Here is a 57,500-nt window from a genome sequence, read left to right on the forward strand (position 1 = left end):
TCATCCACTTGAAAACATAGATCCATACTATAAACCGCCAATAATGTCATCTGTTTGCCTGTAAATGTGCTCAGAATGCTGGCATATGTATTGAAAAGCAGGCCTAGTATAAGTTTTATCCTGTTTTTAAATCGTAAAGTAGCTGAAAGCGTCTCAATACAAGCATGTGGAGCAGAGAGTCTGCTGCTCTCCTGAACTCCACAGCGCCCCTCTGTTTATCCAATGGAAATCTGTGGTCAAATATGGTACTGCAACAGGCCCTCATTGAGACCCATTGAGACAGAAATTAATCTGCCCATAAATGTAGTGCCAAACCAAAGGTAACTTTAGTATTATTATGATTGCAAACATGGCGAGCACTATCAATAAATGTGTGTGTAACAGTGTGTCGTTTCTATTGCAAATTCAAGACCATCAAACAGCTTGAAAAGCCAGATATAAAAAATAGTTTATCAATCAAAAGATAAGGGTAGGTGATAAAACATTGTATGTTTTGTATGATGACAAACTGTATGTCAGAAAGCCTTGGCCCTTGAAACTTTCTGTGATTTAAAACATTATTATCATTATAAATAATTTCGTTTTTTAGTACTGTGGAAACGTATAAATGGCATGTAGATAGTTCTGTTTCTTTCCCTCTCCTCTCTGGGGTTGTTCAACAACAATTAACATTATAAAATAACATTCTGATTTAGATTTTGATCTGCAACAAGTCATCATTTTAAGATCAATCTTATTTAGAATATAAGAATCAACACATTTATTTTTATTTTATTTTTAAATAAAAGGAGGGACGAGTCAAAATACATTTTTGTGGTAATCAACATTATGCCACAAATGCTGTCGACTGAGCTTAACTTGTATTGAACCCAGAATATTTCTTTAAAAGCAAATGATAAATGTTCACAGTAGTTTGTACTATACCAATATTCCACTGTCAAACATTTTAAAAAAAATCTCACTTCACCTGTTTATCACAAGTCTTGCCATTCATGCTCTGAAACAAGATTGATTATTAGATACACATTAAAATCACCAACTTGTAATTATCTCCCAATCATTTTTGACCATTTGTAGTTAATTTATGTTGTTGTAAAATACAAAATGCACCACTTACTTTTTTAGAGAGAAACTTGTTTACTTAAAGGTGCTGTAAGCGATTTCAGCTGTTCTACTTCCAGGAGACTGAGGCATTGAATTAGCCGCACCCCCTCTTTCCAAAACCCCGCCCTCCAAAGATACTAAATGAGCTTTGAGACAGACATGTGCAGAAACTGTTGTTAAAAACAACAGCCGCAAAATAGCGCCCTCTACTGACAACTGTTATGAACAACATGGCATAAAAATGGCATTAAGCCTCAATAATTCACTGCAACTACAATACTATGAGAACACGCAAAATGATTGACAGGTCGAAAGTGTCACTGACCGCAGACACATTTATTTTTTTGCTGTTTACAGAGTCTAGAGGTGTCAGAGACCGGTGAGATATCTTACAACACTTATTTCAATAATATTTTTCAGGGAGTAGGACATTTTTTTGCATACATTCCATGAAAAAAAATCGCTTGCAGCACATTTAACTGACGAAAAGGAAACATGCAATACTGAAGAGACACACACTGCAGGCACTCCTCACTGTTATCAAATGCTCTGAGGAGAGCAAAGAGGCAGATCATCTGTTTAAAAATCAATTTAACTGTTCACTTCCTCCCACAAAACCACCTCTGACTGCACGCACACAGACAGACAGACACACAAACAGCAAGATTTTATAATCAGAGAAAGTTTGACTGCTCGAGCATTAATGATAGACAGCAAGAATAAGACCAGCAATTGACACAACAGACAAGTGGTTGTGTTCGGCTCCGTTCATACAGCTCAAATCAACCGAACTCACTCTGGAAAAACATTTATGACTGTAAATAAAAGGTGTTGTAAGGAGTGCTGATGTAAAATTAATTCTTAATGATACACACTTCAGTTATTGCAAAGACATTTTAAAAAAAGCATAGGGTACAATGGGGCTAAAGGCACTTTTCTTCCAAATCACTAAATAGTAACAAAAAACTATACATGTTATATGTTTTTCACTATACACTGCAAAATATTCCTGATCCATGAGGTCATTGTGTGAAATGTTTAAAGCTTGATTGAGGTAATTTGATCTAATATTTAATGATTTTTAAAATCTTGCTAATTTTTGTAGCTAATGACAATCTGTGAAATTATATACATTTATTTTGAGACAGAATACTTATTTTCAATTATGTGATTATATGTAGTTTTTTTTAATAACAGACCAATAAGTGAATGGGGTAAAAACACCCCATAAAACATATACAATCACAATGGAGATGAATTTGTTTATAGAATACTTGAGATGTTATGAAATGCCAGATGTGAAATTAAGTTTTTTTTTTTATAAGTATATTGTGGTGGGGGCGTGGTTGAGTGCCAGCTTGTGAATGGAGAGCGAGATCAGGAGATGAGAATGGTAAGGATCACCACCTGGCAATGATTGTCTCTAACAGCTGTTTGTCATTGCATTGAGAGTTGGAGACTGATTTAGGAGCAAGCGAGACGCCAGTGAGGGAGAGCTACCACACGCACCCAGAGACTGTGCTGAACCATTTCTGCTGAACTTGAGTTTAAATTAAACACACCATTTGAGTTGGATTCACCGTCTCCTGCTTTCTCCTTTCCCCTAACTGCAAACTTGTCACACTGGTGCCAAAACCCGGGATCTAGGAGGAAGAACTCCACCATGGGTGCCTCGCCTCTGGAGGACGTATTCAAGACCCTCACCAGCATCTACCAGACACATCATTAGGCCCTCCTCGAGCTGCGCACAGAACAGGAGCAGCGGTTTATTGCACTCCTCCAGGCCCAAGCGGAGGACCGACAGGTGCTCCGGAGCTTGCTTCCCCAGGAGGGTGTTGCCAGCGTGACCCCGGACCCCGCAACCACCCCGCCCCATGTTCCACTAGTCAAGATGAGAGCTCTTTGAGCTGATGGCAGGAGCCTGCGGATGGCCGAGCACCCAGTGGGCGGTCCGGTTAATACCACTGTTGTCCGGGGAAGCCCAACTCGTGGCGCAGCAACTACCAACGGAGAACCTCTTGGTATACGCTGACTTGAGGAAAGCCATCCTGCAACGGGTCGGCACCAATGCTTCCGCTCGCTGACCATTGGCGAGCACAGCTGCCCGTTTGCCTTCACCCAGCAGCACCGGAACGCCTGCCGTTAGAGTTGTGATTGACCTAGTGGTGCTGGAGCAGTTTATCGCTCGACTTTCGAGAGAGATGGTGGAGTGGGTCCACTGCCACCACCCGGTGTTGCTCCAAACAGACATCCAGCTGGCAGAGGACCACATACCAGCATATTCAGGAGCCGGCAAGCCCCGAGATCCTTCTCTCTCTCTCTCTCCTGTCTCCCCTCCTTCCCATCCTGTTCCTCCTCCCCGGCTCCAGGGACTGCACTACCCACTGGTTTCCACTCTCACTCCCAGGTTGGTGAACCCACTGCCACGGACGCGGGTGTGGAGTCTGGGCTGGTCTGCTGGAGCTGTGGGCAACCTGGGCATTTCCGGGACCAATGCCCAGTGATGGAGGTGGGGACACTGGTTCGGGTCCAAGACCCCTGATCGAGCTGGGATGTACCACATACCCGTGAGTATTAAGGTGGATTCGAGTTGGTGGATTTGGGTTGCATCCAAACCTCCATCCATCAATGCCTGGTTCAAGATGAGGCTTTGGGTGCTAGTCACAAGGTGAAGGTAAGGTGTGTGCATGGGGATATCCACGATTATCCTGTAGTGACTGTGATTTCGGGGACAAAAGCCAAAAGCATAGTATTGAGGCTGTGGTTAGTCCCCGCCTCACCCATCTGCTAATTTTGGGCACGAATTGGCCAGCGAATTGGCCTGCATTTACCACTTTATTAAGGGAAACTTGTGTGGATGGGTCCAGTAACAAAGGGTCTCGGTGTGGGATTTGTGATGCGCTGGCTGGGGAGGTGGAGCCAGGGCCATCTACGTCAGATCCGCGTCAGAATGACATAAGGGAGGGGGAAGTCTCGTCTTTCCCAACCCTTAGAGGATTCCCCGCCGGGGATTTCCCTCTGAAGCAGACATGAGACGAGACCCTTAGGCTCGCCTTCGACAAAGTGATTGATGGTCAACGTCTTCAGCCAGACATTGCACTCACATATCCGTACTTTTCTAATATAAATGACTGGTTGTATTGAGTGATGCAGGACACTCATACAAAAGAAGATACAACCCAGTTGTTGATACTGAAGAGCTGTCAGGAAATGTTATTCCAGATGGCTCATTATAATCCAATGGTGGGTCACTTAGGGCAGGAAGAAACTGAAGCATCTAATGGCTAGTTTCTATTGGCCAGGCATTCACGGGGATTTTCGCAGATGGTGTGCGGCATACCGTGAATGTCAGCTGGTGAATCCGCCGGCCAACCCAAGAGCGCCTTTCCGCCCACTTCCTTTGATCGAGGTCCCCTTCAAAAGAATTGGTATGGACCTCGTAGGGCAATTAGAGCGGACGGCACGAGGGCATCACTTTGTGTAGGTTCTGGTGGACTACGCAACGTGATATCCGGAAGCAGTGCCTCTACACAACATTTCAGCACACAGAGTTGTGGAGGCACTCTCCCGAGTGGGGATTCTGAAAGAAATCCTCACTGATCAAGGCACTACTTTCATGTCACGTACACCACGCAAACTGTATGAATTATTGGGGATTATATCGATTCGGACAAGCGTGTTCCACCCGCAAACGGACGTTTTGGTCTAATGGTTTAATTAAACCCTGAAAAACATGATTCGTAAGTTCGTACATGAAGATGCTCGGAATTGGGACAAGTGGCTTGAACCCGCTATTCGAGAGGTCCCGCAAGCCTCCACGGGGTTCTCCCCGTTTGAATTATTGTATGGGCGTAAGCCTTGCGTCGTCTTAGACATTGTGAGGGAAAATTGGCAGGAGGGACCTTCAAACAGCAAAAACTCAATAAATTCAATACATTCTTGACCTGAGAGTAAAACTCCACACATTGGGGCAACTATCACAGGAGAATTTGCTACAAACTCAAGAATGTCAGTCCCGGGTGTATAACAGGGGAGCTAGGCTATGGGAATTAATACAGAGAGAGAAAATCCTTGCAAGTCACGGACGTGGCCTGGTTGCAAAGAGAATTCTCGGACATGTTCTCATCCCTTCCCGGTCATACGAACCTCATAAAACACCATATCGAAACAACCCCAGGGGTAGTGGTACGCAATCTTCCCTACAGGTTACCCAAGCACAAAAAAGTTTCAGCGCCTTATAGAGTGCGTCCTCTGACCGCACACTGCGTACGCCACTACCTAACTGGATGACATCAATATAAACAGTAATGACTGGCAGCAGCACATGCAGCATCTGAGGGCGGTTCTGAGATCGCTGCAACGGGTGGGACTCACGGCAAACCCCAAGTGTGGAATTGGATGGGTGGAGGTACAGTATCTGGGGTTCCACTTGGGTCACAGGCAGGTGAACCCCTAAATTGATAAGACCGCAGTGGTTGCGGTCTGCCCGAGACCCAAGACCAAAAAGGAGGTGAGACAGTTCCTGGGGCTGGCTGGCTATTATAGAAAGTTTGTGCCTAATTATTCGGACATCACCAGCCCGCTGACCAATCTCACTAAAAGGTCTTTCTCACTAAAAAGACCCGGTCCAGTGGTCGGAGCCGTGCCAACAGGCTTTTATGCAGGTGAAAGCTGTGCTTTGTGGCAGTCCGTTGTTACATGCTTCTGATTTGGCTCTCCCTTTTGTTGTACAGACCGACGCGTCGGACAGGGGGTTGGGAGCCGTGTTGTCCCAGGTGGTCAAGGGGTAGGAGTGTCCGGTGCCATACATCAGCCGGAAGCTTTCGGCAAGAGAAATGAGGTACAGCACTGTTGAGGAGGAGTGTCTGGCCATCAAGTGGGCGGTCCTCACCCTTTGGTACTACCTCCTGGGATGGGCTTTCACCCTCTGTTCAGACCACACCCTGCTCCAGTGGCTCCATCGCATGAAGGATACCAACACATGGATCACCTGTTTGTATCTGGCTCTTCAGCCTTTAAAATTCAAGGTGGTCCACAGCCCGGGGGCACAGATGGCTGTTGCGGTCTTCCTCTCCAGAATTGGGGGGCGGATGGCTCCCTGGCCTGAGTCGGGCGGTGAGTGTATGTGGTGGTGGGGCTAGGTTAAGCGCCGGCTTGTGAATGGAGAGCGAAATTAGGAGATGAGAACAGTAAGGATCATCACCTGGTAGGGCCGTAGCTAATGGGGTGAAAGATGATAACGATTCTAGAGGCCCACAGCAAATTTTTAACTGTATTTTTTTTATACAAAAGGGGCCAGACCAATATACAGTCAGGGGCCCCAGAATTCTTTGCTACGGCTCTGTCACCTGGCAATGATTGTTTCTAAGAGCTATTTGTCATTGCAGTGAGAGTTGGAGATGTATTTAGGAGCGAGCCAGACACCAGTGAGGGGGAGCTACCACACACACCCAGAGACTATGCTGAACCGTTTCCGCTGGAAAGCGTGATTGAGTTTAAAATAAACATACCTGTTGAGTTGGATTCACCGTCTCCCACTTCCTCCTCTCCCCTAACTGCAAACTTGTTAAAGTATTATCTTAATTTGATAGTCTAAAAAGCATTTGCATAAGTTGACCAATTTTGCCCTATAACGATTGCCCCTATATCTACACTATATCGCTATAACCCCTAAGTGTTTCGTAAAAAGACCCTTTTTTAAAAACAATAATTTTAATCAAAACAAACTGAAAAGAAATAAAAAGGTGTGCCTTTAGTACAATGGACAGTTAAATCAAATTTCTTTAGTTCCTCTAAAAATTTACAGTAAGAATTAGTTGATGTATATAGACATTTTATTTTATTAATACTGACTTATAAGTGCAGACCGGACAGCGAAGTGCCAAAGTATATCTTTTCTGTAAATGAACCCAGATTTTCCTTGAGTGCCATTTATTTCAGCCGTTGACGGTTATAAGGTACCATAGAAAATATAGATTTCTTCTATACAAACCAGAAATCATACAGGAGCAAAACAAGTGTAGCATTACAGACGTCAACCTCCGAGAACGGAGCAATTATGGACAAACACCTTCGATTTTCAAAACTGGAATGTGTTGGAGAAATATCAAAAGACAGGAAGGACAACAGAAAGCAAAGAACACAAAAATAAGTAGTCTTTTGATATTTTTAATACATGGTTACCTGTACATGAGGAAGAAAGAAACACTAAAATTAAACATTTTGAAATTATAATATCCCTTTTCATTAAGCAATGAAGTTAATACTAGATCAATTCGTAACTACTCAATCATACATATATTAGATCACACAGAGTAGAAAGAAAAAAAAAATATAATTAAAAGTTATTCCAATGGGACTGTACAGGACTCCACAGTGTGTACTGGTTAGGGGGCTTCAGAGAAATGGGGGTGGTACCAAACAAGACGCAACTTTGATCTTTGAATACTTTGAATATAAAAAACGACACTTAATTAATACACAGGTAGGCTCTCGGGCTTAGCAGTCTTGAATGCTTTAAAGTTTAAGTTTAAAGAACATACATAAAAGTTCATCTGTATGCAAGATGCAACATCAAATTTCAAATTACACATTCACAATCTTTGACAAATTTCAGTATGAAAACAGAGAACAGAAAAACAGGGACAGTTTTCCTGTAAAATGCAGGACAAAAAAAAGTCTTTGATTTGATTATATATATTTTTAAATAAACTATTTAGTCAAGTATCGAGCATACATACATAGTTTTACAAGATAGCAAAGGCAAAAAAACAACCTCACAATATATGCAAGAGACCACCCTTTCCCGTCAAATCACTGGAATAAAAAATTATCCATATACGTTTAAAAAAAATCTCTCTAAGAACTACAAGTTAAACGCCTGTCAAAATATTAGAGAAGTCCATCTTTGTTTCAAAAATGAAATAAGATATTGCACCTTTGTTTTTTAACCAGAGTACAATAAAACGACAATGAAAAACAGAATACAAAGTACATGAGGAATTACATCAGGAACTCACCGCCATTTGCCAACATCATTCATTGTATTTTTGAGTAACAAAATAATATATTTTTCTGTAACAAAATCACAGTTTTTTTTATCTCACTGAATTATAATGCTTCATGAATAAGAAAGAAAACATTTTGTACATATTCTTAAAACATTTCATGACAAACAAAACGATAACGTATTCGAGACTGCTAAGCCCACAATCATTTTATTGCAACAGAACTAGAAAAATAATAGATTATATTGCGCGATTGATGAAAATGTTACAACTCCGGGGTTCGTTTTGGTTTGTGATAACATTGAATTCGATAAGAAGAATAGAAAACAAACCCACTCTGAAACAGTCCAAAAAGGATCCCGGAAATTGCCCATTCAAATAATGGAGTACACAAGTATTTAGTAACAATTTAATGTCCTGATTTAGAAATAGATCTCTCTCTCTCTCTCGCTCTTTTTTTTTTTTTTTTTAATCATACAAGTCATTCTACAGCTAGTGTTTCTCACTAAGAAAAAAAGTCAAAGTCTTCAAGGCGTTGCAAATCTAGAAACCTCTGTTACAAAAGGTCTGTTTCCTCCTCGCAGTGATTCAAAAATCTTCAACTAAAGGGTCTGTGGTCGCCGCTTTAATGATCCTACAGGACAGAGGAACCCAAAAGATTACAACACAGAAAATCTTTGTTGATAATTACGCAATAAGTGACTATATTGAAAATACAGAACTTTCATAAACACTTACTACTTCATAATAATGTGTCATCCACTGACAGATAAACAAGGTTAATAGTGCAGTAATACACACAGCAGTGTTGGGCAGATTACTTCTGAGATGTAATCCATGTATATGGATTACATGTAAAATATTACATTACTGATTAATGTTTATTCATTACTGACACTTGTAGGTAATCTTATCTGATTACTTTCAGATGATTATCTACATTTAATTATTAAAGGAATATTCCGGGTTGGATACAAGTTCAGCTCAATCGACAGCATTTGTAGTTTAATAGTGATTAGCACAAATATGTATTTCGACTCGACCCTCCTTTTCTTTAAATCTGTGTTCCAGTGAGACACTTCCAATGGAAGTCAATGGGGTCAATTGTTAGAGGGTTCAACGTCAGAAATGTGAATCTTATAATTTTATAAAACCACTTACATTAATTCTTCTGTTAAAACTCGTGTATTATTGGAGCTGTAAAGTTATCGTCATTTTTACAGTCGTTTTAGGATTTTAGGGTTTGTTGACATTACATCATCATGGTAACAAAGTTGTAAAATTGTCTATAATTTTACACAGATGTGGATAGTAAGTGATTTAATCACAGTAAAATCATGTTCACACACATATTGTTTATGTCTTGTTTATACTTTTGAAACAGTGAGTATTTTAACGTTTACAGATTGACCCCATTGACTTCCATTGTAAGTCTCTCACTGGAACACACATTTGTACTTTTTTTTTTTTTTTTTTTTAAATGATCCTCTTTTCTCCCCAATTTTAAAATGCCCAATTCCCACTACTTAGTAGGTCCTCGTGGTGGTGCGGTTACTCGCCTCAATCCGGGTGACGGAGGACAAGTCTCAGTTGCCTCCACTTCTGAGACCGTCAATCCGCGCATCTTATCACGTGACTCGTTGTGCATGACACTGCGGAGACTCACAGCATGTGGAGGCTCATGCTACTCTCCACGATCCACACACAACTTACCACACGCCCCATTGAGAGCGAGAACCACTAATCACGACCACGAGGAGGTTACCCCATGTGGCTCTACCCTCCCTAGCAACCGGGCCAATTTGGTTGCTTAGGAGACCTGGCTGGAGTCACTCAGCACGCCCTGGGATTCGAACTCGCGACTCCAGGTGTGATAGTCAGCGTCTTTACTCGCTGAGATACCCAGACCCCCAATTTATGCTTTTTTAAATAAATGGAGGAAGGAGTCGAAATACATTTTTGTGGTAATCAACATTATGCCACAACTGCTGTCGACTGAGATTAACTTGTGTTGATCCTGCAATATTCCTTTAATTTTTCAAGTATTAAGTATCAATTTACACTACTTCCATTCAACATTAGTAAACATAAAATCAAAACAGCAACTTGCCATTTGTCAGTCTGAGTAAAACAAAAGGTACCTGAAAAGTTACAAAAGGGAAAATAACACCAAGTTTTCAACCAGTTTTTGTGCCGTTTTGTTATCGACTGCTTGTTTCCATTCAAATGGCCTTTTACCGGTAAAATGGTGTGCGTGGTGACGTCATTCTTTATTAAAAAAATAAATAACTAAAAAATAAAAAGAAAAAAAAGAAAAACACTTTGGTCGCAAAGCTTTTGGTTTAGCGCAAAACAAATCTGCTTGAGGCGTTTCCATACAGAACTGTGTATTTCACAAATTGTGAGTATTGATACAACTTACTGAAATTGGCCAGCTTACTGTCGTTTTCATTTTACATAATTGCAATCGTAAGACACGTCAGAAGACAACATCGAAATTGAATATAATAAGAAATTGAACCAGAACTGGTGGCATTAATGAGTCTGTAATCCTATATTACACTCTTGAATTAAAAATATGGAGTCCGTTCACATTGTATAATTTTAATCGCAGCGCTGTTCTCTCTCTTCTTCATGGGATACAATACAATAAAAAAGAAACAAGTTTTTTTTTTTTCTGGTGTCTTCTCATTGGCCAACATCCATTTCAGACACTCTGTGAACTAAAACAACCGTATATATCAGGCTTACAGGCTGGACAGGTTCACTGTTTTTTACCAGCATGTCAATCACACAGGATTAATGTAAAATGGGTTATTTTTACTGGCCGTTTTGGTAAAAGATGCTGTAATCTTTACCGATGTACGAAAGCGCGGTCCAAAAAAATGTCAGGAAAATACAGCCATTAAGCTTAATGTCTTTAATGAAACTGAGGTCAACTGGAGTCTCCTCATCAGTCCAAGTGTTCCTCTCCGCTATCATGTGATGTAAATTCAGTCATTTGACACTACATTTTTTGCATTAATGTCATTTTTCTCGACAAAGTGTTTACAAACTAGTTTTTCACGATGTAGGATTTATGCGTCAAAGTGAAAAAATATTATGTTGATACTTGTGAAATTTTATAGATAATTTGCGTTTTCATCAGATATATCTGTAAACATTTTGATGTGCTAAACCGTCGCAAAAAATAAATAAATCCTTGCATGGAAATATAGTTACTGTGTGACCAAAAATGGAAAACAAAGATAACATGAATGTATTTTTAATTTTAAGAGAATTGTTATTAAGATAGTAACTGAACTTTTTATCCTGCTTTGAAATGAATGTGTGTCTAATTATTACAAATGCAAAAGTGCATTAAGATTTTTAAGGCCAAAGGATCGCTCCACGCACAGTATGCGTGACATGAATGGTCAATCCAGTCCGCGCCGGCCAGATTTTGTCGACTCGCTGACGTGGTCATTGTCTGTGCGCATCACCGGCCATTGACTCTACTAAAAGTGTATCACAAAGAAGTTGTAGTCAGCATGCAACGTGTTCGTATTCGCTGGTGGTCAGAAGATTATACTAACAAAAGGCAATGCGGTCGACTAGACGCAAGCCGATCCGGAATGCTCAAGAAAACATGGGCCTTTAACATTGGATGTAAAATCTTTTTCAATGGATGTATTTTTTAAGGCAAAGACTGCATTGTTCAGTTATAGTAATCCAATTACCAATACTTGATTTTTGTAATCCAGATTACATGTAATCACTTCCTATCCAACATTGTACATTTTAGTGCGACTGTATTGCCCAATCAACATCCAGGACCACAATTATCTGTTTAAGTGATTGAAAACGCTTAGGTGCGCTTGTGTTTACCGGAAGGCCGGGAGCCTGCGTCTGTCCCTGGCCATAATACGCCCCCTGCTGTCTGTAATACTCCACCCAGGCGGCGCTGTAGTCTGGAGGAGAACTCTGCTGAGAGCCAGGACCGGCTGCCTGAGCTGAAGACAGCGAGAGATGGAAAGAAGGGTGAGCGTGTGACAATGTCGTGCTAAATTGAATTAAAAAACACAGAGAGATGCGCTTACTCTGTTTCTTGTAATACTCCTCCCATGCTTTGCTGTAGTCCGACCCGCTGCTCTGGCCCTGGTTCTGTTGACCTGCACAGACCATGAAACAAACTCAGAGATTAAGGAACAAAACAAAAACAAAGACACTGAAAAACTAAACCAAATGATACCTATAAGTGCAAGAAGCCATTATGGGCCAAGCACAAATGTGGGAAGCAAACCATAAGACTGGGTAGATTTGTGGAACTGTAGGGAAAAAAATTTGTTTGACAAAATTCGAAAAGGCGAAAATTTGAGTTTAGAGGAAACTTAAACCAATCGTAAAAGACAAAAAAGAGATGAGAGGAAATTTTTTGGAAAATATTTTGCTTCTTGTTCAACAGTTATAAGCCAATACAGTAGATGTGTGACATTTTCAACTTTTGGTGGCGCTAAAGGGTTTGAGAGAACGACCCCGAAATGGACAACTTGAATGTTCAGGCCAACTCCAATCAGTGTGCCAAATTTAACAACTTTTTACCACACGGGTCAGGAGGCTGCCACAGACTCCCAGCCAGACGGAACAGAAGAATAAGATAACTAAAGGTTAGGGTATACTTTCAGGCGTTCAGCCTTTCAACGTATACTCTTTTGATCGCAAGGCCACACAGACGCGTTCCACACATGCACAGTGGGACTGCTTTGTGACACTCTTTTAGTACAGTTAATGGCAGGTGCACGTACAGATGATGCAAACGGTCCGTGTGCATTATTAAGTTGGGGTTGGGGACTGAAACTGCTCGAAATGTCCCAAGAAATCAGAAGATAAGCAGAATTTTGTTTCTAAGCTTTTTGGTTAAAAAGTTATAAGCTAAAAAGTATGTAGGTGAAATTTTGAACTGATGGTGGCACTAGAGGGATTGAGAGAATGACTCCAAAATTGGCAACAAGAATGTTCAGCCTAGTTTCAAACAGTGTGCCAAATTTCACAACTTTTTACCAAACTGTTCTAGGGGTTGCCATAGACTTTCAGACATAGGAAACAGACGAATAAGAGAACTGACACAACAGAGGTGTCTACACACCTTCAGTGTTTGGCCCCTAAGAATGCTTGGCAAGATAAAACACTCCAAGTAGATGTTTTAAGCTTATATTTACCATGATAAAGCCCTAAAATACACTAACACCCTATCCCACCCAGCCAAATGCAAAATGTCATGGGCCTCCTCTTTAACCGCAAATCTCTCGACTTCATCAAGAACCTCCATTAATCTTCTTTGCCAAACGCAGCCCTCAATCTCACCTAAACCTTAACAATATTTACGTAGAAAACTACTGGTTAATTTCCCTCTTATAAGAGCCACTTGCCTAGCTTTTTATAATACTGCTCCCATGCTTTGGAATAGTCCATCTGGCTGGTCTGGGATCCATTGTGACCTGAAATCCCCAAAATCAAATGAACATGAAGGTAAACAAAAGTCCAGTGACATTTGAAGGGAACAAAGAGTCTCAAATGAGGCAAAGTGCAGGAGTAAGGTCCACTTACTGGGGTCCTGTTGGCCCTGTGGCTGCCATGTCTGGTATGTGGTACCCCACCCTCCAGTCATGAATGTCTGCGGACCACTAAAAACACAACACACATTTTTCAATTATAAATATACTCAACATGAAACGGGTTACATTCAATCTAGTCTCAGCATCATTCTGAAATTGACTGCATTTGTGAAATGCTGCAACGGAGAACTCCAACCCATGATTGAGATGGTAGTAATAATTGGGGGCTTGTCCAGGATTTGAACTAGAGACCTCACACACCCCAAATGAAAATGGGAACCCCCAGTCTGCCAGTGGACCATCTGATGCATATTGCACACAAAAACATCAAAAGCTGGTTGAAATGGACAGTTCTAATCAGACTGGATGACTGGCTTCCACATCATTTACAGGAGTCAAGGTGCACAGTCATGTTCCTAATCAACAAGGAGTGCTTTCAATGAATCCATTGGATTGGACAGTTTAAGTCCATAACATCTAACTTTTCAAAGATATTCAATATTTTAATTACGACACTTAAGAGTAAGAAAATACTCACTTCTGGTGAGGGGTGGCTGGTCCTTGGGTGAAAGGACTGAGTCCAAAACTGCCATTTCCGCCCATTCCAGTGGCCTAAATGAGGACAGGAGGAAAACGAGACAGAGATTAAACAAGATACTGGGCAAGGTCAATGGTTACAGATATCCATGCTGGTTCTGAATATGCATACTTCTCTACTAGACAATATGCTAAAAACAATATGCCAATGGTGTTGGGTGTCCGAATCCACATTATTCATAAAATAGAAGGCGCAACATACCCAAATGACCTACTACATCCAGCAAGATTCTGAAGCTTACACTTTATTATTCAATAATGCCACGGGAGCAGAGGAGAAGTCATATTAAAAATGGTGAATTTAAAATGCTGTTTTAAATATGCGGAGAACAGCGAATCGGGCTGCTCATTTAAACTATAAGTGCTGTGTATACCAAGAAAATTATTTCAGTACAAAGATAACTTATGTTGATATTAAGTAACAAATGGTCTTCATTACTTTAGAGCACCTACTATGGTTTTTCAAATATTACCTTTCATGTAGTGTTATATAGTGTGTTTGTGAATGAAAAAAAGTCTAAAATCAAAGTGCATGACAAATGGAGTTATTGACTCCCAAAAGAAAGAACCGACTATGAACACCTGAAACGAGTCGTTAGTAATTCCAGACTTACTTCCTGTACTAACCTAAATAATTTGGTAACAAAAAACCCGCCTCTGGTCTTCATTGGCTGCTCGCAAACAGCTTTGACCTGCCCTCAAACACTACACTAAACGGTAGACCAATCACAACAGACTGGGACATCTGACCAATCAGAGCAGAGTATGCTCTCTGAAAAGAGTTTAGAATGAATCCTTTAGAACGGATCATTGAACAAGTCGTTTTTGACACTGGGGAAAAAAAAGGTAATGCTGCAATTTAAATTATGAGCAAATTAAAGTGTTTTTTGACCTTGGATGCATGTAAATCTGTTGTCTGAGACCTTTAAAACAAAATTAGGCATGTTTAAAAACCACACTTCATGTTGGATCATGTTGAAAAACTTTGTGGTTTGAATAGTAATTTGATAAACATCATATAATATTGCTGCGCTGCTCGGCATGTGTGGCACACCCACTAGAGGGCGCTGCTCGCTCACGCAGCGCTGACTGAAGCGGTTTAGTAATTGTGCAAGGCCATATTGCGATTTCAATCTTATTTCAATTTATCATGCAACCTTAATGGATATCATACCGAAGTCTCAGAGGTCAAAGTCTGTAGGTTTCAAAGCGCTTTGGATGGTTTTCCCCTCATCACGCAAGTGCTGCTTTCACAACTGTCACGTCCGTAACAGATGTCAAGACCAGTTTTTCCCCATTTATGCAAAAACGACAATTAATAAAAATGTAATACTTTGTTTTTAGGAGTGCCAACCCTTCTACATTCTGTGGCTATTTTTAGGGGTTCAAGCCCGTAGGGCTGAAACCCTATTGTAATTGTAAGGATTTTTATTTTTATTATTATTCTGCCCTAAAACCGACCGTGCAGACCAAACCGGATGTCATAGAGAGCTGAAACTTTGAGGGAAGGTAGTCCCCCAGAGTACTACAGTGTATTCGGCCCGATCGGCCTCAAGGTGGCACTATAGTGATCATGTTTACGTTTTGGCCCATAACTCCCAAACCGTTTGTCTCACACTCAAGCATCTTACATCATTGGATTCCTTGGCTCAAGTCGAACAAAACGTAGATCTCCAATTCCATTTTTGGGCGCTAATTTGCATAATTCGAAAAACCTACTTTTTCGAACTCCTCCTAGGCCGTATGTCCAATTCGCACAAAAACTGGGGTGTCTACTATGAACCCTCCTGACAAAAAGTTAAAGGAATTTTGATTTGAAGCATTGCGAAGATATGGCAACAAATTGGGCAGGCGTCGTCCATTTTGTACGTATTGACCAATCTCTACCAAATGAAAAAGGCCAAATGTTACGAAACTTAATACAAAGTCTCGCCTATAGGGCTACAAAAAAAAAAACTCCGCAACCGTATGATCAACGAAGTTGAAAATTGGTATGCATCTTGTAGGGGCCAAAGGCTAACAAATCCTACAATATCAGCTGGACAAATAAAAAAACATGGCCACCAGCAGCCAATCAAATTTCAGCAGCTAATAACATCAAATCTGAATGGCCGACCATTACAAAACTTGAAATATTTGTAGTCAGTGTCAGAATGAGGCTCTGTATCAAGCTTTGTGAAAATAGACCACAAGGTGGTGCTATAACAAGGACATTTATGTTTTTGCCAATAACTCCGCAACAGAGTTGAATAATCTCAAAATTCTTTTTCCTCTAATTCCTTGGACCAAGACCTACAAAATGTATATCTTCGTTTTATTGCATTTTATAAAATGTTTCCGCTATTCTCCACTAAATGTATCCGATTCTCACAAAAATTGGTGTCTACTATGAACCCTCCTGACAAAAAGTTGCAAAGATATAAGCCAACGAATTCAGGCGTTGTCCATTTTGTATGTATTGACCAATATCTACCAAACGAAAAGGCCAAATGTTACGAAACTTGATACACATATTCAACAGTTTTACATTGCTCACAAACTCTGCATTAACAATAACTTTTCCGCACATTTTAAGTCTGACTTTATCCTGTTTCAGGATCGTTGAACAAGACAGAGTCATATTTAACACCAGTTTGCAAATTCAGCAACTTACAAAGTACATATACAAATACAAATACATACCTTTTTTGCATACTTTGAAAGTTGTTAAAAGGCTTGAACCCCGACAATTGCTGCTTGCAGCTATATTTATTATTATTTTTACAAAGTGTGTGGTCTTGCAAAAACGTATGTCCCTCTTTGTCGCGTCAAGTTAATTTCCCGATCTAAACTGGGGAAAAAACTAGTCTAGGTTGAAAGTTTTCTAATGTCTGGACTGTAGGGGTCTATAATTATACATACAAATGGTTCGAAATGCTGGCAATAAGTACTTTGTACATGAGGTTGAATTCACTGCAAATGCAACGCCCGTAATGCTAGTATTGCCCAAATACTTTAACATCATTCTTACATCACTGTGGCGGCAACAAACTTCAGTGCGGTTGAAAATGCGTACTTGAGCTGCGTTATGAGTTATGAGTTCTGGCACATTACAGAACACAATAGCGAGCATCATTGAGCTGTCATCGAGTGTTTGCATTCAAGTACCTGCGTACCATATGTTTTGGGCACCTACAAAACAGACTGAGGTATTATGTAGATCACGTACCCCTATCTTTTCATCTATCAGTTGTCTGGCCATCTCCATCTGCTGAGGAGACCCACGGATGGAGAAGATCCTGATGTTGGGGTCGGTGTTTGGAGGAGGATTTCTCTGGAGCTCCACATGAGCACCAGACTGCTGGTTGATGTTCTTTATGGTTTCTCCACCTGAGCAGAACACAAAGAAGTGTTAACATTGGTAAAAGAACAAACCATTTAAGAGAATATTAAAGAGAATTATTCGTTTAAAGAGTTGGCATCCACATTTCTTGTTTACATGTTGTAGAAACAATTTAGCACATGTGTTGCCAAAAATATTGTACTAGTGAATATCAATTTGATCTTCCTAACATTCTCAAGCCACACACCATTCTTCAAGTTCAATTTGGTGAGACTGGTATAGAAAAACAAATTTCACTGGTTTTGTATCAAGAATTGAAGTTATGATATTGTGATAATAAAGCTAATCTAAGTAGCTAAGCAAATAAGACGTGGTAATTTCATTTTCCAGTTGAAGACACTAGGTATGATTGTGCGCCTGAAAAAACAACCAAAATAGACCTGGGGCGGTATGCATAGAGCTTTATGCTAAGAGTGAAATTGTAGTCTTAAAGGCCCAGATATACTTCATATAAAATCGAAGAATGAATGGGTATGTTATTTAAAACTAAATCTGGCCAAAAAGGTGTTTTTGTGTTCATTTCAGTGGTTCAGAACAGCTCGCCTGGGCGAACTTTTAGGAAAATGTCTTAACGGCTGCAAAACACCTTCTTACTGCCATTGGTTCACGTCATCGGTAGGTGTGACCTGAAGCTCCACCTACTACTTTGTTTACATTTTTCAGTCAGTATCCAATGTGAACATACTGCCGTGCAAGAACATGTCATGCGATTTTGGTTGTTTAGTCTACGAAATAAATAATATCTACTTAAACACTCAAGTGCCATCTACAGCGAACGCCATTCACACATCTTCCCAATGAATGATATGCCTCCATCACAATCCTTTTGTCTGTATTTTGCCCATTATTACTCTTTTATACACCCATCTTTGCAGTAGTATCAGTAGCCATGTTTACATGCAACCAAATAATCCATTTATAATCCAACTGATAGCTCAATCGGATTGAAAATCCTTCACATAAACACAATGATCAGTTTATAAGAAAAATATTAGCCATGTAAACATTTGAATCCGACTACTTTCTCAATCATATTCTAAATTACCTTGCACTCATGCGCAGAGATGTGGTGGGGGGGCAATTACGGACTTTGGTGCCATTTTAATTTTCTCAGCCTTTCTCCGCTTCTTCAAAACACAATGACTGACGCTACTCACATGCGCAGAAGTTTTGAGCGGAATACATGTAATGCACATGTAAACTAATATCTGTATCGGACTGCAAAGTTTAGGGGACATTTAAACAGTACATCCGGAATCTGCAATCGGATTTAATTTATTTGGATTGACGAAAATTAGTGCATGTAAACATAGCCAGTGTCATCATAAATTACAATAAAAGAGTGCAATCGGTGCATATCATGGATGATATATCAGAATGTAAACAAGACAAATTAAACTTTCTCTACTGTGCATATACATTATTTAAATTCATCATTGAGTGGTTAAAACAGCTTCTTTTACTGGCCTCATGTAAATTCTACTCATAAAAATGTGTTATCAATGACTTTATGCCTCATTCTGCATCACATTATTTTAGGTTTTCATATTTAAATGCTCCTCTAAACTCCTCCCACAGCGGTGTGGTGGATGTATGAATGTTCCGGAACAGTGTACCATTGCTCGGCTGATTAGAACTTCTTTTTACTCCTTAACGAAGAGAGCAGAAGAACTTCTCTGAAAGCATATCGGGGCCTTAAGTGTGTCAAAATTCTGAACGACATAATTTTGCTCTTATTCCTAGACTTAAAGGTGCTGTAAGCGATTCGTTCATGGAAAGGTATGCAATTTTCAAAATTTTCCTATTATTGAAAGTGTCGTGAGATATTTCATCGGTCTCCGACACCTTTGACTCTGTAAACAGCAAACAAAATGTGTGTCCACGGACCGCGGTCAATAACGCTTTTGACCTGTCAATCATTTTTCACGTTTTCATAGTATTGAAGTTGCAGTGAATTATTGTGGCTTAATGCCATTTTTATGCCATGTTGTTCATAACAGTTGTCAGTAGAGGGCGCAATTTTGCTGCTGTTATTTTAACAACCGTTTCTGCACGATGTCAGCCTCAAAGCTCATTTGGTATCTCTGGAGGGCGGGGTTTTGGAAAGAGGGGGCGTGGCTAATTCAAAGCCTCAGTCTCGAAGTAGAATGGCTAAAATCACTTACAGCACCTTTAAGAACAAGTGTGATTCATAAAGTTCATTAGTGTTAAGATTTGGTCTCAGCGGGGGCCTGGGTAGCTCAGCAAGTAAAGACGCTGACTAACACACCTGGAGTTGAGAGTTTGAATCCCAGGGTGTGCTGAGTGACTCCAGCCAGGTCTGCTAAGCAACCAAATTGGCCTGGTTGCTAGGGAGGGTAGAGTCACTATATAGTGGTTCTCGCTCTCGGTGTGGCGCGTGGCGAGTTGTGCGTGGATGCCGCGGAGAATAGCGTGAAGCCTCCACATGTGCCATGTCTGTGTTATGTTAAAACAACACACTCTCCAACAAATAAAGAGTGTGTTAAACTTGCATGATTGTGGAATTTGGGCAAATATGATTCGGAGGTGAGCGAACAAGTGAAATCCATCAACATTTTTTAATTGCATCTGATTTTTTTCATTCAATAAATTCACTTAAACTCATTATTGTGAATTAAGCATTTGAAAAATCTGATGAACTTTCAAAGGGCTGCATCAAAGTCAATAAAATCTAAATATCACTTAAATGATAAAAATCAATACATTAATATAGGGATGGGGCGATATAGTTCTCACAATATGAGGTTTACGATTCGATATAATCTCGATTCGATATAACACTTAAAAATCACAAAATATTACAGAATTGTTTATTTTCTGAAATGCAAAATGCTCATTATAATTTCTCATCAAAATTATGTTCTTAAATACACAAATCTAAATGCTCAAAGTTTAAATAATAAGAGTTTCTGCTTATGGAAAGGAGGGTGTCTACAGCCTGTTTAAAAAGCCAGAAAGGCCTCGTAAGGGGGAAGCACGGGGATGTCCAAACATCAGTTCTGTGATTATTCACTTGTGGGGGACATTCCTGGGCGGTGTGACCTTTGCTGACCCTGGGCTGAAAATGCCTCTCAATAAAGCTCCGCCTCTCTTTGGCTCCATGCCAGGGCCAATTGACTGAGCCCGATCCACTAATCTATTGTCAAACAAATTTAACTTCTGCATTAATGAAGCTATTATGAGCTCTCCAGTGAAACGGAGAGGAAGATAAAGACCCTCAGCATTCACTTCATGGACCGCGGCTGACCAACGATCTCTCATTCAAGCTTACAGAGAACTGGTTTTGTTAAATAGTGCTGGTTAAAGCGGAGACACGGTTACACTGGTGGTCTTCAACAATCAGTGAAAAAAGACTCTAACAAAGCTGGTAAACAATGAGATTTGTGTCTCAAACTACAGCACTTAAGGTCAGAGTTAACAGCATGTTTGGTACACGGAATGGGAATCTTTAAAATAGCGAATGGCATATTAGCCTAGCAAATTATTACTTAATTTGGATGCATTTTTAGCCTGACGATGCATTATATATAGATGTAAGGTTTTACTTAAAATAGGGCTGGATTATTATTTCTCTAGATACTCTAATTGTGGTTGTTCAGATGTAATATAATTAACTTTAAAAAGGTTCTTTTGTGTGGGGCAACTTTATGCCATTTTATTTATGTAGGCTACACATCCAAAACAAGCTGAGAACTTTGTTCCTAAATTACTTAATTTGCATGAAAAACAAGTATTATTTAAACGTTTAGCCCTTTAAGCTCAGATGGGCCTGCGAGGAAAAAAAAAAATGTGTCAAAACATTAATAACTACAGTCTTGATCAACACAAAATATGTATCGTTTGAAAGCTTAGAAGCTCTACTTTCCAATGCATGTAGACATTATGACCAAAACTGAACAAGTGCTTTGAAATTTGCTGATAAATCAGAAGTATTCTGTTTTGATAATTTATTAAAGTTGCACTGTACATATTATTGCAATCAGTAAAAACATCAAACTGATCAAATAGTCATGTGTCATATGTTGTTGGAAAGCTCTCAAAGAGTAGAATACAACCAGCCTATTTGTTTTACTCACAGACAAAAATATAGAGAGTAATAGCTAAGTATATATCTTTGACAATTATGTTGATGTTACTTATATGCCGCGTTTTCACTTGTAACTTCACGATAAATAAACAGAACATAAAATATCACATATCATTATTAGAGGCGATTATCTTTCAATTGAGTCCACACACAAGATAATCAGATGCAGAGATCATTAGATAATCCACATGAAGCACAATGTTACATATGACCACCAGGAGATGGCGCCAAATACATGACACAGACTCAATGATGACTCAAATGACACAGAATGAAACTCATTCTGTGAAATCTCATTACTAAAATCATGTCTGCATGCTATGCAAACCTTTAGTCATTGTTGTGTTTGCATGTGTAATTAGTTCTTATGTACAATTATTATGTTTTATTTTTTTGGAGATGCTTTTGGACACTATGATAAATTATATTTGATTGCTTTGTCGCATCAACAATTTTTCAGAGCCACCTTATTTACACCCAGAGATAATGTTAAATAAGAAAAATAAGAAAGTCCAACTTTGGCTCAATTTATTTGGTAATTTTTCAGCAGTTTCTTAGGCTGAGTGTCTAAGAATTTATCAATCTAGATAATTTTTTTTTTTACGTTTTCTTTACAATGATACCAAACACTTGACCATTCTTGTTTTTTTTTTGTCAAGTTATAAGCCTTTAATTTTGGTCTGTGCCACTGAAACAGAAAATCTTTAAAAATAGTCACAGCTTAAAAGGATTAATAAATTATATGCAGAAATCGAGCAACGTAACAATTCTGTACAAGGATGTCCTTACTGATGCTTCTGATTTGACAATGCATCCTTGCACTTGCACACAGCGGACAAAAAAAAATGCATGGTAAATCAAACATTTTAACGCAACACGAGTAGACCTAAACGAAGAGCTGTAATTGACATTTTTCACGATTGGTTAATTGCTGCAGCTGTAGTTGTAATCCTGATTATTTTTTCAGATTAATTGTGCAGCCCTTACTTAAACACTTTAAAGTATTTTACATAATGCAAAACAAATGTCGTATGTTTCAGTTTAATAACAGATTATTTACATGCATCTTGGCGATAAACAACTAAAAGCAAAAACAAAACATTTTACATGAAATATTTTTTTTTAAGTTTAAAAATGTGAAAGACAAATTATGCAATATAAAATATTTATTTTTTGTTGCATGATTTTCAGAATGAATAAGGGAATGTATTCTTTGAATTTTGTATTATTTAGATGCAGAGTTCAACGCTATATTTTTGTATTACTAAGTCACTGAATGAAGCAGCGGTCAATGTGTTGAGTTTGGGTTTTAAAGTGAATATCAGACCCACCAGCCGTAGAGATATTAATCACTGTGGACAAAAAAAGGAGGTTGACAGAGGCAGAACCCCAGAGCACACCTCCAGACAGCACAAGAGAGCGTTAAACTGATGAAAGTGTCACACAAGAGAAGACCACCCAGTGCTGTGTTTTACCCCATAGAAAAACAATGAAGAGCGTTTAAGCATTTATAAGTGTCATTTTTATAAACTGATGTTTGGAGCAGACAGGATGAGCTTTGCATTTAGAAATCTGAATAATGATAATAAGAGAACCTTAACACTAAAACTTTTCTCTTTTGTAACTCATGTAAGATTTGATCAGGTCAAAAGTGTGCATGTGATGATGTTCTAACCTTTTCCAATCACAAGGCCACACTTATCAGCAGGTATTGTGTAGGTGACTTCCTGCAGTCCTCCAGGGGTTCCCATGCTCCAATCACTACGACCTCTGCCACGACCTCTAGGTCCAATTGGACCTCCAAAACCGTCACGCTCCTGAGGAGATACGAGGGACCCAAGAGAATAGGGAAATTAAGATAAAAAACAAAGTTTTAGGTATTGTCCCATTCCAGAATCTCACATAGATGTGGGACTGAGAACTAAGAATAAAACGGGGATCCAACTATTATCAGTGAATAACCACTTAAAGGGATATTTCACCCAAAAATGAAAATTCTCATTTACTCATCCTCATGCCATCCCAGATGACTTACTTTCTTCTGCAGAACACAAATGAAGATTTTCAGAAGAATATTTCAGCTCTGTAGGTCCATACAATGTAAGTGAATAGTGACAAACTTTGAAGCTCCATTAAAGCACATAAAGGCAGCATAAAAGTAATGCATAAGACTCCAGTGGTTTTCAGAAGTGATATGATAGGTTTGGGTGAGAAATAGATCAATATTTAAGTCCTTTTTTACTATAAATTCTCCTCCCTGGCCAGTAGGTGGTGATATGCACGAACAATGCAAATTGTCAAAAACAAAAGTGAAAGTGGAGATTTATAGTAAAAAAGGACTTAAATATTTATCTGTTTCTCACCCACATCTATCATATCACTTCTGAAGGCATGGATTAAACCACTGGAGTCTAATGAATTACCTTTATGCTCCTTTTATGTGCTTTTTAGAGCTTCAAAGTTCTGGTCACCATTCACTTGCATTGAATGGACTTACAGAACTGAAACATTCTACTAAACTTAATTTGTGTTCTACAGAGGAAAGTCATAGAGGTTTGGAATGACAGTGCAGGTAATTGACAATTAATTTTTGCTGAACAGTTCCTTTATTTGTTTGAGTAGTGCAGATGTACCTGTGCTGTGTGCACCAGCTCATTGATGAGGTGAACGGCGTGCTGACATCGATCGGTCTGACCCATCACCTGAGCGATCCGGTCTGGACTGATACCATCATCTGAAACGCACACACACGTTTAGGAGTAAAGATAGAAGATTTACAAGACTACCAGGGGATTTAAAACATAGAAGAATCTGATTTGAACATGTCACACTTTTAAACAAACTTTAACTAAAGACACAGCTACAGAGCTGCGCAGAATTTAAGAATCAGCCCCTTTGAATTCACAAGAGCGAATCTGAATTGAATCAGCCACACTTTACAGGATGTTAAACTGGAATTTGAATGACGAGGAGAAATTTACACAACTGAGGAATCTGACTAATTATGCCTATTTATTCTCAGAACCAAGTTAAATACTTCCAAAACAATTAACTAATAATTGACACATACAGTGGCAAGAAAAAGTATGTGAACCCTTTGGAATTACTTGGATTTATGTATTAATTTGTATTAAAATCTGGTTTGATCTTCATCTAAGTTACAATAATGAACAAACACAATCTGTTTTAACTAATAACACACACATTATTGTATTGTTATTGTACATACTGAATACATCATTCAAACATTCACAGTGTAGGTTGGGAAAAAGTATGTGAACCCCTAGGCTAATGACGTCAACAAAAGCTAATTAGAATCAGGTGTTGGCAAACCTGGAGTCCAGTTAATGAAACGAGATTGGAGGTGTGGGTTAGAGCTACTTTGACTTAGAAAAAGCACTCAAATATTTTGAGTTTGCTCATTCACATGAAGCATCTGCTGACGTGGACCATGCCTCGCAAAAAAGATCTCAGAAGACCTATGATCAAGAATTGCTGCTTTGCATAAAGCTGAAAAGGGTTACAGAGTTATCGTGTAGAGCTTAAATATTCATCTGTCCACAGTTAGACAAACTGTCTATAAATGGAGATGATTTAGTACTATAGGTACTCTCTCTAGAAGTGGCCGTCCAGTCAAGATGACTCAAAGGGCACACCGCAGAATGCTCAATGAGGTAAAAAAGAACCCTAGAGTGACAGATAAAGACTTGAAGGAATCATTGGAGCTGGTTAACATCTCTGTTCATGAGTCTACTATACAGAAAACATTAAACAGGTATGGTGTCCATGGCAGGACATCATGAAGGAAGCCGCTGCTTTCCAACAAAAACATTTCTGCACACCTGAAGTTTGCCAAAGACCACCTTGACACTTACTTTTTCCACAGAACTCTGAATGTTTAATGGGATGTGTTCAATAAAGGCATTATAATTGATTATAATTGTTTGTGTGTTGTTAGCTTAAGCACACTGTGTTTGTCTACACTTGTGACTTTGATGAAGATATCAAATTGTATAAACAGTTAAAGCAGAAATCCAGCTAATTCTAAAGGGTTCACATACTTTTTCTTGCAACTGTAGAACCAAAAACAGTCACCCACTTTGTTTTCAGATGTTTCACCATTTGAAATAAATCAGTTTTTATCATATATGATGTGACAAATGTACCAAGGTTACTAATATAATGTCTTTTTCTGGAAAAAGCCCATATGTTGTGTGCATGATAACATGTTTAAGGGTAATTCATACAGAAACATGAAACGTATTATTAAAAGCTACACTAAATTCTGACCGGTTGTTCAGCAAACATAAATATTTATAGGATTGCAATCGGTCAGTGTAAACAGAGTAAACATGACAGAAAACAGTATATTAATCTGGTAAACTTAGCACTTCAATGATCCCTTTAGAGCCTCATGTCTTAAAGAGATTTGTGTGATGCAAGTGTGTCCTAACATGACCCTAAATGGAGTACATACTTCATGAGGAGAGCACTACAGTATTGGGAGAAGATACCATGATATAAAATGGCATCTTGATACCACACACCCATCTGTTTAGACTCATACATTGAAATATTTTCAGCAATATTAGCCCCAAAAAAACTGCACCTAATTTCTTATGTTGTTTGTACAACTTTTCATTCAACAATTGTGCAGCTATTATTTCAAATGAGCTGCTACTTTGTTGCATGCTGGTCTATTGTTGTATTATCATTACCTGGACAGACAGTGAATGAGTTTGTGTTCTTGAAGTTCACACTTACCTGGTTTAAACTGGATTCTGACTCCTGCATCATTCTGAATCTTCTTGATCATCTCTCCATTTCTGCCAATGACGATACCCACTGCAAACCTGGGCACTGCCACCTGCGTGTGCCAACACAATCAACACTTCTACATGACGTGGACCTTTGAGTTTCACTGTAAAATCTATTCAACACATATTTATCATGCATGCTAAACATGAAAGTCCTTGGTTATTTTTATCTCTGTGTTCCACAGATGAAATTAAGCAATGCAGGTTGCAAACAACATGAGGATGAGTAAATGACAGAATCATTATTTTCAGATGATCATAATAATCATCTAAGATCAAAATTATTTAATTTAACCCTTATGTTGTGTTTTCAGTCATTTTGACCCGGACAACTTTTTTTTTCTTCTTAAGAATAGTTGTTTTACTTGATCCAATTGGAATAAAATTCATTGACTTTGTTCACATGTGGTATCTGAAAACACAAAAAATCTGGACCATTTTCTTTACATTTTTTTGGTTTTATTTAACTTTGTTACACTTGTTTCGTTCCCGATCAAAAATGACCAGCCACTGGAAATGAATGGATTAGACTACAAAATACAGAAATATTAAGTGTTCAGGAGCATCACAATGCTTTAGATAAACACATATGTGGATGTGTGTTTGTACATACAAAGTCCTCCGATATGTGCGCGCGCGCACACACACGGACACGGACACCCACACAGACAGACAGACGCGGGGACCCACACAGACAGACAGACAGACGCGGGGACACCCACACAGACAGACAGACAGACGCGGGGACACCCACTCAGACAGACAGACAGACGCGGGGACACACACTCAGACAGACAGACAGACGCGGGGACACACACTCAGACACATGCGCGGACACACACTCAGACACATGCGCGGACACACACTCAGACACATGCGCGGACACACACTCAGACACATGCGCGGACACACACTCAGACACATGCGCGGACACACACTCAGACACATGCGCGGACACACACTCAGACACATGCGCGAACACACACTCAGACAGACAGACACGGACACACACACACTCGGACACATGCACGCGCTCAGACACGCGCACGCACGCACTCAGATGCACCCATGCACGCACTCAGACGCGCGCACACACTCAAGCACGCGCTCAGGCGCGCGCATCGCGCACGCACTCAGACAGGCGCGCACGCACGCACTAACTCAGATGCACGCGCACACACTCAGACACGGACACACACGCGCACACACTCAGACAGGCGCACGTGCACGCATTAACTCAGACACAGACACACACACACACACTCAGACACACACACACACAGTCTGCTGTAAGTTAGATATGTCATTGTCTATGTTGTATATTTCAGGAAGTAATAAGGAAAAGCGTGACAAAAAGACACTCAAGTTTATTATATTTGTGTGTCTGTGGGAATTTCATACACTTACTCACTGCACTTTGACCTCTGAGTGAAACAAATCTGCTGATTGCTTTCTACAATTTGAGACTGTTGTGTAACATGGAAAAAAGGCAATTACCCTGCCTCGATTGATTAGTTTATGTGTTTTGATACACATATTTAGTCAATGTATTAAATATAATTTTTTTGTTTACAAGAGATGCATGAAACCGAGTGAACTGCTGTTATCTGTAAAGTGTGCTACACATTTAAAAAATGAGTATAACATTTATTTTGTATGAAAATGAGGTAAACATGGATTAATTATAAACAGTTAAAACCAGAGTGAACATGTTGTACAGACACTGCCTTTGACTGAATTTATTTTTTACTTTATATTTACCTATATCGCTTTGACTGCTAGAAAATAAATTGTAATCAATAAAATGTCATTTATTGATTACAAGAAATTAGCCTACCGTGGCTTTGATTTTTGATGTTTTAAGATCGTGAGCATAGAACAAACCACAAAGGGGTCTTCTGTCCATGTTGTACGTATTTTAAGATGCTTATAATTGAGGCCAGATTTGACTTTCTTTACCTAACCTGAGAATAATGTGAAAATGTTAGATTACGCATCGAGTAACGAGATCTTTCCAGCGATATATAACACAAGACTATCTCATCTTTATGGTTCAACCAGCTCTGAATATAATTGAGAACACATTTGCAACTGATGAGAATGAAACGGTTCTTATTTGTCAGCAAATTAAAAAGCATTATTTGTATTTATTTATTTTTTTTTTTCCCTTTTTCCACCCAATTTGGAATGCCCAATTCCCAGTGCGTTTTTTTTTATTTTTTATTTTTTTTTAAGCCCTCGTGGCAGCGTAGTGACTCGCCTCAGTCCGGGTGGCGGAGGACGAATCTCAGTTGCCTCCGCATCTGAGACCGTCAATCCGCGCATCTTATCACGTGGCTTGTTGAGCGCGTTGTCACGGAGACATAGCGCGTGTGGAGGCTTCACGCCATCCACCGCGGCAACCACGCACAACTCACCACCGAGAACAAACCACATTATAGTGACCACGTGGAGGTTACCCCATGTGACTCTACCCTCCCTAGCAACCGGGCCAATTTGGTTGCTTAGGAGACCTGGCTGGAGTCACTCAGCACGCCCTGGGATTCGAACTAGTGAACTCCAGGGGTGGTAGCCAGCGTCTTTACTCGCTGAGCTACCCAGGCCCCTTAAAAAGCATTATTTAAGAATTGGCAGGATCAGCTATATGCATTATAAAGTCCAGATTCTGAGCTTTCATTCAGATCAAGCAAGTGGTAATTAATGTCATTATTATATATATATATATTTATTTTTTTCCGCAGGTAGTGTCCCAACTAGCCCGGTATGAGCTCAGTTCAATGATTTTTTTTTTTTTATATGTCCAAAACCTGTCATAATTACAACAAAAAAAAGAAATATCTGATAAAAAGATCTAATGCAATGTCTTGTGATAATATATGCAATATTAGACATTTATAAACAATCTTAAAAGGGCCGGTCATTTTTGACCGGGAACACAAAATGTGTTTTGTGCACAAAACAAACACAACACAAGGGTTAAGCATGGATGAATTTTCTGTGTTCTTACATCAATGCTGCTGCCCAGTCTAGAGCCGAAATCACTGCGAGCTCCTCTGAAATCACCCTGATCTTTATCCCTGATGATTTCAGCCACCAGCTCTCGCGCTTGCTGTACCAAACAAAGCAACAATCAGAGATACCAGTCCAGGTCACATTTCACATGGAAGTCATTAGGAACAGTTACATTTAAATGACTCCTATTTTAAGGACCATTAAGATGTTTTAACATTGTGACATAATTTTCATGACAATTACACATCCCTCCCCATGTTCCTCAAAACATTTAATGAGATTCAACCTATTGAAGAGACTGACCTGAACTTTATAAGGGTCTCCAGTGATTCTCAGCGGTTTGTCTGATCCGGTGGGCATCGGGTCATCCTGAATCATAATCATCTTTACTCCTGTTCTCTCCTGTGCCGCACAAGTACAGGGACATATTAAATAAATAAAAATACATGTACACATGGCACTAAAATGCCCCAAGCAGAGTTCCATGAACTAAATATGATATTTATATAGTTCTATTAAGTATAAGGGGGTGATGGAATATAATTGTCTGTTGCAGTTTAAAAAATGTTATATTTAAAGTTTCTTAATGCATTTATTTTCATAAATAAATGCATTTATTTAGTTTTATAGGAATTACTAACCATAGTAATGAGGAGCATGCATGCCTGCGTTTACCATAGTCTTTACAAATACCACTGTTAAAACTATAAAAACTATGGTACATTTTCGTAACCATTTTCCTTCCGTCTAAATCTAAGACCCCGTTTCCACCTGGTATTACGATGAGTCTCGGGTGATCCGATCACATGTGGTCAGGTGAGACACTTCGCTGTTTACACCTGGTCACTTAAATGTGTCTCCTGTGACCACTTGTTTTCGGATTTGGAGGGGAGGGTCTCTGTTTCATGACGACATATATCAATAACTCTGTCAGTGTGTTACTGCATGATATTAAAGTGCAACAAAGTCAGAAAAGTTGGAAAAAATGGCGCTGTTTCTCCCAGATGCGGCTGAAATATAATCAAAGCACAAACGCAACATTTCGAGCTGAATCATCTGTTATTTTAGTATATTACCTGTATTAAAGGAGCTTCAGGTGTTCGTGCATCTCATCTGTGCTGATATCAGACACACTGAAGATCCGTGAAGCTCTCGTAATTGAGTATGTATATGCTTTTTTAAATTTCCAGATTGGACGGATTTTTCCTTTTTAAGCCACTCGTAACCGGCAAAGTTTAAACTGTTGTTTTAGCACAGTGGTTGATTGACAGGTGAGGGGTGGAGCTTCACTGCTGCCGGGACGCATACAGGATGGATTAGCGTTTACACCTCAAATGTGATGTGGACACTTGCGTTTGACCACATTCGTATGTGCTTTTTGTGATCCGATCACAAAATCCTTTAGACTCCGTTTAGACCTGTATTTAACGCTGACCACATGTGACTGGATCGCCCGAAACGCATCTTAATACCAGGTGGAAACAGGGTATGATGCTCTTTGATTGAAAAGTAACTGGCTCGTTTGCCTTCAGAAATTCCAAGAGATTATCGTCCTTAATCAGTTTGAGTCCAACACTGTCAGAATATTCCAATTTAGCCTTAGTCGTGCATAACTGAATATTTACAGATGTTACTGTTCATAACATCAGCACATCCAAACTTTAGGGCCGTCACGATTACATGATTTCGTTTGATTACTCGATTTAAATTTTTTTACAATTGACAGTTGTAACAACGTTACTTACATCTTTCCCCATTGATCACCTTGCATTCTAGCATGTTCATTTAAAGTAGATAAATCAAGGAAAGTTGCCTTTAATGGTCATTCAGGAATAATGATTTATTCACAATGAGAGTAAGAAAATGAAAAATTACCCGTGTTACATGTAACGGAGTACAATCAACTGGCTTTTTAACTCCATATTTTAACAACGAATATAACTCATCTTCTATAAACGTGAAGGTAAGCAGAAATAGTTTCCGAAAAGATTAAATAGAGTTCGAAACTGAAACTAGTCAATACAAAAGTATTGCTGGAGTAGCCAATGTCTGTCAACTGGAATTATATAATGTTTTTATATGATAGATCTGCTTTGAGTGTCTGTTGACTTGGGTATTGCTTGCATAATCGTTTTATTGTCGTTTTCATTCAAATGTAGAGTACAATCAAAACTTAAGCTAATGAATGCATTTTAGTCAAACGGGACTAAAGCTCAACAAAATTATGCAAAATATAAAAGTTTTTAAATAATTTCAGATTACTCGATTAATCGTCAGATTATTCGATTACAAAAATAATCAATAGTTACAGCCCCAATTTTCTTAACGTAAAATCAGTGTTTTACTGTTGAATGTGCATTTCATAGTGCAGGGTTCCCACTCTTTTCAAGGCACAGTGTTCCAGGACATTTTATGCACCCAATGGGTGTAATATTTAAGAAAAAAACATGAGGGGGCCTTGGGTAGCTCAGTGAGTAAAGACGCTGACTATCACCCCTGGAGTCGCGAGTTTGAATCCAGGGCGTGCTGAGTGACTCCAGCCAGGTCTCCTAAGCAACCAAATTGGCTCGGTTGCTAGGGAGGGTAGAGTCACATGGGGTAACCTCATCGTGGTCGCTATGTGGTTCTCGCTCTCGGTGGGGGTGTGGCGAGTTGTACGTGGATGCCGCGGAGAATAGCATGAAGCCTCCAAATGCTCTACGTCTCCATGGTAACGCACTCAAGCTAACGTGATAAGATGCGTGGATTGACGTCTCAGATGCGGAGGCAACTGAGATTCATCCTCCGCCACCCGGATTGAGGCACTACGCCACCACGAGGATTTAGAGCGCATTGGGAATTGGGCATTCCAAACTGGGATGAAAAAAAAAAACATGAGGTCATGAAGTGTATTGTGGTTATTTTTTCTGAACAGCTTAATTTTTCACCAAAATTATTTCTAATTAAATTAATTCATTAAAACAGAATTTAAATCAAGCTTTTATTTAGGCTTTTCTCTGTGTTTTTGATGGTAGTTTCTCACCTCCCAGAGTGATAATTAAACCCCAAAAAGATGATATTTAACTATAGTCAATATGTGCTGCATGCTTCAGAGCACTCTGCTCTGTCATGTACCACACAAACACACACACACACGATCACGATGTTTTCCATGTATGAGCGGCCGGCTTCACACAATCATTTAAGTGTGCAGCACACGCAGATTAAGCATTTATTTAAATAAATCATAGCCTTTTGTGGTTTAATGGACCCTTTTCACAGACTGCGATGAGACGTTTCTGCCTTTCGCAGCGTTCCGATCGTTGTAAACACTACAGCAATCAAATCCTAAAAAAAATCATATTTTGCACTAAACTTAAACTATTTAGTCAAAGCAAAGCAGAGATGACAGCAGATGAGCACAGAACATACATGCTTTGACAGTAAAACAATCATGTTGTTTCACAATACGCAGCCGGCAACAGTAATGAAATGAAACGTGTGTGTATTTGACACCTATCCCGAGTCCAAATCGTTACCATGTTTTTGTACATGTAACAAAAACCTTTTTAGTGACACAGTTAAACAGTTTTATTACACTAAAATATTTTCCAGGACATTATGGTATTTTTCTAATATTCCATGACTGGAAAACTGCAGTGCAAAATTCCAGGTTTTCCAGGATGCGTTTGAACCCTGATAGTGGCAAAATATATAATACTGGTGGTTGCACTTATCTGTGCATATACTTGCAAGTTACGAGTCAAATAATTTTGAAAAATGTCTCATGAGAAGCTCTTTTGGAAACTTAATGTCCAAATAAAAAGCGCATTTAATTCATTTTAGAATCACCATAAAACTACTAATGGATGGACGGATGGATTTATATAGATAGACAGATAGACAGACAGATAGCCAGATCTAATTTGGTAGAACTTTAAACTATTATTAAACACACAAATCTTTCTCTTTTGGACAATACAGTAGTGCAATGAATCCAGGACATGGCAAAGGATGTTAATTTGAGAGACAAGGTCAACACTAGTTTAGCATATGACTGTAATGATGTTTTTTAATGTTGTTAAATGGAATATATTAGACAGGGTAAATGAGAATTTCAAGAATTTTGTAATGTCAAAAGTGTTGATAACTGTTCTCCAGGGAACATATGGCAATCCTATAAAATAAACCAACCAACCAACCTGCAGTTGTTTGATGGTGTCTCCTCCCTTCCCGATGACCAGACCAACTTTACTAGCAGGAATCAAGATCTCCTGGACAGAGCTGTTCCCATCCATCTGAGTATGGAAGCCCGGTCCGTTCCGACACCGGTCCACGATCTGACCCAACAACCTCTTAGCTTGCCTGATGGACAGAATAAACGGAGACGGCATGAATTACAGAAGACGAATGAAGACACGTGCAGACTAGAGAACTCATTTACGCTCATATAGAGTCAGTCAATCTGTTAGTGTTTTCAGATGTCACACACTGAAGCAGACAGATATGTGGATTTCAGAATGTGAAGTGTTTGTTTTGTGCTGAAGGATTAGCCTGTAGTACTAGTGAAAGGGTGACTAAGGGCAGTCTATTCTTACTCAATACTTTCTGGCGTCCCAGTCAAGGTGCAAGGCCGATCCATCATACCTCCACTGTCTGTGGGGAGACAACAAACAATTGCAAACAAATGAAAACGAACCAAAAAGTGCTCAACACAAACTATGGGCAAACGAGGAGCTGACATTGACCGGTCTTTCGGCTCCAGGGTTCAACATCACACACAGTATTGAGTCAGTTCCTAGCGGCCGTTTTGCTAATTAGTTCCACTTATTGTGTTGGATTTCGCTCACCTGACTGATGCGACGTCAACTTTTGAAGATCTACTCGACATTGAGCGATATTGCCATGTTAAAGGGGTTATGTCATGAGGAATCAAATTTTCCTTGATATTTTGACATATTAAAAGGTCTTTCTACTACAAAAACATACTGTAAATTTCAGAACTCACAGTACAGTATTCCCCAATGCAATAAATGCATTTATCGAAAACCAAGCTGCAAAAACGCCTTGTTCTCTTCTTCCGAGACTACCCTACGTCACTTTTGCATCATCACACCTTGGCCCCGCCCACTGGTGCTTCAGTTCTTAAACTGAGAGAGGAGGACAAACAAGGCCTACGGTGGCCTAACTATTCCAGAACACTAAAGGGGACCTATCTGGACTCTTAAATTATTTTTGCATTTAAACAAGCACAAACGTCTTTGACCACTTGATGCATATCTTGCGCCACTTTTAAAAAAAATGCGGTGTCAAGTTACAACTCTGAAGAGGAGAATCCACTCTCTGTCGGACAACTGCTCCCCCTTGCTGTTTTCAGCACAAACTCATGGACACATTCTCGTGCGCATCTGTGCTATTTTAATTGTTGGTGTATGATAACGTGCTGGATGGACGTCTTTGACCATTTAGATGCATTTCCGGCGATGTGCATTTCAGTGCCGGATGATACTGGAAACTGGATGTGTCTTCAGTGTGGATTGCATGTTTTTCAGCTCATGTCAATGTGGATTACTTGTTAAACAGTCATAAAATGATTCAAGCTTTGCAAAGAACCGTTACTTAGTTAAGGAACACTATTGGGCCAGATGCCATTCATAAACACTTCAAATGTCAATGAATGTCGCGACGCAACGGCTTGTGGCGGTCTACACTGGTTGCGTTGACACAAACTTTCTAAAACGTTTATTTGCGTTGTTGGAACCAGTGCATGCAGCGCAAAATAAAACTGAACATCTGTTTCCTGTTGGCAAAGTGCGCCTCAACGGATGCTTCCATGGTAGACAGCATCATTGATTATAATGCGTTCTATTGCTTTAGACGTGTTGTGACTCTTGTATCCGGTGTGTGCGTTAACAGTTGTGCTTGAGATTAACAGTTTAATATATTCAGATGCAATGTGTTGGATGTATGTTGCATAAACCCTGAAATTTTGTTTTATAATGTTGTGGAGCTTGTTCATTCTCTTCAGATTGAGTTTCAAATATGGCAGATTTTTCACAGTGGATGAATTTGAGGTTTATAGAAGACACAAAACATTGATGATGAGAAATCGGTAATCGGATTAAAACCTACCTGAAGCGATCTGGATCTTACAGTTGGATTCCAGCTGAATTCTCGTTATCTGTTCACCACCCCGACCAATTACTGAGAAGAGAAATCAAGAGTTACACGTCCATCATGATGAGAAACCTATGCCGAACCACCATCAAAACAATCTGAACTAAATGGTGAAATGAATATAATCATTCCATTCCAAACCCTTAAGACTATTTCTTGTGTGGAACACAAAAGGAGATGTTTAGCAGAATGTTAACGCTTTTCCATTAAATTAAAATGAATGGTGACTACGGACATTCCAAGTTCAATCTCATATTTTTTGCACAGAAGGGTTTGGAATGACACGAGGGTGACAAATTACAGAATTTTCCTTTTTGGGTGAACTATACCTTTATATAAAAAAAACAACAAAAAAAACCAACTCAGTTTAACCCTATAAAGCCATTTGTACCAAATATTTGTATCACACAACGTTTGACGGCTCCTGATTCAATCTCTTTTCAAGCTCATGAGCCAATCAATCTATGATATGTAAGTTTCAAAAAAGTGGTTTCAATGTTTATATCGATCTATTTAAAATGGCTTGTGTGAAAAGTGACTCTTATGTTGGGATAAATAACAGCTTATTTTAATAAAGTAAAAGTGACAGTAATGATTATATTGTTTCTGATATTTTAAAATGAGTATTTGCTGAATATAAGCAACTTGTGCTTGGTTAAAATTTTGTATATTATTTTATTCAAAATGCATGTTGAAATCCAAGTATTAAATATGATACAATAGGCATTTGAGGAATATCTCTCAAACACTATTTCATTACATTCATGCACACCACAAAACAAATGACATATACATTTTATAAGATATATTTAATGTGTGAACTAATATGTCTGTGTATTTTCATATATGCAGCCTGCTCTGTCATTATAAAGATCTCATTATTTTACATTACAAGCTATTATGATGTCATCTTACCATAAGATCCTGAGACCCAGCGCAAAAACAATTTCCCTTTTTTTAAATGTCAATATAGTGTTTGGTGCATAAAATACATATGATAAATAGTTTATTTAAAAAAGAATATTTTACTCATATTGTATTTGTTCTGTGATACATTTCAATCCATATTTATAGAGCAAGAAGAGGAAGTTGTCATTGTCTCTTATATTATCTTTTCTGTTCTTTAAAAGTCAGTTGTTGATTAAAAACAATTAAAAAAAGAAACATTTAAGTCTAATCACACATGGATGCCCTAAAAAAGCGTGTCCTCTGGTAATATGTGCTCACTGGCTGATACAGATAGTCTTAAAGGGACAGTACCTACTTAGCATATGTTCTACATATCAATTTAAATACTTAACATGCAACAATACATACAACATTAAAACCACCTGCCTAATATTGTGCAGGTCCCCCTCGTCCCCCAAAACAGTGCCAACCCGCATCTCAGAATAGCATTCAGAGATGATATTCTTCTCACCACAATTGTACAGAGTGGTTATCTGAGTTACCGTAGACTTTATCATTTCAAACCAGTCTGGCCATTCTCTGTTGACCTCTCTCATCAACAAGGTGTTTCTGTCCACAGAACTGCCGCTCACTGGATGTTTTTTGTTTTTGGCACCATTCAGAGTAAATTCTAGAGACTGTTGTGTGAGAAAATCCCAGAAATACTCAAACCAGCCCGTCTGGCACCAACAATCATGCCACACTCCAAATCACTGAGATCACATTTTCCCCATTCTGATGGTTGATGTGAACATTCACTGAAGCTCCTGACCCGTATCTGCCTGATTTTATGCACTGCACTGCTGCCACACGATTGGCTGATTAGATAAATCGCATGAATGATTGCTGGTGCCGTTTTGCGGGCATGAGGGGGACCTACACAATATTAAGCAGTGGTTTTAATGTTGTGGCTGATCGGTGTATTTGTATTTGCAATATGTGCAATGTTTTACAACATTTGTTGATGGAATACACTAAATATAAAAAAAAAATTCAAAAGCTAAAATGTGCACAATATCATGAAAAACTAATGAAAATATAATTAGTACAATTTATACTATTTTTATATAATATTTATATAATTTATGTACGTAGAAGGTCAGACAGTCCCTCTATAATTAAGAGCATTAGTTGGGAGGACCATCCTATATTATTTGATCATAAAGCTGTGTTACTTTAAACAAAACAATAAAACTTAAAGTGATTGCTTGATTCAACTGATTTCCAGTACTCACTGAATCCAACCATCTTATCAGGCACTTTGTAGTCTTCTGTTACTATAGCCCTAAACAAACAGAAACAAGTCATTTTAAGTGAGCATATATTTGATTATTTTATTGTGGGAAAGCCACAACAATCTTAGCTTTAGAGCAATGCAGGAGTTTTACATAAATCAATACAAGTTCTCACCTTTGATGTACCATTGCACCGAGCTGGTTAGCCACTTAGAAATGGAAGAGAAAGAACATTAATATTTATGCCACATAATATTCCATCAACAAACCAAACAGCCAAATCTGAAAAACAACGATCACATTATCATCTATGTTTGCTTTTATATGTCTGAAGAAGCAACCTTTTCATCGGTACACATCTCAATATACAAACAGCAGATCAAAACTCGACAATTTACATTTTGCAAAACTTAACTTCAAACCTTATCAAATGCAATGTTCTTAAGCAGTGTGTTAAATATCTAGGTGTTATATAAAAACATTGACATTTAAAATTTCATGCAGAACAAGACTTCTAACAAAAAACAGATAAATATGCCAATTAAGGAATCCATGAAAACTTTAACATGTTTGCTTTTTGAAGCAAAAAGTAAAATCTCTGGGGGGTGTTTAACCCTTTAAGGTGTTTTTAAAGATTTCCTGTTTCAGTGGCATACCCAAAATTAAAGACTTATAACTCGAGACAAAAACAAGGAAGGTCAAGTGTTTGTTATCATTGTCAAGTAAACTAAACATTTTAACGATATAGATGATACATTATGATACTCTCAAAATGTACTTGTACTTGTATAATGTCTTATTTGACATTATATATATACTGTATCTGGGTATAAATAAGGTGGCTCTGATAAACTGCTTTTGTTTTGTTATCAATCATGTCAACTGTATCTGAGAAAACATTTGTGTTGATACGACAAAGCAATCAAAAGTTATAACATTACAAATATAAGTTATCATAGTGTCCAAAACATCTCCAAACAAATAAAATGATAATACCAGATAAATATGCATAACGCTGGACTTTTAACTATAAACAAGCATGAAATACACCGGGGACTTGGCTCCTTTACAATGCTCTATATGCAAGTATTTACCAAATTAAGCTTTTTATAGCATAAATATATATATATATTCACCAGATGAAGAGTTGTGTGTATATATACGTAATATATATATATATATATAGTGCTGGATGCTAGTAGATTGCATTTAATCTGGATTATGTAATCAGATTACAGAAAGTACTTGTAATTGGATTAAATTACATTTTAAAAAAATATGCGCAATCGGACTACAATTACTTTTCGGATTGCATGATTACGGTAAGAAACGGCAGCATGAAATTTTACCATTATTTTTCTCTTATTAAAATCTTTTATATTTTTCCCACTCTAAATCAATTGCATGCTTTTTTTTTTCCTCCCTTTTTCTCCCCAATTTGGAATGCCCAATTCCCAATGCGCTCTAAGTCCTCGTGGTGGTGTAGTGACTCGCCTCAATCCGGGTGGAGGAAGATGAATCTCAGTTGCCTCCGCGTCCGAGACCGTCAATCTGCGCATTTTATCACGTGGCTTGTTGAGCGTGTTACCGTGGAGACGTAGCGCGTGGAGGCTTCACGCTATTCTCCGCGGCATCCACGCACAACTCACCACACGCCCCCCACCGAGAGTGAGAACCACATTATAGCGACCACGAGGAGGTTACCCCATGTGACTCTACCCTCCCTAGCAACTGGGCCAATTTGGTTGCCTAGGAGACCTGGCTGGAGTCACTCAGCACACCCTGGATTCAAACTCGTGACTCCAGGTGTGGTAGTCAGCGTCTTTACTTGCTGAGCTACCCAGGCCCCTATTGTATGTTTTCTTAAATTTGAATCATCAAATTTGAAATATAACCATGTGTTGCTGTGTTTGGAAGAATTCTGTCCATCAAATGTATCAAAATGCCCAAATACGCGTCATTTCATATACACAATGTAATCCAATTAGCGCCATAAAATTAGTTTACATTTACAAAAATGTAAATTAATGCACTTTTGCTTTAGTGATAACTTTGAGTCCGTTTTTGTGAGGTTGATTCTCAAATATCAGAAAATAACTGTTCTGATCTCTTACCACACGTGGATAGTGTTTGTAAAACGGCAAAATTGCATGGCCACGTCTGTGTAACGCGCTCCGGGAACCTGTCCATATTTCTAGAAACTCCCTGTTAAACAAACATATAGAGTCTAGCTAGTTATTGATTTTATGCTCATTAATGTTCATAATATTGCATTTGTTTTATGCACTAAAAATGAACTTGTCTCAGTGCAATGTTTAATGCACTTTTAAATGGCATAAGGAGCTGTTTTTTAGGCTCTTTGTTAGCAATAATAAAAAATAAAAAAATGGAATTTTTTCTGCCTCTATGTATTTTTATGTCTAAATGATAAAAGATTATCCAACTCAAAAGCAATAGACAAAGAGTTAGGTTGGAAGTAATCTTAAAGTAATCTGATTAGATTTCCCCCAAAATTGTTTTTAAAAATGTACATTTTCAGTTGATTTTTTTTATGTATTTAAAGCTTTAAGAGTTTAAGCTTAAAGTACCCCTTTCAAGTGATTTTAACCCCTTAAACTCAAAGGGGGGTGCTATAAATCGCGAACAAAAGTTTACGCTTAAAACGTTAAAATCTCCGTATACATAAGTCAGGCATATGAGGTATCATTTTAAAAGCTTAGAATCTGAACTGTTCAGAGATAAACATCAATTCTGCATTTATATTACTTAAAATAACTAAATAAGGCCTCAAAACATTCACGTTGAAAATTAGCGCCCCCTAGAGGTAATGGGGCAAAAATATTTACACAAAAATAAAAGCCCTTCAAATAGCACCTAAATGGACAAGTCATATATCAAATGAAAGCTCTCATTCTCAGGAATGTGTCTGTATAGTTTATTGTATTGCACTAATAAAACAGTTCAAAAGAATCACAAAGTGGTTGTAAGACATCAAATACAAACGTCTCTTTATGCTCCGATAACTGCTGCTCTAAGCCCCAAGTAACCACAAACATTATATCTGCTTTTACATTAGGAAGTTCTCTAAAAAATGAGCCATTGTTTATTTGTCTGAGAACTTGCTTTTGTGAATAATCCAATGTTATATCTTAGATGTCCAGAACAAAATATGCCATCCAGAAGGAAAAGCATGCTAAACAAATCATCAGAAAAATATGTTTTCGACTATTGATTATAAAATGTTATATCATCGCACAGTGGAGGATCTCAGCTTTCTAATGACACCTTGATTAAACTTCTAGTCCACTCAGAGGCCAAGATATTCAATGAAACAATGAGGGTGGCGCTTGAACTGAAAATTAGACTGAATGTCTATGGACGAGCACATCTGTGAGGGCTAAAATGTGTTAGAGCGCCACCTACATTTCAGATCTGTATATTGTGATGGAATGTGAAAGAATTTTTTCTAGTGCTTTCTGCCACCTAGAGGAATAAAATGAGACTTTTCAAAGTGAGGTAGAGTGAACAGAACCAGAAGGGATAGTTCATACAAAAAAAAATTTATCATTTTCATTTACTCCCCGTCATATTGTTCCAAAACCATATGATGTTCCTTGGAAAACACAAGATGATGTTACGCAGAAATCTGACTAACATCATCTTAATAATAATAATAATAATAATAGTGTAGTTTTTGGATTGAAAGCAGAATATTGACGCTTGGTATAATATTGGGTTAAAAGCTTGTACCAAAAACAAACCCTTTTAAATACTGTACAACACTAAATCAAGACTCAAGGACAAATGACCCAAATGAGCAGCGCCACGGCGACAGAAACAAGTTTCACTTCCTGCAAGATGTCAGCTCAAGGCTTTTCTCTGCGGTCGTGTTTTGATGTTACCTCTTTCACAAGCAAGTGTCAATCAATGTGTCATGTGGATAAACCCCGTCAAAGGTCAAAGCTTAAAATAGTCCAGCATTGATTTAAACTCCACTGTATCTACTTATTTTACAGTCAGTGGACATGCATGCTTTCAAGTGATTCATCTGGAGTCAATAACATTAACAGCACTGGAACACAAAGTTCAAAAAGTGGCATTTTTTAATCAGAACTTTAAATCTGAATAATACCAAATAATATAAAATGTATAAGATATGTCTTACCTCCTTCATCCAAAGAGCGTTTCTGCCCTCCGTACCCATAGAGCGAGGCATCGATAACTGGAGAAGTGTTGTTCAGATGGGTCATCTGTTCTCCACCAATTTTACCAATCTGTAAGACATCAGAGAGCAAACACGACTGAACAACACGTGTGAAACACGCTTACATGCCTCGACCTGTGCACACATGAGGAAGGCATGCAGGTTTGTGCGTTTGAGGGATCAGAATACCATTGTTTCTCAAAAGACTATTGATTATCACAAATATTAAAGCTCAAATGTAATTTTTGCACCACTGTAGACTCTGCACATGAAAACTAGCATACAAAAAAGTATTTCAACAGAAAAAAAGAATTACACAAATTCGCTTTAACAGAATTGTTTTCTATTCCTTCAAGACTGATTTTTTCATCACAAATGTTTTTGATTGTTAAATATTTTAACTTAAAAGCAGCTTTTAATAATTTATAGACAACTACTTTGTAGTTCACTTTTCACAGTTATCGTAAGATAACTGCTGAACACAATGAGCTGGTCTCGCACACGGATGTCTGGCAATCAAAAGCAAATCTTCACATTCAAGTGTGGCCTCTCCATTCAAGAGTATAGCGTTTCAGAAAATTACACAAAATTGAGGCATCCAAATGATGTCATTTTGACAACAAAAAAAAAACCCACTTCCTAATACAATGTGTCCAATTACAGGAGTCCAAAAGGTTTAACCCTTTAAGCTCTGAAGATCTTAAGGATTTCCTGTTTCAGTGGCATACCTAAAATTAAAGGCTTATAACTCTGTATTATAACTGTATCATTGTAAAGAAAACTTTTCACATTTTTTAATGATATAGATTTGATAAATTCGGAGACTCTGCTGAAAAATCACAAAGAAACTTGAGCCAAAAATGTACTTTTTTTTTTTCTTATTTTTGTGATTTGACATTATATATCTCTGGGTGTAAATAAGCTGGCTCCTTTTGTTTTGTTCCCAATCATGTCAACTGTATCTGAGAAAAATTGTGTTGATACGACAAAGCAATCAGAAGTTATAACATTACAAAAATAATTTCAGCGTCCAAAAGCATCTCCAAACAAATAAAACATAATAATTGTACATAAGAACTAATTACACATGCAAACACAACAATGACTAAAGGTTTGCATAGCATGCAGACATGATTTTAGTAATGAGATTTCACAGAATGAGTTTCATTCTGTGTCATTTGAGTCATCATTGAGTCTGTGTCATGTATTTGGCGCCATCTCCTGGTGGTCATATGTAACATTGTGCTTCATGTGGAATATCTAATGATCTCTGCATCGGATTATCTTGTGTGTGGACTCGTTTGAAAGATAATCACCTCCTCTAAGTAATGTTATGTGATATTTTATGTTCCGTTTATTCTTTGTGAAGTTATAAGCGAAAACGCTGCATAAGCAACACCAACATAATTGTCAAAGACATATTCTTAGCTATTACTCGCTATATTTTTGTCTGCGAGTTGTATTCTACTCTTTGAGAGCTTTCCAACAACATATGATACATGCCTATTTGATCAGTCTTGATGTTTTTACTGATTGCAATAATATGTACAGTGCAACTTTAATAAATTATTAAAACTGAATACTTCTGATTTATCAGCAAATTTCCAAGCACTTGTTCAGTTTTGGTCATAATGTCTACATGCATTGGAAAGTAGAGCTTCTAAGCTTTCAAACGATACATATTTTGTGTTGATCAAGACTGTAGTTATTAATGTTTTTATGATTGTTTTTTTCCTCACAGAGCCACTGGTGGGCTTAAAGGGTACCGACAATTCAGCTTGTGGCTCGGGTTAAGAGGCATGTATTAAACGTGCCTCAAAAAAAAAAAAAAAAAAAAGGATGAAAGTATCTTAGTAAAAAATTATTCTTATTGAATGTTTGTCTTATTTTCCATTAGAAATATCTAAAAATCCCTTAAATAAGATACATTTACAGGAAACAAGGTTACACTTGTTCTGCCACTGCAGTGAAACAAAATACACTTAAAGATTATATTCAACATTCTCCGAAAATACGTTAATATCTTCTGCTTAAGTAAACGTACCTTGTTTTAAAAGAGTTTTAGATACTGGCAAACATGCCAAAAAAAGGGGGGGGGGATCATTTTGATTTTACTTTGATCCATCTTGACTTTAATTCACAAAAAACAAACTCCCTCTTCTTAAGAGCTGCGTATTGACGATTTCTTCATAAGCTACACACTGCGTACAATATTCTGATTCAATACATCGCCATCACATAATCATATGAAGCTATGGCGAATGCACACAAGAGACGAACTTCTGCGTGCGAGAGAGCGCGTCAAACTCTCTCACGCTGTTTGTGTCACTACACGTGACTCATAGAAGCGGCTAGGCCCGTCACGATTATGAAATAAACATCTGATTGCGGTCGTTTGTTTTAACCGCAGTTATTTGAGGTAACTGCGAGTACTGTGCACTTTAAATTCCAATCACATTTTGCTGTTAAAATAAGGGAATGAATCGCGCGTTGAGTGTCTCATTCAACTGAACTCCGACTGTCTCACTGAGCCGCGCCACGGACCGCACCGAGTGCATTTCCTGAAGAGTGCGTGAAGATTAACCACTTTAGAATCGGACTTGAAGCGCTGTGATGCACGCGCCGTCTGCAGAGGTTCGCACCAAACTCACGCAAAAATATGAAAGAGGATTTCAGACAATGCAAAGCGCTCCGGTTTCACATTAATTGAATGATCATGTAATTAATGCTATTTGTCGCACAGTTAATGAAACGCAGTAGTACATGGATCCTCTGTGCCCGCTCGCTTACTCTATTTCTAAGGAGATGATAAGAACGAAGAGTCACAGAACCCCAAAGGTTGTTCTTCATGTGAAAAAAAAAAAAGGCTTGTGGGTTTAATCAGAGCCTTAAAGTAATGTGAAAGTGAAGAATTTTAGACAGAAATATTTACTTTAATATAACAGCTATTCAGGTTAGCGGAGTTCCAAACAGTTCCACTTTTGACTCATCAGTCCACAGAACATTCTCCCAAAAGGTTTGAGGATCATCAAGGTGTGTTTTGGCAAAATTCAGATGAGCCTTAAATGTTCTTCTGGGTTAGGAAGATGGACGGCCACAAACAAAGCCGAGCTGCTTGAATTTTTGCATCAGGAGTGGCATAAATTCACCCAACAGCAATGTGAAAGACTGGCAGAGAGCATGCCAAGGGTTATTCCACCAAATGTTGATTTTTGAACTCTTCCTAAGTTAAACATTAGTATTGTGTTGTTTATAAATGAATATGAACTCGTTTTCTTTGCATTATTCGAGGTCTAAAAACACGGCATCTTTTCTGTTATTTTGACCAGTTGTCATTTTCTGCAAATAAATGCTCTAAATGATGATATTTAGGATTCCTCCGGTAGGAAGAAACCTATTTTTGTTAGTATTCTTTTTATTATTATTCCTGTAGCTCTAAATGACCCAATAACTCAAGATCTTCTTGGAATTTGGCACATTGATACTACAGGCCACGAGTAACTACCACACCAAAAATGGCCCACGTGAGACTATAGGTGGCGCTACAGGCCACACCCTAATTTGTCCATTTTCAAAGTGATGCCATTTCTACCCCATAAGTCCAAAATTTCTGAAACCTGGTATATATGCCTCATTTATCATGAGGAACAAAAAAGCCTCTAAAACCCATAAAGTCCACCATGATGGATTTTCCTGTAAAATACAAATTTGTCCAAAATTACAAAAAAATCTCCTCCTCCTGAACCATAGCTCCAACTGACTTGAAACTAGGTATGTATGTGTAGAATACATGTCTTTCAATTTGATATTTATCAAAAGTGAATACAATACAAAATGGCTGAAAGGTGCGCATTTGTGTAAATGTCCACGTCCAAAGAATCTGATGCCATTTTGACTGATGTTTCTCCAACCTAACAGGCTTCAAGATGACATCACTCTGAAGTACTGTGCAAAATTTCACCTTGATATGTCAAAAGATGACAGAATTACAGTTTAATATTATTTATCGCTAACGCTAAAATAATGCTTTACAAATCCGCTAGTAATAAACCGATACTTTGATTCAATCACCAGTTCATATGAAGACCCCCCCCCGGAAAGGAGATGTACATCATGCCAGGGGCTCCCTGGCCTGAAGAAAAAGGGAGGAGTGTGGCGGGGAGGAGGGCGGGGCCGGGTCGTGATGCTGCACACCCGGCCCCTAATCAGGCTAATCAAGCCCTCGAGAGGGATAAAGGCGACCGGAGGCAGCAATTCGAGAGAGTGTTACGGGCAGCTGCCCTGCATGTGTTTGTGTTTTTTTGTTTTATTAAAAGATTATTTATATTGTCAAGCCGGTTCTCACCTCGTCCTTTCCACTGAACTTTGTTACACTGGCGTTATTCAAGTTTAATTTAGTGTGAATTCCCACAGCACTTTACAGTAAAAAAAAAAAATGTTAAATTCAAAAGGTTCCAGATGATTGGATCATAAAAAAAATAAATAAAACTCATGTATACAATGTAAACAAGAAATGCAATTACGTAATAACGTTAAACGTTAAACCAACTTGCTCTGTGTGGATGACTGTGTAAATCAGCTACCACCAAAGACCATTTTTGACCAAGGAAAAACCCTAATAAGTAACTCAAGAGGCCATTACAAGGAGAAAGACTTGAGTGAAAGAGAGACAGACAGGTTGGTCTCCACCTCTTCCCTCCAGCTAAACCCTCTTTCTGTTGGGAAGGAATGCCAGCTATGTGAGCGCATGGATAAACGGGCGACCCAAGGGAAAGGCTGGAGAAGGTAAACAGCAGTCGGATGGAATTCACCCGAACAACTGGCCACTTGTTGCCCACTTGGGGGTGGACGCATGTGACGGCTCACAAATGGATCAGGGTATTTCTACCATTACGGATGGGGTAGCCCAGTTGGGTGGGACGGGGGCTTGTTTCCTTCGAGTAAACGCTCAAGGAGTGAACTCAATATAGGTCAACAGAGTCCATTAATTACCTGTGATGCAACAGGCATGTCAGCATGTGCTCAGCACCTAACAAGAATAGGGCAGATACCTCCATGTCGAAGTCAGCGCAACAATACATATAATTATGGGTGGGTAAACGAGATGGTTTACTTTTACAACTCTATGATAGCACTCAGGGTTTATTGCTAATGAACGTGACCTATTTCTATTGTTTCAGTGACTATTTAAGCTGAAACATCACAAATCTACCATGCAATAGCATGTAATAAGTAATAACTTTAATAGTAATAACTTTCCCCATGGGTAAACTTGGTGATCTTCAATCCAACTTGGCCTCTTGCAATGATTACGCAACATGTTCACAAGCACGTCATTAGAAAGCAAACACCAAATAAGCACTAACTTCTGTTGCAGAATGATGCAGAGCATGCTATAGATAAGTGCATTGTGACACACTAAGAAATCACGTCTTGAAGTACGCTAACATAAACCAGCAGAGAAGGCGTGTTTTCCACAAACGCTATAAAACGGCCCTGTGATTCTGGAATGGAGCCCAGATCTATTTTTTTCCCCAGTAGAGTTGATAAAAGCTAAATGCACAGGGCGTCCGGGCCGCTTTCAAACATGAGGGTGGACAGACAGCTGAGCAGTAAGACAGCAGAGGAAAAGTTAAAGCTGGCCACAGGTGTCTGCACTGTGTGTACAAGGCCATGTGCTCCACGTTGCGAAATGGAGGCCATGCCACATACAGACGTACATGTGCTCTGTACAACTCTGGAAAAATGGAACATTTAAAAAGTAGTTTGTAGTTTTAAACCAAGTCTGCTCCATTAGTTTAAAAAAAAAAAAAAAAAAAAAAAAGTTTAATTTATTAATAGCAGGGTGATTCTCATTAAACCACTCAAGAAAAAGTTCATATTTAACTGCAAATCAATACGAAAAAATAAAATTATATTTTGCTTAAAGAAAATGAAGCCTACATTTAGGACCATTAAGATATTTAGCATTGTGACACTGGGCTATCAACAGGGCTGAGAAAATAAATTCTAATTTTTCCCTGAAATATTAACAAAATTCGAATTATTTGATTTTTAAGCCCAAAGTATATGTCGGGAGTTATTTGCACTAACTAGTGGGTTCACAAGGTGGCACCGCTCACATCTGAGCCAGAGCTGTCACGAAGAAGCGCTAGATGTACTCGCCACCCTTCATCAGGAGATGAAGGTAAAAACAACAACAGTGGATGTGCAATACAAGAGCATGTGTGAGGAGGTCTGGAGATACCTGCATTTATCCAACTTGTGTCTGAAGGAATATATGAAAACATCTTTATGCCTCTAAACTCCTGAAGTGAAAGTCCAGTGTCTCATTGCAGTCGTTGAGCACATGCGCCAACCGCCTGTGTATGCATGCACAGTTATGTGGAGTATACTTTGGCAGGCTCGCATTCGACTGTACGCAGACGCAGATCGTTTGCGTCAAATTGGAAGTATACCTAGAGCTTTAAGGTTAGGTCAATGTTTACCTCAACACGGCAAAATTCAACGTGCAAAACACAGTCAACTCTGCTCGATCGTGGAATTTGCGCGATGGGACATTTGTAGGAGAAAAATGTCCCCTCGCTTAATTCGCGTGGAATTAAAGTTCGCTGACCTTTGGTGAATTCACCACGTTGACCAGTAGGAAGCTGCTTGGTTTGGCAGAGACCTCTGTGTGGGCGGTGCTTCGTCCACAGCTACACTGAATATTCACAATGGACAAGGATTTCATTTTAGCGCAAGTTTCTTTTTAAAGGGGTCATGACACGCCTTTTTTATTATTTTAATATGTTCCTTGAGGTTCACTTATATTAGTAAAGTTTTTTGCACAAAAACAGTAATATTTGTAAAACATGATCGTTTTCCTCCACCTTTGACTCTCGTCATAAACACTCTGTTTTGGTGCTGCTTCTCCTTTAAGACTTGACAGTGCATGCCCACTACGATTGGCTCTCTGCTCTTGACTGACCTGCTCTCTCTCTTTGCTATCACACTGCTGAACGTTACTGGGCGGGGCTACGGAAGCAATAAGGTAAAGTAGACGTTGATGTGTTGTTGTGGAGGCAGTCGGATGCAAATGTCTACCACAGTGTGACATCACAATATGGAGGAAGTCAAGAACGAGTCATTTTGGCAGCTTGGATTCAACAAATGCTCTTTTTATAATGAGAAGAAAGTTTTGAGTTCTGAAACTAACAGTATGTTTTTATAGCACAATGACCTCTTATATGTTCAAAAGATCAAGGAACATTTGATTCTTCATGTCATGACCCCTTTAAGGCTTGGTCATGTTTACCAAATTGAAGATGCTTGGTTTAGCAGTGACCTCAGTGTGGGCGGTGCTTCATAATATTCACAATGGACAAGGATATTTTTTTAGATGCAAGTTTTTTTTTTTTAACGTCACTCTCCAAGAGTATAGAGCGCAGCATTAAAAAGATGCTGCTTGGCGATTTGTTTTTTTTTGCTGGTTTCACACGCACTCAACATCTGCCACGCCACCTTTGCCCACAGAATTTTGCTATGTAAATGTGACCACGCCCATCTAGAAGTGGGCGCAACAGTGTTACAGCGATTTTTTTATTTATTGCAAATAACATCTGGCTGTTAAAAAAAGTGCGTAAAATTATAAAGTCAAAAGATTTAGCTAGCTCATTTGCTCAAATATTAAATAAATTTTTTTTTTTAAAAAGTAAAAATGCTTAAAACCTTCTTTTGATGTTAACTTTGTGTTGCACAGTAGCCTATACTGGTGCCATAATACTACCACAAACTCAAGCTTCATAATACTGGCGGTGTAATAGTAATACTGTTTCTTCATTTGGGCAAAATATTTACGTGGGTCTTCGATCAACTTTTAACCTGTTTACTGAAACTTATATTCAAAAATGCAAAACAACAAAACAGATATAAACGTATTAATATCTATTAAACTCCAGGCAAAAACTGTTTTTCTTTCTAGCTCAAAGACGCCTTGTTCATAATAACCACTCAATGGAAACGGAGCAAACCAATACAGCATAAAAAGGGGGGTGTTCTAGCAAATACACACAAAATAAAGTATTTTACATTTATCTAAACATCTTCTATATCCAACACCTTTACAAATGAAACGTTTCTAAATTCTAAAATAATTCTGAAGATTTTTTTTTAAACATTTATGATTTTTTTTATTTAGTTATTCAAATTACGGCTCTAACAGGCGCTACCACAGTGTTTTCTATTAAATACATGGACAGTGCTGTGAAAATCTCATACTAAAACAAAGGCAATCTGAGAAAACAAAAGTTTATAAATGATAATGTTATTTATTGAAGCAAAAAAAGTTATCCAATACCAATTGGGCCTGTGTGAAAATTATTTGCCCCCCTTAGTTACTAAATCCCCAAATCTATGAAACTACATTAATGGGGCCTGGGTAGCTCAGTGGTCAAATATGCTGGCTACCACCCCTGGAATTCGCTGAGTGACTCCAGCCAAGTCTCCTAAGCAACCAAATTGACCCAGTTGCTAGGGAGGGTAGAGTCACATGGGATAACCTCCTCGTGGTCACTATAATGTGGTTCATTCTCGGTGGGGCACATGGCGAGTTGAGTGTGGTTGCCGCGGTGGATGGCGTGAGGCCACCACACCTACTGTGTCTCCGTGGCAACGCACTCAAGCCACGTGATAAGATACGCAGATTGACGGTCTCAGACACGGAGGCAACTGAGATTCGTCCTCCGCCATCCGGACTGAGGCGAATCACTACGCGACCACAAGGACTTAGTGCGCATTGGGCATTCCAAATTGGGAGAAAAAGGGGAACCCCCCCCCCCCAAAAAGAAAAGAAAAAAAAAGAAACTGCATTAATAATGGGGTTCAGCTGGACTAGATACACCCAGGCCTGATTACTGCCAGCCCTGTTCAATCAAATCAACACCTAAAGAGAACTTGTCCAACAGCATGAAGTTGGCTAAAAGATCTCACCCAGTAGCACATTATGCCAAGGTCCAAAGAAGTTCCAGAAATGATGAGAAAAAAAGGTGATTGAAATACATCAGTCTGGGAAGAGTTACAAAGCTATTTCAAAGGCTCTGGGACTCCAAAGAACCACAGTGAGAGCCATTATCTCCAAATGGAGAACACTTGGCACAGTAGTGAACCTTCCCAGAAGTGACCGACCTTCCAAAATTCCTCCAAAAGCACAGCGACGACTCTTCCAAGAAGTCATGAAAAAGCCAAGGACAGTATCAAGGAACTGCAGACCTCTCTCACATCAATAAAGGTCACTGTTCATGACTCCACTATCAGAAAGACACTGGCCAAAAATGGCATCCATGGAAGAGTAGCGAGGTGGAAACCACTGCTAACCCAGAAGAACATTAAGGCTCGTCTGAATTTTGTCTGAACACACCTTGATGATCCTCAAACCTGTTGGGAGAATGTTCTGTGGACTAATGAGTCGAAAGTGGAACTGTTTGGGAGACAGGGGTCCTGTTACATCTGGAGTAAATCAAACACAGAATTCCACAAAAAGAACATCATACCTACGGTCAAGCATGGTGGTGGTAGTGTGATGATGTGGGGATGCTTTGCCGCTTAAGGGCGACTTGCAATAATTTCTTTTTTGGGGGGGGGGATTTTTCCCCTTTTTCTCCCAATTTGGAATGCCCAATTCCCAATGCGCTCTAAGTCCTCGTGGTGGCATAGTGATTCGCCTCAGTCCGGGTGGCGGGGGACGAATCCCAGTTGCCTCCACGTCTGAGACAGTCAACCCGCGCATCTTATCACGTGGCTTGTTGAGCGCGTTGCCACGGAGACATAGTGCGTGGAAGCTTCACGCCGTCCACTGTGGCAACCGCGCTCAATTCACCATGCGCCCCACCGAGAACAAACCACATTATAGCGACCACGAGGAGGTTACCCCATGTGACTCTACCCTCCCTAGCAAACGGGCCAATCTGGTTGCTTAGGAGACCTGGCTGGAGTCACTCAGCACGCCCTGGGATTCGAACTAGCGAACTCCAGGGGTGGCGACTTGCAATAATTGAGGGAAACATGAATTCTGCTCTCTACCAGAAAATCCTAAAGGAGAACGTCCGGTCATCAGTCCGTGAGATGAAGCTCAAACACAACTAGATTATGCAGTAAGACAATGATCCAAAGCATAAGAGTAAGTCCACCTCTGAATGGCTCAAAAGAAGCTAAATTAAAGTTCTGGAGTGGCCTAGTCAAAGTCCTGACTTGAACCCGATTGAGATGCTGTGGCAGGACCTTAAACAGGCAGTTCATGCTCGAAAACCCTCCAATGTGTCTGAACTAAAGCAGTTCTGGAAAGGAGTGGGACAAAATTCCCCCACAGTGTTGTGAAAGACTGATCTCCAGTTATCGGAAGCGTTTGGTTGCAGTTGTTGCTGCTAAAGGTGACACAACCAGCTATTAAGTTTAAGGGGGCAGTTAGTTTTTCACATGGGTGATAGGAGTTGGATAACCTTTTTGCTTCAATAAATAAATATATATATTAAAACTGTATTTTGTGTTTAATCAGGTTGCCTTTGTTTTATTTTGTATTTCATTTGAAGATCTAAAACAATTTATTATGAAAAACACAAAAACAGAATAAATCAGGATTGGGGCAAATACTTTTTCACAGCACTGTATGCATGTACCTACGTAATGCTTATGCAGCGAGACACTCATAAGAGCAAGCCAAGGCATAGTCAAGACACAACCGCCAAAGATTTCCACCTCTGGGGGCCGTTCACTCCAAACGTGTAATTTTCTATGTAAATATGCGCTGGACGGACTTCTTTGACGATTGCGTCATGTCTCGCTGTTTTACATTTTGCATTTCTCCTATTGTGTTCTACAGAAAGAAAGAAAAAATGTATACAGGTTTGGAACAACATGAGTCAGATTAAAAAGTTTTAATCCCTTTAAATTTTATTTAGTCACCAATTTCTTTGGAGCTTACATAAATAACATTTTATTCCTGGGATCACTGATGCAGCATTATTGTATATTTGTTAAACTTCAGCTTGCACTAGAATGATATTCAACGATTGCATATTTGCAATTAAGTTACCTAAAATGAAGATTAACTACTAAAAGTGGTTAAACTATTTAAAGATGCACTACATTTTAGAGGCAGACCGATATATCGGTTTTACCGATTAGGGCATGCAAAGAAAAATGCGACTATATGGAAACATGCCCTATCAGCACGTCTCCAACTTCACATCTTGTGAATAATAATGAACTTTATTCCCTAATTAAACCTCATCTGGTGAAATATACAAACAAACTAGAGGATGACGATGGTGGATTTAGCCGATAACGGTAACTAACGTGGTTGAAATGGCCGATAACTGATCAATCGTCCGATAGTTTTTAAATTTGACTAAAGCTTAATTCTTAATTTCTTAAATATAGTGCACTGTAACGGAGCCAAGTCTCCATTTCAATTTTATTGGTTTTGTTCATAGTTAAAAGCCCCACAATATGCACCAAACAAACTTAATGTGGGATTTTATTTATTTTGGACTCTCGTAGCCTCTATGACTGTGCCCATAACAAAAATGAAAGACTCAAATTTAATCAGTTTAATTTTTTTTCATAAATCAATTTTATAAACTGTTAATTAATTGGTTATCGGCCTTTCCACCATGTTAGTTACCGTATCGGCAAAATCCACTATCGACCTGTAGTTTCTGTACACAGATACTTCACCAGATGTGGTTCAATGACGAATAAGGTTTATTATTCACAAGATATGAAGTTGGAGACACAATATGTGCTGACGGGGCACGTTTCCATTTAATCAAATTTTTCGATGCATGTCCTCGTTTCAGTTTAGATACTCATCTAATTAAATTAAATATGCATTGAAGAGGATAAAAATATGGATGAATACTTTCAATGATGAAAGATTGAGGAACATGGAGGAATAATAATAATAAACTATTGGCAACTATCGGTATAGATTTTGGCCGATAACCGATAGTTTCAAAAAGAAACTATCGGCACTGATTAATCGGTAAAACCGATATATCGGTCTACCTCTACTACATGCAATGTTAAAATAAAGATTCTAACTGCTGAAAGTACTCATCTCAACAGATATACTGATTGAGTTATGTTTTTGTAAATTATAGAGAATATTACTAAAAATACTAATAAGGAACTACTAAAAGTACTGGTAATCGAAGTGCTTATCAACAGAAGCACAAGGCCACACTGGCATGATTCTGCTGTGTGAAGAGCTGAAAAAAACAACAATATTTTTCCCTGATCTCACACTTGCACACACACACACTCTGACAGTTTAAGTTCTTCACTCCCAAAACTGATTCAAGCACATGATCAGATCACTCTCTTGCCTTCACTACACAAGTGCGTAAGTGTGAGAGTGTGTGTGTGTGTGTGAGTGTGTGTGCAAGTATAAATGTGTGTGTGTGTGTGTATGCGAGTACGTGTGTGAGTGCGCGAGTACGTGTGTGAGTGCGCGAGTACGTGTGTGAGTGCGCGAGTACGTGTGACTGTGTGTGTGCGAGTACGTGTGACTGTGAGTGCGCAAGTATAAATGTGTGTGTGTGTATGCGAGTACGTGTGTGAGTGTGTGTGTGTATGCGAGTACGTGTGCGAGTGCGCGAGTACGTGTGCGAGTGCGCGAGTACGTGTGCGAGTGCGCGAGTACGTGTGCGAGTGCGCGAGTACGTGTGCGACTGTGTGTGTGTAAGTGTATGCGAGTATGTGTGTGTGTGTGTGTAAGTGTGTGTGAGTGTAAGTACGTGTGTGTGAAAGTGTATGCGAGTGTAAGTGTATGCGAGTACGTGTGTGAGTATGTGTGTGTGTGTATGCGAGTATGTGTGTGTGTGTATGCGAGTATGTGTGTGAGTGTGTGTGTGTGAGTGTATGCGAGTATGTGTGTGAGTGTAAGTACGTGTGTGTGTAAGTACGTGTGTGAGTGTATGCGAGTGTAAGTGTATGCGAGTATGTGTGAGTATGCAAGTGTGTATGCGAGTATGTGTGTGTGTGTATGCGAGTATGTGTGTGAGTGTGTGTAAGTGTATGCGAGTATGTGTGTGAGTGTAAGTACGTGTGTGTGTAAGTACGTGTGTGTGAGTGTATGCGAGTGTAAGTGTATGCGAGTATGTGTGTGAGTATGCAAGTGTGTATGCGAGTATGTGTGTGTGTGTATGCGAGTATGTGTGAGTGTGTGTGTGTGTGTGTGTGTAAGTGTATGCGAGTATGTGTGTGAGTGTATGTGAGTATGTGTGAGTGTAAGTACGCGTGTGTGTGTGTGTGTGTGTGTGTGTTAAGTACGTGTGTGTAAGTACGTGTGTGTAAGTTTAACACAACTGTCAGTGTACAACAAACTTCACACTGCGCACTTTTAATCTGTGCGCAAATGTTTGCGAAAAATCAGACACGACGCACAAACATTTGCGCAAACGCGTGTTGTGTATCTGTGTGCGCGAGTTTAAAGTTTTGAGGGTTTGTGTTTAACAACAACAGGTTGCAGCAGTTTGTCGCCGGTGTTTTTGTAATTTCTGGAGGAAATACGCGAGTAAAGTTGTTGTTCGCAGTTGTCAGCGGTGTTTTGTGTGATTAAAGCGAGTGTAAAATGTGTTTTTGTGGTTGTTGTGTTGTGGCCTTAATCTGTGTGTGCGCGTGTGTGTGTGCTGGAGTTTTTAAAGCTCTTGCAGCAGTAGCAGCTAACAGGCTACACACACACACACTTCGAACACACACTCATTAACAATATACACTCGTAACACACACATTCACTGATGTCCACACTCGCGTTGTTTACCTGTCGTGCGCGGTGGAACGGGTCTGTGAATCCGTCCGCCTTCATCCCGGGCTGAGCCATCGAGGCCTGTCCCTGCACCAGCTCCGCCATCATCATCATCACCACACACACTTACACGCACACACACACATAAACGCACACAGCACACACAAACTACCCCGGAACAGGAAACACACGCGCAAACACCGCGAGACGCACGAGACTCTGCGAGACTTCACACACGTGCTTCTGCACTTCTGAGAGTGTGTGCTGCTGATTATAAAGTGTGCAATACATTGACTCTATCAGTAAACTGTCATTTATTACTATAGATCTTATTGTAGAAACATTAATTTGGGCATTTATAACTAGATTGACGTGACGTGGTTTAATTAGCTCATTAGGGGGTATTTTTATATTAATATCAAACATATTTAGCTAATTATGTAATTTGCCTGGTTTGCTTGTCTCTAAAAGTAACCCATACATTATTACTAAAGATATATATTATAATGATTTTAACATTCATTTCTAAAAGTAACAAAACAGTACTTTTTGTACAAGGCAGCTGACCTCAAGGCAAATGCTATTTTTAATGTTTAGTATAAAATTATATATATATATATTAAAGAAAAACATGTATATGTATTATTTGGGCCCTAATGTTTTGGAAAATAGTAATAAATTCATTTTCTGAGGTATCTTTATATTCTGGCCCTTTTTAAGGTCCAAATATGTTTAGTTTATAGTTTATTTAAAAACATCTTTATATTTCACATCAACATTATGTCTTGACATTATTATTTGTACTTAACTTTCTCATTACATAGTGTAATATGTTGTTTCTTTGTCATATGCATTATTACATTAATTCATTAGTACATTAGTACATATAATGTTTTTATCATTTACTTTATATTTATTAATTTGTTAAATGGTATAATTTCACTTAATATAATGAAAATTATATATTATATTATATTATATTATATTACTTTCTATTCTATTATATATATTATATTATATTCAATTATATAATATTATATTATATTATATTACATTATATTATTTTATATAATATTATTTTATATTACATTACATTATATTATATTATATTATATTATATTATATTACTTTCTATTCTATTATATATATTATATTATATTCAATTATATAATATTATATTATATTATATTACATTATATTATTTTATATAATATTATTTTATATTACATTATATTATATTATATTATATTATATTATATTACATTACATTATATTATATTATATTATATTATATTACATTACATTATATTATATTATATTATATTATATTATATTATATTATATTACATTACATTACATTATATTATATTATATTATATTATATTATATTATATTACATTACATTATATTATTTTACATTATTTTACATTATATTATATTATATTATATTATATTATATTATATTATATTATATTATATTTTATTCTATTACATTATATTATATTACATTATTTTACATTACATTATATTATATTATATTATATTATATTACA

The 57,500-nt window shown here is 38.5% G+C and overlaps 1 protein-coding gene across 2 annotated transcripts; it reads right to left on the reverse strand.

Annotated features, from left to right (window-relative positions):
- Nucleotides 1–7,256: 7,256 nt before the first annotated feature.
- On the reverse strand, nucleotides 7,257–56,127 carry LOC127423410 (far upstream element-binding protein 3-like). 2 transcript variants are annotated; one of them, XM_051667673.1, is made up of 19 exons: nucleotides 55,963–56,127; nucleotides 42,126–42,234; nucleotides 38,136–38,169; nucleotides 37,961–38,010; nucleotides 35,733–35,804; nucleotides 34,199–34,256; nucleotides 33,803–33,965; nucleotides 29,925–30,023; nucleotides 29,617–29,718; nucleotides 26,557–26,659; nucleotides 24,426–24,526; nucleotides 23,468–23,609; nucleotides 17,511–17,671; nucleotides 14,244–14,317; nucleotides 13,698–13,774; nucleotides 13,520–13,588; nucleotides 12,191–12,262; nucleotides 11,979–12,103; nucleotides 7,257–8,745 (listed from the first exon to the last, which is right to left on the reverse strand). In XM_051667673.1, exons 1-19 carry the CDS (start codon nucleotides 56,059–56,061, stop codon nucleotides 8,737–8,739), a joined length of 1,719 nt encoding a protein of 572 aa, XP_051523633.1. In that variant the 5' UTR covers nucleotides 56,062–56,127; the 3' UTR covers nucleotides 7,257–8,736. The 2 variants fall into 2 exon arrangements, with proteins under 2 accessions (XP_051523633.1, XP_051523643.1); XM_051667683.1 differs by lacking the exon at nucleotides 13,520–13,588.
- Nucleotides 56,128–57,500: the final 1,373 nt, after the last annotated feature.

The sequence above is a fragment of the Myxocyprinus asiaticus genome, chromosome 3, assembly GCF_019703515.2.
Source record: "Myxocyprinus asiaticus isolate MX2 ecotype Aquarium Trade chromosome 3, UBuf_Myxa_2, whole genome shotgun sequence".
Taxonomy (NCBI): domain Eukaryota; kingdom Metazoa; phylum Chordata; class Actinopteri; order Cypriniformes; family Catostomidae; genus Myxocyprinus; species Myxocyprinus asiaticus.

Bases quoted from the DNA above. Each gene is read 5' to 3' on its own strand.
- LOC127423410 (XM_051667673.1), bottom strand. From the start codon at position 56,061: ATGATGATGATGGCGGAGCTGGTGCAGGGACAGGCCTCGATGGCTCAG. The intron at 38,011-38,135 runs GTGAGAACTTGT...CTGTTTGTTTAG, and splicing joins GGTGCAATGGTACATCAAAG to GGCTATAGTAACAGAAGACT. The intron at 14,318-17,510 runs GTACGTGATCTA...GTCCTCATTTAG, and splicing joins TGATAGATGAAAAGATAGGG to GCCACTGGAATGGGCGGAAA.